At 34.7% G+C, this 72,089-nt stretch overlaps 2 protein-coding genes across 2 annotated transcripts in view; one reads left to right on the forward strand and one right to left on the reverse strand.

Annotated features, from left to right (window-relative positions):
* Positions 1 to 48,315: 48,315 nt before the first annotated feature.
* Positions 48,316 to 49,175, reverse strand: LOC122602062 (protein FANTASTIC FOUR 3-like). Its single transcript, XM_043774793.1, has one exon. The coding sequence runs from the start codon at positions 49,140 to 49,142 to the stop codon at positions 48,399 to 48,401; it is 744 nt and encodes a 247-aa protein (XP_043630728.1). The 5' UTR covers positions 49,143 to 49,175; the 3' UTR covers positions 48,316 to 48,398.
* Positions 49,176 to 61,438: 12,263 nt separating this feature from the next.
* Positions 61,439 to 72,089, forward strand: part of LOC122599860 (probable ATP-dependent DNA helicase CHR12) — a 13,028-nt gene continuing 2,377 nt past the window's right edge. The window contains exons 1-11 of the mRNA XM_043772451.1: positions 61,439 to 61,789; positions 62,383 to 62,542; positions 63,471 to 63,535; positions 63,683 to 63,868; positions 64,731 to 64,880; positions 65,269 to 65,655; positions 66,967 to 67,226; positions 67,727 to 67,942; positions 69,124 to 69,331; positions 69,409 to 69,562; positions 72,046 to 72,089. The exon at positions 72,046 to 72,089 is cut by the window's right edge and continues 559 nt beyond it. Of these exons, the coding sequence (XP_043628386.1) occupies positions 61,580 to 61,789; positions 62,383 to 62,542; positions 63,471 to 63,535; positions 63,683 to 63,868; positions 64,731 to 64,880; positions 65,269 to 65,655; positions 66,967 to 67,226; positions 67,727 to 67,942; positions 69,124 to 69,331; positions 69,409 to 69,562; positions 72,046 to 72,089 (2,040 nt within the window). The 5' untranslated portion in view covers positions 61,439 to 61,579. The remainder of the gene's footprint in view (positions 61,790 to 62,382; positions 62,543 to 63,470; positions 63,536 to 63,682; positions 63,869 to 64,730; positions 64,881 to 65,268; positions 65,656 to 66,966; positions 67,227 to 67,726; positions 67,943 to 69,123; positions 69,332 to 69,408; positions 69,563 to 72,045) is intronic.

Consider the following 72,089-nt stretch of genomic DNA (forward strand, 5'->3'; position numbering starts at 1 on the left):
TTGCATACGCTCCATCTCATTAGGTGTATTAGCACCATGTTTGACAGATAAACTAAGTCCTTCTTGCATAGGTGTAAACCCACGCTTAGAATTCTCCATCTTGAATCGCTTCATGATCTTATCAATATAAACACTTTGCCTTAGTCCAATCAACGCTTTGATCTATCTCGGTAGATCTTGATTCCAAGAATAAATGTCGCTTCTCCTAAGTCGTTCATGGCAAAACACTTTCCAAGATGGGATATAACATCTTGCAACATTGGAATGTGTTTTCCTATGATCAATATGTCATCAACATATAAGACAAGGAAAGTAACATTACTCCCACTAGCTTTGCAATATACACATGGTTCATCGGGATTTTGAACGAAGCCAAAACTTTTGATTTCTTCATCAAACCGCTTGTTCCAACTTCTTCATGCTTGCTTTAGTCCATAAATGGACCTTTGAAGCTTGCATACTTTGTTGGGATGTTTTTGATCAATAAAGCCTACGGGTTGATCCAAATAGACTTCTTCATCCAAGTAACCATTTAAAAAGGCAGTCTTAACATCCATTTGCCATATCTCAAAGTCATAGTACGCAGCTATGGCTAAGAGAATCCTAATAGCTCTAATGTCCGCAACTGGAGAAAAGGTCTCATCATAGTCAAGACCGAAACATTGAGTATAACCTTTTGCCACGATACGAGCTTTATAGGTGTGTACATTTTCATCCATGTCCATCTTCTTCTTGAAGATCCACTTACACCCAATAGTTTGAGCATTTTGTGGAAGATCAACCAAGCTCCAGACTTGATTGTCTTTCATGGATTTCATTTCCACCTTTGTAGCTTCAAGCCATTTGTCAGATTCCGGATCTGATAATTGATGTGTGAAATCTAGTAATAAAATTTATAAACACGAATTACCAAAAGACTGACTACTACACACTCACAGGCAGTGTACCTGATCGCATGCAGTATAGTTAAAAGCTGGTAAGCCGAGATCGTTCACAAGGACTATTATAAGCAATTGTAACAATTAAGTGAATCAAGTAAAAATGGGGGTTTTGTGGCCGAATTGCCACGTTGCAAGTAGTTAGTGAGAAAAGTCAGTAATCCCTCAGGATTAATCGAAAGAAGATTTTGTTGTTTAAAACATTAAATTAAAGGTCACCCACCTTAATTTCGCTCGTCAACATGTTAAGATTGCGCATTTGATGAAGTTCAAATTCCATTTAGTTGATTCAATAACCGAGATTCAAATTGATCGCTAACCCCGTACCCGTCAAGTTTACAACTTCATTTGACTCTCTTTTTTAAACTGGTTCCATTATTAAGACCGGTACCCCAAGACACCTTTTTATAACTTCACGAATTCAACAATGTTTTGGTCATTTCAGATAACAAATGTGTCTATTGATTGTACCCAATCGATCAAAATAACTTCTACCCAACCCGAGTTGCCACTAAGATTGTGCAAAAGTTATCCGCAATCAATAAATAAATGATAAAGAATTAATAAACTAAGATCACGACACAACGTTAAATTGAATCAACTTGAATTATAAAAGTAAGGCAATCTTTACATATTGTCTCGCTCCATCAAGATGGATGAAAAGGCGATTAGCCACTCATATTAAAATACGAATATCCAATCAAATAAAAAAGAATTCATCGTTACCGAATACAAGGAATTGAAAAACGAATAACGGAATTGATCCAATGGTAATGAAGTTCTTTGAAAGAAAATAATCGGATGAAAATCTGCTCCCAAGGCTGCAAAAGTCGACTGGAAAGTGAAGGTAGGGTTTCAAGAATGTTTTAACAAGCTATTTATACTTTCTAAAAATTTTGTTCAGATTCGACATATACTGCGTTGCAGTCTCCTGTTTTGACTTTGACTTCCGTTGACTGGTCTTTGGCTGTATATGGTACGACTGCGTCACAGTCTTAGCACACTGCGAAGCAGTTTGTTCCTCAACATGAATTACTGCGACGCATCACAATACTACGCCACAGTGCCCGTTGACTTGCGTTGACCAGTATTGACTTTCTTTGACCAGCTTCCAATCTTCATTCTCGTGCCTCGTAAAACATCCGTAAGCACTCATATTACTCCAGAAACTTCGTTTTTTTTCAGATTATCGCTTAAGTACATGTTAACTCCTGAAGCACTAACAAATACCATAAACGTACGAAATATACACGAAAACGACTTGTAAAACTTACTTAAACAACTAACTAAACCGTGGGAAATGGGTATAAAATACGACATATCAATTATGCAGCTTTGAAATTCGGAGGCTCATCGAGATCTCCTAAAACGTTTTCTTCTACCATCAGACATTATCTGTTAGTAGGACGTCTTGTCCTTTCGGACCTACGAAGTGGGATCGCTTCATCATCATCGACTTGAGGTTCATCACTTTGAACACCCCCCCCCCCAAGTTGATGATTGCTAGGAGCTTCAAAAGGTGACACATCTTCCTCTAGAGTCTCATCAAGTTCTACAACCCTCCCACTATTCTCTTGAGCTAATTTCTTTTCAAAGAATTCAGCATAACGAGCAACGCGAACAGTGTTTTTGACGGGATTATAGAAGTAGTAACCCATCGTTTCCTTAGGGTATCTAACAAAGATGCACTTAGTAGTTCTGGGTTCTAGTTTGTCAGGTGATGGGGTGAGGTATAAATATTACCCTAAGGAAGAGGTAGTGTGGACGGAAAGAAGAGAAAATGGATGTAAGGTTGGGAAAGACACGAAAGAGACGGTTGGAATTAAAGATCATATGTGCTTGGGAAGTTCTAGCGGATCTAAAGATATTGCCAAGTTGAATGCCAGCCGATACCCCGAGCCCCAAGCTAAATACCAGCCGATACCACGAGCTGAATGCCAGCCGATTGCAAGCCACATTCCAACTATCTCCAAGCCAATCCCACACGAAGGGTATAGTAAACACCCATGTGAATTCCCTGACAATTATTGTCTCTTATCCTTACTAATTCCCTTGCCCTTGGGGATAATCCTCAAGCCTAGGGAGAGCTCCTTGGGGAGGAGAGATAATCCTCAAGCCTAGAGAGAGCTCTTTAAGGAGGAGAGAGAATCCTCAGGGAGAACTCATTGAGGAGGAGAGAAAATCCTCAAGCCTAGCTCAAGCTTAGGGAGAGCTCCTTGGGGAGGAGAGAGAATCCTCAAGCCTAGCTTAAGCTTAGGGAGAGCTCCTTGGGGAGGAGAGAGAATCAGGAGTATACCTCCAGGTGAGGCCAGCCGAGAGTTCCTTGGGAATCTTTCTTACTTCCTTCCTTCCCTTGCCTTATGCTTCATTCCCTTGCCCTTGGGAAGTATTATTTCCCTTGCTAGTTGGGAACTCCCTTGCCCTTGGAACCTTGTTTTAGGAGTAAAGTCTATGGCATAACTTCTTTTCATTCTCTTGGCAAGGGTGCAAGGATTGATCAACAAGGATATGGACCGAGTATAAAAGTATATTATCATTATTCTCGAACGTTTTATTCCTCTTATTGACATTTTGGGATTCAGACGCCAGGGCCCATTTATGATAAGCCCAGAATACGATGGTGACCTAACTGGATGCTTATAAATACCCCAATCATTAGTACTCAGTATTTGATTCAACATTCAATTCAAGAGAATCATTCATTCTTTCAATCAATTAAAAGCACATACATCCTTCTAGAGAGAGAAACCAAGAGCTTTCTCACTCTAGGTTATCCTTCTATCACCTTAGGTTCATGAAGAACTTAGTAGGTTTGCACTCTATAATTGAGGAGATTAAATGGGTAACACGGTAAAATCTCTTTTGTGATTGAGCCTAACATTCAATGCTCAAACATTGGCGCCATCCGCAATTTTGCTGATTACTCGACGGTTTTTTGTTGTTTCAAAGCAAAAATCTTCATATTTTTTCTTGTTTATTCTTTAATTTCATATGGCTGAAGAATTTACTCCAGTTTCCCAGGTGGTTTCTTCTGGGTTGGGGATAAATATTGATGGAGGAGAATCTCCAGTTAGAAATCTGGAAATTTCTGATGATGGCACTCAAAGAAATCCAAGTTAAAAGTTTTCAGAATTTGGTCCTAGATTTAGTGAAATCTTAAAAAGTTCAACAAATGTTGTTTTAGGTGATGGATCTGGATTACCACCCAAAGGGAGCTTTGGATCTAGCCTTGGTTCTGGTAGTGTTGGCTCACTCTTTTCCACACCTTCATCTTCTGCTACACCTCTTAACTCATTGTTCTCAACACCTCCAACCCACTCATCTGCCATTCATACACATTCTCTAAGGGGCATAATGAGTTCCAACATGGCTAGCATGGCTAGTTCTTCCTTGGTGGGAGGTCAAGCAAGTTCATCTCAATCTGTAACCATCTAGGAAAGTCATTTGTTGGAGTTGATAAAACTAGCTGCCAAGGGCACTCAGCAAATACAAACTTCATCGCCTCTTCCAACCGATTAGTTTTCTCAACTTTCTGCTGCTTTAAGCCCAGCTCAATCCCAGCCTATTCCCCAACCTCCCCCACAGCCTACAGGCATGGAGTCTATAATGAAGTTGTTGGTGGAAGAGCTAAAGAGGCAAAGGTCAGTCGAGCCTGCTCCTGAACCGGTCAACCCAGCAAAAGAGTTGTTAAAAATACTAAAGATTGCTGCAGGAGAGGAGGCGGATGAGCAAGCAAGGGTGGACACAGTACCAAAGTCTGCAACAAAGTCAAGGTTTTGTGACTGGGTAGCAAACTATGCCTTCCCAGACGGTCAGAAGGTTCCTACTATCGTTGGCACTTACGATGGCACTAGGGATCCAGAAGATCATCTCGCAATATATGATCAAGCCGTATTAACTGAAAAATGGGTGGACCGAGTGGCATGTCACTTGTTCCCCGGCACTTTGTAAGGTTATGCTTTGGAATGGTTCACTAAACTTCCTGAAAAAAAGCATCCAAGACTATGCAGACTTGAAGAAGAAATTCATAGCTCAGTTTGTCCAACAGAAGAAGCGCCAGGGAAGTCACTTGGAAGCTCACCTAATTAAACAGAGAGAAAGCGAGCCACTAAGGAATTTCATCACAAGATACACCAAGGAATGCCAGTAGATACCAGGTCTCCCTGAAAGCCAACAAGTCTCAGGTTTTACTTTAGCATTACTCCCTAGCAATCTCCAGGATGATTTAAGCAAGAGAATCCCATTGACGTTTCAAGAAGCTATTGATAAGGCGTTCGATTTCATCCGCTCCAAAGAGACTGCCTCACTAGTAAGAGGTATCACAAAGAAAGATAAGTCTGGAGGAGGATTGACTAGTGAAGAGTGGAGCCAACATGACCATAGGCGAGGGGAACGTCTGGATGAGCGTCGTGAGAAAAGGTTTGGACCATACGTCAAAGATGTACCAATTGTTAACTTGATTAAATGCCCTAGAGAAATTTTGAACACTGAGACAGTGTGTGCTACTTTCAAACCTCCCTCACAAATGGCCTTCAAGTCTGGGAAAAAGAACATGAATCAATATTGTGAATTCCATGAGGACCACGGACATGATACTAATGCATGTAGACAGCTAAAGTGGGAGATCAAGAGAGTATTGGAAGAAGGAAAGCTTGAACACTTGGTCCCAGGAGCTAAGCAGGCAAGGAAGACCTTTGCATGGCAAAGGAAGTTGGTAGAGGAGGATGATGATCCAGGAGAGCCTGAGGGCCATGTATTCATGGTCCATGAATAAGACAAAACTCTAAGTTAGTATGGCTCTCAACCCCCTCCTTAAAATACCATCTCTCCTCTTTTCTCAAGCATCTTCATTAAGTTCCTTTGTCAAGAGTTATCACTTTATTTTTAAGTATTTTCATGTCATTTTACTTCAGCTATTATGATTGTTGGTCTGATCATGTATCACAACCTTATCATTAATATTATTTTCTTTTCGAAGATATTGGTTAATAAATTGTAAAGAATATATTGTCTATGAGACAAGCTAAATGGGTAATCCGAAGGAAAATGCCAGAAGTCAAGTGCTAAGATGGAAGAAAGAATTCCTAGCCAACTTCTGACACAGATTATAAAAACCCAAGTACTTGTAAAGGCAAGAAAGACAAACAAAGTGCCTAAAGGCTAAGGCATATCTCATATGTATATGTATGAGTGGAAACTACAAAAAGGGATAAAAGCTACAAAGCAATCCCCAGCCCACACTTAAAATGATTTTCATCTTCCTCGCCCATGAGGATAAACACTTTGTAAGAATAATAATATAAAGTGGAACATCTAAGCTAAGCTTGGCTAGCACTCAGAGAATTTTCATCCTCAAGAAGGAAAGCTTAGTCAACACTTAGAAAGTTTTCATTTTTTCTCATCTACAAGATAGGAATAGAGTGCTTCTCACTGGGAAGCAAGACACAAATAAGACAAAGTCTCGCCAAAGTGTGAGTTCCAAGTGTAGCAAGCCAAAATTGGGCCCGGCTGAACACTAACAAAATTTATTCGTCTTTTTATCCATAGGATAAAAAGGTACGCACTTCTCATCGGGAAGTGATATATCTATTCATCTTTTTGTTCATCGGACAAGAAGGTAAGCACTTCTCATCGGGAAGTGATATTGATGAAGGGATAGCGAAGAAATTACTCCACCCACATCAATTACACGTCTTATTCATTCATTGGATGATAAGATAAGCGTTTCCTATTGGAAAGCGGCGCGCATAAAATTTATTCATCTTTTTATTCATCGGATAGAAAGGTAAATGCTTCCTACCGGGAAGTGAAACCATCCTCGCGAGTAATAAATTTTTAAGACCCACACGTGGGCGAAAATTAAAATAAAATAAAATTCAAAATGCAAGATTTTTTGTCAAGAAAACACTTTGTAATTGAATAGAAAGCAAAGTTCTTTCCTTTCAGACAACGTTTATGGTCCTTCTTTAGAAGACCCTCCAGTCAAGGAAGCCTTCCCAAGAAGCTCTCTAGGAAGTACCTTCTCTCCGCCCTTCTTGATAATATATATATATATATATAAGAGAAAAACTTTTTGTTATATATTATACCCTATGAAAAATGGTCCAAGAAAGAAAAAGAAAACCCTCCTTGATGGGAATGAAGAGAGGGAAAATACCTTTGCCTAAGTAAATATGCTAAAAGAAAGTGTCTCCACCCTTCTATGATTACCATCATAAAGAAAAAACCAAAGAAATAGGTTACGCAGTATAAAAAAGAAAAGGAGACGGCACCTAAGAAGAAAAAAGGGAAGAAACGGATAAAGAAATTGGAAGATCAAAGTTTGAATCTAAATTTTTGAAAAAAAAACTTAAACCCAAACTTGGGGGACTTGAAGAGGTGAGGTATAAATCCTATCTCAGAGAAGTGGTGTAGAGGGAACAGAGAGAAGAAAAACTTCTAGTTCACCTCTCGGCTCACAAGTGACACCCTTAAGAAGAAGCCCTCGGGAAAAAGTCAAAAGCAAAAGAATATTTCTTAAGAATATAAATCCCGGATGCCAAGAAAAAGGAAAAGGAAATAAAGTTCTAATTTAAAATTAAAAAAGAAAACTTTTGATTAGAACTTGGAGACGTGAACGGGTGAGTTCTTAATAACATATATAGATAAGGACAAATACTATAATCTTGGATAAGAAGAAAGAGAGGGAAGTATATCCCCAGCCGAATGGAAGCCTTTCCCTAGCCAAAATGGCCAGCCGGATTGAAGCCATTTCCGAGCTGAAACTGAGCCGGATTGAAGCCATTCCCCGAATTGGAGCCAACTTCCCGCCAATCTTAGCCATTGCCTAGCTACTCTCCCTAGCCCCTTGCTAACTACTCTCCAACCGGTTTCTTTTCTCCTTACTTGTCATATTACTTCCTTATCTTTCAAAACATCTATGAGCATCGAACACTACATGTGGACAAGGAAGGGGAGTACGGAGAGGATAAGAATATAAAGTATGAATATAAAATATTTATACTTATATTCATTTATATATATGTGTATGGCAGAGAAATACATGGTCGAGGCTTCTAAAACCTAAGAAAGAAAATATAGTTATATTTTTTTGATCCCTTTTGACTAACGAAAGAAATAAAAGAAAAAGGAAAAGAAAATTGTGGAATGAATTATCCTTTTTCTATGGCCAAGGAAATTTTAAAGTTCAAACCCAAAATTATTAGAAGTGAAATTTTGCATATGAACTTGAGGGACTTCATGGGGTGAGGTATAAATATTACCCTAAGGAAGAGGTAGTGTGGACGGAAAGAAGAGAAAATGGATGTAAGGTTGGAAAAGACACGAAAGAGACGGTTGGAATTAAAGATGATATGTGCTTGGGATGTTCTAGTGGATCTAAAGATATTGCCAAGCTGAATGCCAACCGATACCCCAAGCCCCAAGCTAAATGCCAGCCGATACCCCGAGCTGAATGCCAGCCGATTGCCAGCCACATTCCAGCTATCTCTAAGCCAATCCCACACGAAGGGTATTGTAAACACCCATGTGAATTCCCTGGCAATTATTGTCTCTTATCCTTATTAATTCCCTTGCCCTTGGGGATAATCCTCAAGCCTAGGGAGAGCTCCTTGGGGGGGAGAGAGAATCCTCAAGCCTAGGGAGAGCTCCTTAGGGGGGAGAGAGAATCCTCAAGGAGAACTCATTGGGGAGGAGAAAAAGTCCTTAAGCCTAGCTCAAGCTTAGGGAGAGCTCCTTAGGGAGGAGAGAGAATCCTCAAGCCTAGCTTAAGCTTAGGGAGAGCTCCTTGAGGAGGAGAGAGAATCCTCAAGCTTAGGGAGAGCTCCTATGGGAGGAGAGAGAATCCTCAAGTAGGGAGAGCTCCTTGGGGAGGAGAGAGAATCGGGAGTATACCTCCAGGTGAGGCCAGCCGAGAGTTCCTTGGGAATCTTCCTTACTTCCTTCCTTCCCTTGCCTTATGCTTCATTCCCTTGCCCTTGGGAAGTATTATATCCCTTGCTAGTTGGGAACTCCCTTGCCTTTGGAACCTTGTGTTAGGAATAAAGTCTATGGCATAACTTCTTTTCATTCTCTTGGCAAGGGTGCAAGGATTGATCAACAAGGATATGGACCGAGTTTAAAAGTATATTATCAGTATTCTCGAATGTTCTATTCCTCGTATTGACATTTTGGGATTCAGACGCCAGGGCCCATTTATGATAAGCCCAGAATACGATGGTGACCTAACTGGATGCTTATAAATACCCCAATCATTAGTACTCAGTATTTGATTCAACATTCAATTCAAGAGAATCATTCATTCTTTCAATCAGTTAAAAGCACATACATCCTTCTAGAGAGAGAAACCAAGAGCTTTCTCACTCTAGGTTATCCTTCTACCACTTTAGGTTCGTGAAGAACTTAGTAGGTTTGCACTCTATAATTGAGGAGATTAAATGGATAACACGGTAAAATCTCTTTTGTAATTTAGCCTAACATTCAGTGCTCGAACATCAGGCGTATCACGCTTCACAAGTGCCTCACATCCACAGACTCTTAAGTAAGACAGATTAGGGACATTTCCATGCCATAATTCATATGGTGTCTTGTCAACCTTCTTGGTTGGGACCATATTGAAAATGCGTACAATAGTGTCTAGAGCATAATCCCAAAACAAAAATGAGAGAGTCGTAAGGCTCTTCATAGATCTCACCATGTCTAGCAAGGTTCGAATTCTCCTTTCAAACACTCCATTATATTGAGGAGTGTATGAAGGAGTAAGCTGTTGGACAATTCCACATGCTTTTAGATAATTCTTAAACTCTTGACTTAAGTATTCACCACCTCGATCCGAACGAAGAATCTTGATGGTTTTGCCAAATTAGGGTTTTAGACTTGGTGACCAAGTAATCTCAAGGCCAAAACCCTTGAGAATTTTTGGCCATCTCTATTAAGGAATTAGAGCCCAACTCTAATTTCCTTATTTCACATTTAACCTCTTTTTAATTAATTAAATACAATTAACCTTTTAACTTATTTAAATTAATTATTTCGTGATCAAACTAATTAATATATTACTTTAATATATTAACTAATAATATAGAGTTACCGTGTCTTTTTGTGTGACCCCGTAGGCTTAAATCATTTTCGGACATACGTTCATTTTACGTGATTATATACTAACAGATTCTAATCATAATATTGGTAAATTTATCAGGTTGATTTTCGATATGAGATGATAAACAATAAGATAATTGTTGTGAAAGGATTTTTATACGAAACAAATTATATAATGATCGAATGAGGTAAACGTGAATATATATTATATATGCTTCATTTATAACTAGCAATGTGCCCGCACGATGCGGCGTTGTTGTAGAGGCATATGCGTTGTTAGCGGCAGCGACTGGTGGTAGCGGCGGTGGCAGTAACAATATGGTTATTAATGTAAAGTAATTTTTTTAAAAGAAGGTAGTGTAGTTATCTTAAGGGGTGAGGGATGTATGTTGGTTTAGATGCGGGAATAAAAGACTATTCAATTTTCAATTAGCCCTTTGATGCGTTTCCAAATACGACTCCTCTCATTTCCAATCGTTTTCATTACTTCGTTTAAATGATTTCTGCGGTAACTAATTTCATTAAGGGTATTATAGTTATATTAGGTGGAGATATTCAAATTAGTGAATAAAGAAGATGGGTAGTTTTGGTGGATCAAAGTTCTTTTTTGAGAAAACTAGAAGAGTCAAATGATTTATAAGGCTATATAAATATATAATTATAAATGTTATCAAATGTTTTTTTCTTTTGAACACGTTTTTGACCGATTAAACGAGAAACCATTGAACTCTTATGAATCTAGCTATACAACCATTCATTTTTTTGGGAAAGTTTGGTGAAAAATGACACACATAAAATTGTACTGTCACTACTAGAATTTTGGGTTGATGATGCATTATTCATGATGGTAAGTTGATGAATAATTTTTTACATCCATAAAAGTTATAGAAAAATTTTTATTATTGGGATGAATGACTTTTTTTTTTAAATATTGATTTATTTCAACCTAAGCAAAAGCTTTTTTTCATACACTTAATATAATCAAGAAAAATGGAGAGAAAGATGTTTTAAAAATTAAAATTTTGTGTATATATAAAGAAAAAAAAAGCTATCAATAATCTTTTACCATTGAAAATGCTGAATTTTTTTTTGTTGAGATGGTCGTTTTTCAAAGATGTTTTGTCAAACAAGTTTTATAAAAAAGATTGTAAAACAAGGTAAACCGGTACTCGGAGTACCGGTTTCAAATTTTTGGCTTAAACCCGGTATTCACAAAACGGGTTTCAGAAAAAGCACTCTGAACCTGGTAGTAGTATTACCGGTTTCAGAGGTACACTGTGGCTTTTCAGAAGTGTTCAGACGATGTGACAAGGCGGGGTACCAACGTTGACTAGCTACAGTTGTCTCACGCAACAAAATCGAAATCGGTATTGCCAAAACCAGTTTCGAATCAGGTATTTATATATAGATCAGTTTTCTTTTAAGCATTTGAAACAAATAACTTATAAAACATTATCAGTTTTGTTTTTAAAACAAAACTTATGGCTTCTTCATCATAATCTGAACCATTATCACCTCTTTCATTAATATTTCATGCGTTGAAATCGCAATGTAAAGAGGATATAGACGACGGGTATGAACTTTACCACAAAATTAATGATTGTAAGCTTCTTATGGTAAAGGAAGCTCGAACATAAGAAGAAAATAAAAGAAACAAGGAAAATTGGCAGTGGAATCATTATAAGTGAAGAAATGCATACCGAATATATTGAGTCTACATTACTAAGCATCGATAAAATAACTTCTGAAGTTCAGAAACTGTTAAAGTTGATTGATAAAAATTGGCAGTGGAATCATTATAAGTGAAGAAACGCATACGCGACATATTATAAATTGTTAGCCAAAGACGGTTTCCGTTAGAAAATTTATGTAGTATTTTGAATATGTATTATTTTTATCTAAGTTTTATATCGTTATTTTGAATATGTATTTATTTTGATGTAAGTTTTATATCGACTATGATGTTTTTTTATAAAATATCAATTAAAAAACATTATAAAAAAACATAATATTTATCTTATTGACAAGCAGATTTTTATTAATAAAAACATTAAAAAAAATACATAATATAATATTTTTAGCAACCCCCCCCCCTCCCCCCCCCCCCTCGTTCCACATCATGGTGGGGCACGACGAACTCTGCGACTTCTTCGTGGACGCACATGTTGTTCTTGTTGTTGTTTTTCTTAATCTCCTTCGTCATTTCCTAAATTTGTAACTGGGTGTTGAGAAGAACTTGAAAAAGAAGATAAGTTTTGTATTGGAAAAGGAGAGAAGTTTCATGTCGGTTGACCACTATATGAGTAATGCTACTACCCGGTTCAAAGTGTTTTTTCTAAAACCGGTTTTGCGAATACCGGGTTCGAGCCAAAAATTCGAAACCGATACTCCCAGTACTGGTTTACCTTGGTTAACAAAAACTTGTTTTCGAAAACTTCTTTGACAAAACACCATTAAAAAACGACCGTTTCAAAAATTTCCAGAAAATGCTTTGAGATGTATTTTTGGGAAGACAAGATGTGCTACAAAAGGCTCGCTAAAAAGACAAAAGCACCACATGTTTTGACTTTAAACTATGACTTTTTTTACTATGAGTTTTTGGGACGTCGCAAAAGCCACCTTATTTCATTAACTTTTTCATTTTTCGTTTTCCCTCCACTTCAGAAATCTCTTGCCTTGCTTTCTAACTAAATTTATTGGATGAGGAATTTCCTGGTAACCGTTATATAAATTATACATATGTATATTTGTATTGTATAATTCATTTATCTTGTAATTAAGAATTGTTACGGGTACTGCACAATTTTCCTAAAATCCTACTAAAATAGGTTTTCTGTTAATTATACTTGAAGCATCACTACTGCCAACTTGAGGCAATAGAGACCGGTCAAATAGATAGAGACCCGATGTTTTATAAAATAATGGTCTCTAAGTCTAAACAACTAGTCTCTATATGTACAAGGTATAGAGACCAGTTAAGTAAAGATTAGAGACCTGGAGGTTACAAAAACACCTGTCTCTAAACTTCAAAAACTTTAGAGACTAGTTACTTTTTAACAATCCGATCTCTATAGTATTTTTATTCTATAACTAAACAATTTAACATTTTCATTCCAATAACTAAACACTTTAACATTATTTCCTTCAACATCCCTCTACAAATCAACTCTCACCTACCACCTCCTTTACCTATGGCTGCCGGATTTTTTCCCAGTAGACCGGAGGGTCTCTCACGTTTTCACCTTTTTTTTTCATTTCTACAAATCGTGGATCTTAGATTCTCAAGCAAGATCTAGGATCTTGTACTAGTTGTTAAAGTTTTTGGCAAGATCTAAGATCTAGAATCTTTGTCTTACTTTTGCTTGTCCATCCAAAGCCTCACCAGCCCATCAGCATATAAGCACAAATTACAGGTATCGATCTTGTTATAATAACTTTTATTATATGTATAGGAAAGATTCGTCCAATACTTTTTGTCAAATGGAAATTTATTTTAAGCTTGATTGCTGCAGGTTGCTTTGCATTTTCAGATCTCCAAACTTTATATTTGAGAATGCATTTTGGCACAAGCAAATTACGGCTTTTTGCAAGCTTTGTTTATGTTGTAATGTTGTATGTGTGTCTTATAAACATTTCAAGCATTTCAGGAGGTAGTATTTGTATATGTACAACAAGAATCAATATATGCAAGCAAATTTTCATATTGTAAATGAAGTTGTAGAGATCTAATATCTAGTAGTTTATTTTTGTTTACATAGTATATTTTGTTGTGTGTTTATAAATTGTATCATTTGGATTTAATAAAGATATAGTAATACTATTCAAGAAAATAACATTTTATTGATAATCAGTTCGAATTACATACAAAGAAAAGAAAAGAATTAAAAATTACAAACAACTAAGATTACACCAAACAAAATATAGAAAGTAAGAACAAAGAAAAGGGCACTGGCTGAAAATTCTATTAAACAGAGGTCCCTTAAAACAGATTTCGGGCTACCCAAGTAAACCCGTCTGTTTTCCAAGGTATAAGAGGCACAACAATTAGTACTGCCGCAGTTAACTTAGCACCTGACATGATACCTTCAATAAGAAAACGAAATGAAGAGAAGGAAGGAAATTTAGTTAGGGGATCTAGAGTGTTTCTGGTGTTGGTGTTGGTGTTATTGTGGTTGTGTTGTATGAGCCACTACTTAATGTAGAAGTAGTTTGCAACAGGTTGTTACACCTATCGCAACAGGTGGCAAGACTTGAGCAAGTCACACCATGTCACGCCAGGTGGATTCCACTGAGCTGTGTAAGTCAAAACCGAGCTAGCCAAAAACGTCACATTACGCCTCATCATCCACGGTCTCGGTCCCGGTTTCGGTCTCTGGTGCGGGCTTATCGGGTGCTTTGCACCCTCCTTGCCCACTTGGGGTATAGCCCTTATAAGGAATTATTATTCCTCCAACATCCTCCTTATAAACACACTTTCAACTTCATTTTAACATATCTATTCACTTGAATATTTAATGTTATATTATTTAAACATGTTAAATAATAATATACATAAAATATCCAACAAAAGATTGGTTCAGATTTGAAATTGTTTGGCTATATTTTAATTGGGTTAACTAAGTAAAAGTAAAGTAAAAGTAACTACTCAGTGCCGCCTTCCGCGGGTTTTGAGCTCTAATACTTCAACGGTGTATGGGGGAGGTTTAGATGTAGGCAGACCTTACCTCTACCAAAGTAGAGAGGTTGCTTCCAGCTTCTACCTAAATGGTAGAAAAGATCCTCCAACCTTTGCATGGGATGAGGATCAAACCCATGACCTCTGTCTCCAGAGGCAAGGGTGTTTACCACTGATCCAACCATGCTGCTTTAAATTGGGTTAACTAAGTATTGGCTGAAATATTAATTATTATTTTTTTAAACCTAAAATAGAATAGAGACTAATTTGTATGTAATTAACAGGTCACTATAAGAAGTATACAGACCGGTTAACAACCAGTCTCTATATAAGAGACCACTATTCATAAAGACCGGTTGTATAACTGGTCTTTATGAACCAAACCACTGGTCTCTATTGTCTTTTTATTTCAGAAATCACTAGTCAATTCATGTCACATTTGATTAATCAAATTCTGCAATTAATAAAAAGTCAACCCTTGAAACACCCAGTAAATTCAATTGTCTTCTATTAATTTAATCATATCTACTACCAATCTACCATAAAGATTCACACAGGATAAAGTTTCTAGTCATTCTGATTTGGAACCTATTCAAGCAAAAAAAAAAAACCACTAGTAGTATACCTTTTTATCCTTCAATAAGTTTCAACCTACCGTATAAACTTGTTATTGGATCATTTTGATTCAAATCTTGTTAACGTTGTAAGAAACGAATGAAATATCAATTTTGTGGTAACAATTATGAAGTTGAATGTAAAACTTATCTAAACAAAAACATGGAGTACTATGAATCCTTATGACTTTTCACTAACAAAGTAACAAGAAATTTAATTTTGAATCCACTGCGCCGCATGCCCGCATATAAATGAAGGCGCATATAAATGAAATTTCGTCTGCACGTTGCACTAGCTTCTATTCTAGTATTGCATATGGAAATAGGGGAGTGATATATTTACAACTGTTTTTTGCCATTCACAACAAATGTATATGTTGTATTGTATAGTGTACAACTGTATAAAGCACGTATTGTTGTGAATGGCTAAAAATTGTTGTATTGTTGTAGATATATCACTTCCCATGGAAATATTCTTGTTACTGAAATTCAATCCGATATTTTCGTGTGATCAGAAACAAATGAAGTTGGGATTGGGTTGTGTAGTGGAACAAAAGAGAAAAGAAAAGGAAAAAGTGTTATTTGGTTCTGACACTTTTATATATTGCTTTAAAACGTGTCTTGACTGAAACATTATATTTAACAACCAACAAATTAATCTTCTAGTGGCAATGATGTTTGTTTTTTTACAAGTTGTTTAATTTCATGTTTGATTTTTACATTAGGCAGATTAGGAGGTGACTACAAGTATTTATTTTCTAACTTATGATAAAGTTTGAGTGAGTTTTCTTTTCATATCTTTTGGTTATAGATATTTTTCATCGAGAGATTTAAACTGGAAAATAACTTATTCTGGATTATTAGGTTGATTTTGTAAAAGTATATATCATTTCCCTAAGAAATACATATAAACATTTTATTTTCTATATTTGACTTTATGTAAACAGGTATAAAAGTAGCTTGATGAGTTGATGTAATAGCACATACATGAACTTATAATTAACAAATATTATTTGAAAATTTTAACTATAATTTTTGTCTATTAAATTTCGGATAAGATCATAATATATGATGATGGACGTAACAACGTCATTTAAATAAAAGGAAGTAACAATGACGGGCTCAAACTTTTTTGATGACGAAATAAAAAGTTATAAGAACACATTAGTACATGTTGATGCACTATGAAATATTCACAAATGAGTAGCCAAACAAATGAATGCCTTAACAATGATGATCATTAATGGGCAGTTTGTGTCACTTCTTCTTTTTGTAAAGAAAGTATATTACATAATTCTTCAATAGAAAACTTAACTTTAAAATTGGTCACATAACTCCCATGTCACTTGTCAATTATCTCAAACTACAAATTAATGTTATTATAAATATTTATAAGCAAAACCAGTAGTCTTTAATCTATACTAAAAGTATAATCGTGCAATACGACGTTGGTGGTCAACGGTGAAAAAGGATGGTTGATCACCATAAAGTTGAATGATAACCCATTAGTGTAGTAAATGTGAAATTGAGGGATATTATTAGTGCGGTAACTATGAATAAGTTACTACTATTTAGTTTATAATTAGTTATAGATATAGATGTTTTAGTGACCTTTTTTAAGATGAGTTTCATTAAGTCAATTGAATAGTATCAAATCTAACAAAACCAATTCAATAATAGTAAACTATCACTCTAATAGCATTCACAATGCACTCATCCTTCTTCACTCATCCTTCTGCCATGTTAGAATATGAACATATAAACATATAACAATTTATGAGTACGTAGCGGAAAGAAGCGTATATGTAATCAAATTAATTAACAAAGATAGAATTGAAACGTGTATATTTGCGCAAAGCTTTCAATAAAATTATTAATAAATAGATTATTATTATTGTATGGTTTAAAATAAAACCCCTCTATGATCACACAGTAGACACCCTTATACCGTATGTTAGTACCCGAATCACGATGAAAGAAACTCCTTTGTTTATTCTCTTAGTTCAAAACCCATCAACCGCTATGTGCAGCTATAATATCACGATGAAAGAAACTCCTTTGTTTATTCTCTTAGTTCAAAACCCATCAACCGCCATGTGCAGCTATAATTAATGCTTTCATTAATTAGATATGTAAGTCCTACATATATATTTGAATGGCACAAATCGAAAACCCCTTCAATGTAAGTTTCGGCCGAACCAAAATAAGAGAAAGAGAGAGGAGAGAATTGCTTATATAATTGTATGAAAAACTCTTAGAATTAGTCTCTATTTTTAGGTTAATTAGTTAGGGTTTTAAATTTGATGGGCAAGAAATTTTAAAGGGTTTCCAAGCCTTATAATTTTCGGCCCTATCACTTTAGAATTAGGAAACTTCCACTAATTTTTAATTACACTTAAACACCTCCTCTTTAACTAATTAAATCCATAATTAATTAATTCGTGATTATATTTTTAATTAATATATTACATAATACATTAATTAATAATATAGAGTTACCGTGTCATTTCGTGTGACCCCGTAGGCTTAAACTATTTCCGGACATACGTTTATATTTAACATGATTACACTCCAACAGCTCCCACTTGAGCATGCTATTTATAAAAGCAATAACATTGGTTAGCGTCTAGCAACACGCCAATGTTGCCGGAAATATTTAAGAATAGTTTCTTAAATTGCCAATTTGAAATGATTTAGTCTTTAACATCTCTTTGTTCAAATACCCTTGTTATATATGTTTATGGATCAATGTCATTTCATAAATTAACGAATATGTTTCTCATTTCTACCATTAATCAAGATTACCAAATTAGTCAAGACCTCCTCTTGAGTTCATTTGGGTATGGCCGTACAAACATCTTAATTAATTAATGAGGGCGCTAAATGGTATCATACTTGAGTTGCAAATTGAAGGATTAAATCATGTATTGACTACAAGTGTCTGGCCATGTCATTTCTTAACACTTCTGAAAATAGCCCTTTATTACTACCTTGTTCAGGACAGTTAGAACTATATCTAAAAATGCAATCCACACATGCATAACTCACTTGTATCTCAAGTCTAAGGATAAATAAAGTAACCATTTCACGAATTTCACTTAATAACACCGATCCATAAAATGAAAATTCGTTAGTGGGGTATGTCCAATATTCCCATTTGAATATTATGTGAGTTTGGTACGATATCCACCATCTCAAAATATTCCCTTAAATATTTTTACCAATCTCTCACAATTGTCTTATTTTTAATCATATTCTCATATAATTAATCGACAATGTATGTTTAGAATAGGGATAATGGCATATGAATGTAACCACCTATGACAAAATGGTTATGTAATGTAGTAACCTACTCAGGTGGCTATGTAATGTATGCACCTATGTTTTTTTTGGCTTTACTATATAAAATATGTACGGACCTTACATAGTATAGCCAAAAAAATTATATAGATCCTTACATTGATTGACCCAAATAAAAAGTCCTTACATAGTATAGCCAAAAAAATATAGGTGCATACATTACATAGCCATCTGAGTAGGTTACTACATTACATAACAATTTTGTCATAGGTGGTTACATTCGTATGCCATTATCCCTTTAGAATATTCGACTAATATTCATGGATCTAAATATGCAAATATAGGACACAATTATTATAAAAATGAAACTACTTATACCGTGTATAAAAATTCATTTATTGAAAATAACAATTGTTTAACATCTCACTATTCAAATACCAACAACAGATTTACATGATATAACCAACAATATCAAAGACCAATGCCCTCGGCATGCTTATTGAGCTTTCCCTTCGACAATGCCTTTGCAAAAGGATCCGGTAAGTTATAATCTGTGTGAACTTTGAGTAATTTGATTTCACGAGATTCGATTTGCTCACAAACGTAGTGATATCTTCTTTGGTAATGTCTAGCACCTTTTTGAACCCCAGGTTCATTGGCAATGATAATTACTCCTGAATTATCACAGTACATATCCATAGGTGTGTTATTTGAGGATTATCATGTTAAAATCCGAAAATAAACTTTCTAATCCAGACAACCTTCATGTCATCTTCTCTGACACGACAATATACTCATATTCTATCACATAAATAGCAACAGTGGTTTGCTTTTAGCTCATAACATTCCACCGTGTCTTCATTTAAAATGAATACGTATCCTGTTAAGTCCAGATTTACTGGACTCGCTCCAGAAGTAACTACTAGAGCCCTCTGAAGATTTGTCCAAAAATTATGTGAAAACCAGTGAACAACTTACTTGTATAGAAATCTGGATTCCACCAGATTTGTTCATTGGACTTCACTCCAGTCAAGATCTTTCCGCTGAAAAACATTCTCACTGAAGTCTGAAGAAAGAAGTCTGTCAAATAGCGGAGCTCACTGGAAGACTTACCAGATCTCCTGACTGGAGTCCTTGTCAGTGTTCTAGACCTTACAAGTCTGAACACTGATTACGAGGAATTGACTTTATGCCTTTACATGCCTTTAACCGGACAATCCATTTGTCTTTTGTTAAAAATCTTACACGCATGTAAAGGTGGTTGGTTAATTAGAAGACAAGTCACTATCATGTGACTTTATTCTTGTACTTTAATCAATGCTTTTAAGGAATTAATGTAATTTCCTTAAATGCATGTAACCATATTTGTACGGCAAAATAATATTATATTTATTCTTTTTGCCTATAAATACCAAGTCACTTCCTCGTCCAAATCACATACTTTTGCAATTTGGTGCCTTTGCTCAAATACTCTCGATCTAAACAGTCATACTTCACAACTTTAAGTATTTCGATCAAAGAGTTTATTTAGCAAAGATTAGATTACTTGTAATTCATAGGTTGTTTAGATACTTACTTTGTAATATCTTGTTCCGCAACAACCTTGTATTTTATTTAACATCAATAAATAAAATACACTTGAAAATTACATTGTGTCTCACCATTTACTTATTTGCTTATCTTTATATTGCCCAAAGAAGAGAAGAACTGAAAAATCTCCAACAACAAGTAAGGAGTAATGCAACTGCTCTGGAGCATGAATATAGGAAGAAAGTCAAGGGTTTGCCCAAGGCACCAGTCAGAAAAACCAAAGCTGCCAGAGATGCAGATCTCAGTACCTTCATTCCCTTGAACACAGCTAAAAGGATTAATAAAGAAAAATTTCAACAAGTTGCTGAACAGAGAAAGGTGTCCAGGGAAGTGGATGAAATGGTGAAAATGGCTCAGACAAAGGAAAAGTATGAACATTTGTTACAATTTAGAGTTGATGTCCGACCAATAATGGGTGCTGAGATCCATCTGGCAGAAAATCATGATAACTTCTCTAAGTTCCATGTCAAACTCTTCAGATAAGGGAACTTTACTGATGAAAGAAAAGACACCTCAATCAGAGCAGTGTTTCTAGAAGTGCCTCTAGTGAACAATGTTTATATGTCAGCTTCTTATCACTGATGGAACCGAAGAAGATTGACGAGGCAATGAATGACCCAAGCTGGGTGATAGCTATGCAAGAAGAGCTTCACCAGTTTGAACGAAATAAAGTTTGGAATCTGGTTCCTCCTCCAGTTGGCAAGAAAGAACTAATTGGAACCAGATGGGTCTTCAGGAATAAAGTTGACGAAAATGGTCATGTGGTCAGAAATAAGGCTAGATTGGTGGCACAATGGTACGTCTAGATAGACCTTGACTTTGAAGAATCATTTGCACCAGTAGCAAGGTTAGAAGCCATCAGAATGTTTTTAACCTTTGCTGCTCATCATAAATTCAAGGTCTACCAGATGGACGTAAAAAGTGCATTTTTGAATGGAGAATTAGAAGAAGAAGTTTTTGTCAAGCAACCACCAGGCTTCATTGATGAAAAGCATCCACATTGGGTATATCGTCTGGACAAGGCACTGTATGGCCTCAGACAAGCCCCTTGAGCCTGGTATGATACTCTGACCAAACACTTATCAGAAAATGGTTTTAAAAGAGGTGCAATTGACAATACCTTATTTATTCTTCGTGAAAGAGGTAATCTTCTGTTGGTACAAGTTTATGTTGATGTATTATTTTTGGTTCTACTAATGAATCTTTGTGCAAGAAATTTTCAAAAATCATGTCTTCAAAATTTGAAATGAGTTTAATGGGTGAATTAACATTTTTTCTTGAACTCCAGATTAAACAAACCAGTGATGGTATTTTTATTAATCAAGAAAAATATGTTAGAGATATTTTAAGAAAAATCGATATGAATTCTTCACCCTCAAAATCAACTCCTATTTCTGCACCTTTAATAATAGATTCAGACCCTGATAGGAAGCCAGTGAACACCACTGTCTATAGAGGCATGATTGGTTCACTAGTGTATTTAACTGCCAGTAGACCAGATATAATGTTTGCAACATGTCTTTGTGCCAGATATCAGTCTAACCCAAAAGAATCTCATCTGGCGGCTGTAAAGCACATTTTGAAGTACCTTAAGGGTACTCCCAGTTTGGGTCTTTGGTATCCCAAAGGCTCAGGCTTAGATCTAATGGGTTATTCAGATTCAGATCATGCAGGTTGTAAGATAGACAGGAAATCCACTACTGGTGGATGTCATTTCCTTGGTGGCAAACTAGTGAGTCGGACCAGTAAGAAGCAAACTTCAGTTTCTTTATCCACTACTGAAGCAGAATATGTGTCTGCAGCCAGTTGTTGTGCTCAGAGACTTTGGATGAAGCACCAGTTGCTTGATTATGGTATTAAGTACTCAAAGACTCCTATCTTTTGTGACAATACCAGTGCCATTGCTATCTCAAACAATCCAGTCATGCATACCAAGACGAAACACATTGATGTCAGGTATCATTTTATTCGCGATCATGTAATTAAGAATGATGTTGAAATCCACTTTATTCCCACTGATAAACAACTTGCTAACATTTTTACAAAACCTTTGGATGAGAAAACGTTTCAAAATTTTGTCAGTGAGTTGGGAATGTTGAACCCTTAATCTGGAACCTTGTTATGAACGCCTTTGTGACACTGGCAGGGTTCTTTGATTTCAGATTTATAATCTATACCAGTAAAGCTATCGAACGCCTTTGTGATACTATCTTTGCACTGATAGATTTATGGATCACCATTCCAGGGGGAAAGACTCAGACCACATTTTGTTTATATATATCTAAGTTTCAGGGGGAATTTATTAATTTATTTTTCTCACTGGACAAATTTTTCTGAAAAATATTTCTAGTACCTTGTAAATGTGTCCCTCTCATTAATACTGGATAAGTTGATGTGCATGTTTGAAGTAACTTCTGTTGCTTTGTAAATGTGTACCTCTCATTTGTTTATATTAGTTGATGTGTATGTTTGAGGATTACCAGAATGGTCAATCCGGGTACTTACTGGAGTGTCCCTCCAGTGTACCATTAATGCATGTTCTACTGGCCTAATCCACCAGTGAAACTAGAGTGTCCAGTCAACCTCCAGATGCATTAAAATGAGTCTGTGTGTGTCAAATCATTTCTTTTTTAATATTTAAGGATAGTGCATGCCAACCTTACAAATTTTTCATCTGGACAGTTACTGTTCAGCTTACGTAGCATGACACTTTAAATTTAAATGATGGTTTTTGTTACTTTGGGAAGACAAAAAGTGTTAGTGGGTATTTTTTTGTGGGCTGTCAACCGTCATACATTTATGTGTGATGGGAAACATTAAATGCGGATGTCAAAACCGATCAAAACTGTTTTGAACTTTTTCAAACTTACCGTTTTGAATTCCATTTTCTCTTTCCTCTATAAATACTCGCATTTACCTTCACTTTCAGATTTATCTCGAAAAATCATTTACTCCCAAATCTTCAAATTCTTTCATTTATTTCCTTCTTCATTTACTCTCCAATCATCATCATCTCTCTTATTAAATTTCTGCTTTCACTTTCATTTTCATAATATCTAAAATGGCTACTAAACCATCTCCTAAAAATCCTCTTGCTGCAAACTATAATTATGCCGATAATGTCAAGAAGGCATCTCATATATCTCTTTCTGCTGATGCCATCCGCATAAATATGAATAACTGGATGGCAAAACTCTCAACAAATCACACTGCCACTTCTATCATTGGAAGGTTGAACACCTTCTTCTTGAGTAGTCCACTCTATGGTGCCCTAACTCTAAATCCGGGCAAAATGTATCATGAATATCTCTGTGAATTCTGGTATACTGTTGTGTACGTGGAAAGTGATGAATCCATCCACTACACCCTAAAGCAAGGCACCAAACACTTCACCGTTACTGTTGATTCCCTCAGAGATGCCCTGAGGATGAATTATTTTGATGAAAATGAAATGCCCATTGAGATTCCATCTGGAATACCAGGGAGGTATGCAGGTTGATGGGGCACACAGAAATAGTGGACGAGAATGGTCAGCTGCTTAGGAAGGGCACTATATATATATGAGCAGGCTGACAGACTCATGGAGGTATTTCTTCACTCATCTTGTTAAGTGTTTGGGTGGCAGTTCTGGAGGTCTGGATCAGATTAACCAGACACAGCTCCAGATTGCTTACTGCCTATGGAATGGATACAGGGTGGACTTTGCCCAGATCTTCTTTAATGATCTGGTGGACAGACTGAGGGTCAAGAGCAGGAAGGCCTTCATTCCTTACATTCGATTTTTGTCCATCATATTCAGGAGGGCCATGAAGAATGAGTACAATGTAAATACAACTCATTTTTCAATGTGTGAATATCTGAGGGACCTCAACCAGTTGACCTCATCTCCTACTGAGGTCGACATCCCATCGGTGATGCTCTATCAGTTCAAAATTCAAGAAGATGCAATTGCATCATCACCTGATGAGGTGGTTGCTGGTGAGCCTCATAATGATGAGGAAATTGTTGATGATGGTACTGCTGAAAGGGTGCAACCTATTTCCCAGATCGCCCCAGATCTTCAGCAGCCTGGTGTGAATGTTGTTGAAATATCACCTAACCCCACCAGGCCAAGGAATAGAACTCGTCGTCTGAGGAGAGACGGAGTTCTGGTATCAACCCTTCCAGAATCTACTCATCAAGATTCTGGAGAAATGGGTCAGGAGACTGCCCCAGTAACCACTTTCCCAGTACAAGTAGAAGGAAGTGGTGAAGAAGAAAGAGGATCTGGATCACCTCTTGTTATTCCAGTGGCAATTGCTGAAAGTGGGGACATCATGGCTGCTGATGGGTCTCTGATTGTTGAAGAAGTTGAAGGGGAACAAGTTAGGCAGGTTGAAGGAGAGAATCTGGAGCAGGTGGCTCAGATTGATTTGAATGTTGGGGTGGAGAATGTACAAGTAGAGGACCAGGCAGGTGGAACCGGCCCAGATTGGGATATGGTTGACTCTCCACTGTCTGAGGATAATGATTTTGATGTGAATATGACTTTTCTGGGAGAAGAAGAAATTGATCGCACCATCCACTCTGTCTCCCAGTCAATTCTTTCTGATATGCCTCCTCCACCCCCAGTAAATACACCAACACCCCTTCCAGAACATACAACAACAATTCTTGAATCACCCTCTGCACCAGAAAATCAACATTCTGAACCACTGGCAGTCACCCAACCAACTGAAAATATCACAAGGGTGTTGCCAGTATCATCAATCACCAGAATCACCAAGCCTTCCAGTGGTCTTTCCTCTTCTTCTTCAACCGAGGTCCAAGGCCTTTTTGATAAGGTGGCGGACCTGGAGAGATCACTTCACGCTTTTTCTCAAGTTATTTCTGACTTCAAATATATAATTTCCAATAATCTTAAGTCAGAAATGAACATTTTTGCTGGTAACGAGAAAATAGTCTTTGAGAAGCTGGATGAACTTGTCTTGGCAACAAATAGAAATTCTGAATCAGTACAAGTTGCAGTCCAGGGAATCAAGGAGGATGTGGTAAGAAGTGTTCAGACTGCCATTCAAACTGAAGTTGCTCAACCTCTGGCAAGTCTGACTGGTGATGTTCAGAATTTGACCACCAGACTAAGCTCTCTGGGGAGCAGGCCAACCCTGGAGAACAACTCAGTGGTCAGCACCCTCAGTGATGAAGTTGTTAGGAAGTTCAGAGGAAATATGTTGAAAGAAATCATTGAGGAGGTGTCTGAAACTCTCCTTAGAAATCTCCGAGATGGGTTGTTGCCTGAAGTGTCTAGATGCCTTGGATGACGTCTATATTCGATCCATGTATGCTCAGGATGAACAAGTATATGATTCTGAAATTTATGGGGTGAGCATACTGGATCTTATTGCCCAGAGAAGAGAAGAACTGAAAAATCTCCAACAACAAGTAAGGAGTAATGCAACTGCTCTGGAGCATGAATATAGGAAGAAAGTTAAGGGTTTGCCCAAGGCACCAGTCAGAAAAACCAAAGCTGCCAGAGATGCAGATCTCAGTACCTTCATTCCCTTGAACACAACTGAAAGGATTAATAAAGAAAAATTTTAACAAGTTGCTGAACAGAGAAAGGTGTCCAGGGAAGTGGATGAAATGGTGAAAATGGCTCAGACAAAGGAAAAGTATGAACATTTGTCACAATTTAGAGTTGATGTCCGACCAATAATGGGTGCTGAGATCCATCTGGCAGAAAATCATGATAAATTCTCTAAGTTCCATGTCAAACTCTTCAGAGAAGGGAACTTTACTGATGAAAGAAAAGACACCTCAATCAGGGCTTTTGGGTGGTCAGAGTTAAGAGAGATTAGGCTTTCATTCAGGGGTAAAGATGTCTCCCAGGATGTGAAATACTTTATGAAGAGGATTGGCAAGGAATAGATGAGGAAGGAGTTGATGGAGATGGAGCTGGGCTTAAGGACTTCTCTTACTTCGTCTTCATCTCCAGGTGTAAAGAGTAAGGCCATTGAAGAGCCAGCTGGGCATGTTGAAAAGAAATAGGCCTGACTCTGATATTGTACTTGTATTTATTTTAATGTTGATAAAATTGTAACTTTCCTCCAGTTGATGTCTGTAAATATAAGTTGCAATTCCTATTTTTTTCAAAAGTACTTATCCAGATTAAGTCTAGAAATTAAAATGTACAAACTGGGAACACTGATGATCTATAAAGTGGCTCTCCAGAAATTTAAATTAGACTTAGTCAAATTTTTCAACGATTCTTCAAGCACAAACTTGTATAGATAAAAGCTTGAAAATCTTTGCATAATTTCTAAACAAATAGGGGGAATTTGTTAGGTCCAGATTTACTGAAGATTTGTCCAGAAATTATGTAAAGACCAGTGAACAACTTACTTGTATAGAAATCTGGATTCCACCAGATATGTTCACTGGACTTCGCTCCAGTCAAGATCTTTCCACTGAAGAACATTCTCACTGAAGTTGAAGACTGAAGTCTAAAGAAAGAAGTCTGACAAATAGCGAAGCTCACTGGAAGACTTACCAGATCTCCTGACTGTAGTCCTTGTTAGTGTTCTATACCTTACAAGTCTAAACACTGATTACGAGGAATTGACTTTATGCCTTTACATGCCTTTAACCGAACAATCCATTTGTCTTTTGTTAAAAGCCTTACACGCATGTAAAGGTGGTTGGTTAATTAGAAGACAAGTCACTATCATGTGACTTTATTTCTTGTACTTTAATCAATGCTTTTAAGGAATTAATGTAATTTCCTTAAATTGCATGTAACCATATTTGTACGAAAAAAAGAAATATTATATTTATTCTTTTTGCCTATAAATACCAAGTCACTTCCTCGTCCAAATCACATACTTTTGCCTATAAATACTCTCGATCTAAACAGTCGTACTTCACAACTTTAAGTATTTCGATCAAAGAGTTTATTTAGCAAAGATTAGATTACTTGTAATTCATAGGTTGTTTAGATACTTACTTTTAATATCTTGTTCCGCAACAACCTTGTATTTTATTTAACATCAATAAATAAAATACACTTGAAAATTACATTGTGTCTCACCATTTACTTATTTGCTTATCTTTATATTGCTTAAGTACGTATTACGTTATATATTCTTGCATTTATATTAATCGTAATACTAGTCCAATCTAGTGCTTACTTGACGTTTAATACTAGTCATCTCTAGTGATTACTTGACTTGTTATTCTACACTTGTGGGTTAAACCATCGAGTGAGGGACTTCACATATCCTGACTGATATTTTGAATCATCTTTATCAGTCTGAAATCCAGCATCACAATATCTATTACCACTGTATTTATGATCAGGATTTCAACCGTACACCAAGAATAATTCTTTAGAAGCCCGCATGTATTTAAAAATATTTTTCACAGCAGTTCACTGATCCACTCCGGGATTCTACTGATATTGGCTAACAAATTTTTGAGCGATCACAACTTCAGGTCTAGTGCATCTTACTGAATACATGATAGATCCCACAGCCGAAGCATAAGTAATTCTTTTCATACGCTTCACCTCTTTAGGTGTAGAAGCACTGTTCTTTGCAAGATAAATTAAGTCCTTTTTGCATCGGCAAATTCCCGCGCTTAGAATTTTCCATCTTGAATCTCTTCAAGATCTTATCTATATAAGCACTTTCACTTAATTCAATCAACCATTTACTTCTATCTTTATAGATCTTGATTCCAAGTATAAATGCCGCTTCACCCAAGTCTTTCATGGCGAAACACTTTCCAAGATAAGATTTAACGTGTTTCAACGTTGGAATGTGATTTCCTATTATCAATATGTCATGGACATACAAGACAAGGAAAGTAACATTACTCCCACTAGCTTTGCGATATACACATGGCTCATCAGGATTTTGAGCAAAACCAAACTTCTTGATTTCCTCATCAAACCTTTTATTTCAACTTCTTTAATGCTTACTTCAATTCATAAATGGACCTTTGAAGTTTTCATACTTTGTTGGGATGTTTTGGATCGGCAAACCTTCTGGTTGTACCATATAGACTTCCTCGTCTAGAAAACCATTCAAGAAAACGGTTTTGACATCCATTTTCCATATCTCAAAGTCATAGTACACTGCTATGGCTAAGATAATCCTAATAGCTCTAATGTCCGCAACTGGAGAAAATGTTTCCTCATAATAACTCCATAATGTTGAGTATGACCTTTCGCTACAAGACGAGCTTTATAGGTGTGTACATTTCAATCCATGTCGTTTTTCTTCTTGAAGATCCATTACACCCAATGGTTCTACCATTTGGTGGAAGATCAACCAAGCTCAACACTTGATTATCTTTCATGGATTTCATTTCCACATTCGCAGCTTCAAGCCATTTGTCAGACTTCGGATCCGATAATACAACTTTGAAATTAGGAAGTTCATTCAAATCTCCCATTACGTGTTCTCCAGATTCAATCATAAGATTTAATCTTTCACGAGCATGTATTGTCCTTGAGGACATACAAAGTGGAATCGCTTCATCTTCAACTTGTATTTCACCTAGAGATTCATCTCTTTGAACGTTCCCCCCCCCCCCAAGTTGAAGATTTCTAGTGTTTTCAGAAGTTGACACATCTTTTTGAGTTTCATCAAGTTCAACAATCCCCCCACTTTCCTCTTCAGATATGAGTTTCCTTTCAAGGAACTTAGCAAATCAAAAATACTTTGACAGTATTTTCGGTAGGAAAGTAGAAGTAGTAACCCATTGTTTCCTTTGGGTGTCCTACTAAGATGCACTTGACACCACATTCATGCAATGTCTTGTCAACCTTCTTGGTTGGAACCATATTGAGAATGCATGTAGCAATCTCTAGAGCATAATCCCAAAATGAAATGGGAAAGTCTTAAGGTTCATCGATTATCTCACCATGTTCAACAAGGTTCGGTTTCTCCTTTTACATATACCCTTATATAGGAGTAAGCTCTTGGATAAATCCACAAGCTTTTAGATGATCCTTAAACTTTTGGCTTAAGTATTTCCCACCTTGATCCGAACAAAGAAACTTGATGGTTTTACCGAGTTGATTCTCTACTTCACTTTTAAATTCCTTGAACGTTTCGAAGACTTCATGTTGATGTTTCAGCAAGTAAACATAACCATAATGACTGAAATCATCCATAAAAGTTTAGAAGTAGCTAGCACCTTTCCTTGACATATGTCTAAATAGGCTACATACACCAGAATGTATTAGTCCAAGTAGTTCCTTAGCCCTCTCTGGTTTTACGCAGAAAAGGTATTCCTGTCATCTTGTCATCTTGCCAAAGACACAAGACATGCATTTGACAAATGATTCATCATTTGTTAGATCCCTTTATTTTGAAGTATTTAAATGCTTTTCTTGTTAATAGACATGCATTTATTAAATGATTCATCATTTGATTGTGAAACATCGTCCCTTTGAAGTCTTTAAATGTCTTTCTAGACAAAATTAAACAAAATGACAATGTCAAAGATAATTAGAGTCCAAGTTAAACGTGACTCTTTTGCTATTGAATTATTATTTGTATAACAACACATATAATTCAATTGTGAAGATACTTGAAGCACTGGCCGAAACAACTTGCTTCTTCTTCGCATTCAACTCAGCTAGATACTTTAATCGTATGCTCGTTTTGCTAAAAGGGTCTTTTAAGGTTTTGAGACTAACACAACTTGTTTTCTCTTACCAAAAATCTAGCCCTTAGCTTACAGTTGTTTTCCTTTCTGAACCTTTCCCCCCTTGATCATTAGAACTTGGGATGTAGCAGATTTCTTTGAAAGCTCTTTTTCATACTTAATTAATATGACATGAATTTCAGCTATGGTTTTATGCATGTTGTGCTTATTATAATCGTGCACAAACTCCTCAAAATCCTTTGAAAAGATTTTAGATTTTGCAATTTGTAATAGCCGGATAAACATAGTACAACCTTTCCAATTTCTCATGAGTACCTCTTCAACTAGAGTACATGAGGACTAACCGATGTTCTTAGCTTGTGTCGCAAGTCATGAAGTTGATCAACTAGGTCGAACAACTCCACTCCGGCTTGCATTTCGTACAAAGACTTGAGTTCGTTGAGCATGTCACATGGAAATGAATGCTCAAATTGCTTTTGAAGGTCAGAATTCATGCTTCCCAACATCAAACAAGCAACCTCATTATGTCTATCGTACCGAGCATTGTGTGCACCCAGCTCTTCAGTTGAAGCATTCGCTCCCAGAACAACGATGTCTGCTCATCAATGACTTGAAATCAGTCATTGAAGTTTGGCTCCATAAAGTCTTTCCTTTTCTAGCATCAACCTGAAATCAGATTGGTGTATGTTTTGTGAAGGATTTGTTGTTGCCATCTTCAAAATAGACAAAAGTTCAATTATTGGTATTTTCGATAGTTAATCCTTAAGAAATGTAATTTACCCTTGTTAAATTCATCTAATAAATTACTTTCACTAAGGCTAAGATCCAACTTGACATACAATCATTTCATCAGTTGATCTGCTAGAAATGACGGTATTCAAAAGGTAATCGAGAATCGATAATTGCATTCATGCAATTCCTAGAAATATGGGACTTACAACAACACTTTTAAGGGGTATTAAGTGTTTTGTAAACATGTTTTGTCCCATCTTATGCCACGGGTCAAGGATCTCACCTCTTAACTCATTTTAAGTCGCCCAATTAAGAACATATAGATAGTCCACCGCTGGTCTCACAACGGAGTGGTAATCTACCTTGAAGAGATACAATTCGCCTATGGTGTCACGTAGGAGCGAAAAGCACTGGCAAGTGTTCTAAGCAAAGTGGGTGGCATTGACTTAACTTTAATCGGGTAATGCATTTGATGTGAATCAAAAGTTTATGTTTGAAGACTCATGCATAATCTTCATAACATAATCTGTGAGTCCACCTATACAAGATGTTAATCAAGTATAAGATATAATACGAATATGACAATAATGATAGTTATATCAAGTAACCCGACTGACAAGTGATTCTAATCTAGATGAAGACTAGTTAAGAATCACGATCCAGATGATGGATATGAACAAGTAAGATAGTAAAGAACAAATGCTAGAAACTATATAAATACTAAATATAATCAAGTATTATGGCAATGAGTCAAGATGTATTTTTCCAAGTATTTTATTTATTGCTATAAACAAAATACAAAGGTTGTTGCGGAACAAAGATAATCACACTTGTGAAGTTATCTAAACAAACTAGAAATACAAATGATCTAATCAACGAGGAGTTACTCGTAAGAATACTTAGAGTAAGTATCACACGTTGCAATTGCCAAAGTTACAAGCATTTTTGCAAGTTTGAGAAGTCTTATATTTATAGGCAAACATGTCTTGATGACATGGCAAATGCCGTACAAATATGGTTGGGTGCATTTATGGATTTGTTGGACAAATCCATAACATGTTTGTTTAAGGTAAAGTTTGTAAGTTTCTTTGATGTGACTTGACATACTTTATTCCCAACCTTTTGCCAAAACTATCCCAATCCCAGGTATAAAGTTATTAACCGGGTAAAGGTAGTTTAAAGCCTACAAAGAGACTTCCTCGTAATTAGTATAAAAGTGTTGTAAATACTTTTACACTGAGCCTCTTCAGTTTCGTCTTCAGATAAGATCTTTTCTGAGCTCTACTTCTGAAATGATCTTCTTCTTCAGTCTTCATTCTTTGACTTCAGTCTGAACGTCTTCATTGTTGGTTGATTCTGAAACTGAAGTGAAGCTTCAGTGAGCTTTATTCTGAATGACTTCAGAATCCTGAGCAAGCTTCATTCACTAAACTTCAACTATTTTGAACAAATCATACTTAGTCGATTTTCGACCTAACATAATCTTTAATAAAATCATTTGTATAGTCTTACCAACACAAGAGAGCTCGGTAGCTCCATTTGAACGCACAAAAAAGCACAAGGGCAAAGGTTTGTGATGGACGTAATTAAAAACCCGCCCTTTTAGAAGGCTAACGCACTCCGACTTATACTTCCCATAGAGTTTGTTCAAATGGGTGAGCCGGTGTATCTCAAGGTTGTAAGACTCCAATTTTATTAATGAAATCTCTATTTCGATAGTTCTTAGTCAAGTTTATATTTTTCCAAGAAAACAATTTTTGCATCATCTTTATTCAACTTATAAACAAGCAAAAAATAATAAACTTACTAATTACCGAACTACTTAATCATGTAACAAGTTAAGGTGGACCACCTAAACTTGGTCACTATGGTTCATACATATGTTTAAACCCGGACCCCCCTTCTGAATAAGGGGACTACATACATCAAGTTACCTTGATTGCATAAGCCTTTAAACAACTTAATTACCAAGTAAAACACGTAACCTAAAACTCACTAGAAATTTCCAGTAGCTTGTCGACCAGTTTCGACCTGATTCTGGTCCGATTCAGCTTTCATCCAGAACTACAAAGTTGTAGCCTATCTACAGTCAGAAAATTAATCTCTAACTCATTACAGATTAAAAGATATGAATTTTTTAGTGAACTATTGCAAACTAGAAAAATCACACGAAAAATTCACAAGTCACACAATAAACCCTAATTATTGGGCTATCATGCTTTGCAAGTTATATCTCTATATAATGGTAATAATCACAAGTAATCTTGCATGAATTCTTTGTGATTTTACCTTTTATTTAACAACTTTATAAATAAATAAGATACACAACATGCAATTTATATCACATAAATCATGTCAATTCACATAATTCAAAACTTGCTCGAGGGTTTCAATCCACCATTGAATTAGGTCAAATTAATTAAACAAAACCCTAATTTTATTTAATAAAAATTGTTTGTAATTAATTTAAAAAAATAAGAAAAACCTCCTTTAATTATTTAATAACTAATTAAAACAAACCAACCCTTAATCCCCCCTTCAAGTTTTGATCTTTGTAACTATTAGATCACATATGTGGCTCGTGATACCACTGTTAGAATATGAGCATATAAACATATAACAATTCACGAGTATGCAACGGAAAGAAACGTATATGTAATCAAATTAATTAACAAAGAGAGAATTGAAACGTGTACCTTTACGTAAAGCTTCTAATAAAATTATTAATAAATAGATTATTATTATTGTAGGGTTTAAATTAAAACCCTCTAAGATTACACACTAAACACTCCTATACCATATGCTAGTACCCGAATCACGATCCAACAAATTCCTTTGTTTATTCTCTTAGTTCGAAACCCATCAACCGCTATGCGCAGCCGACTATCAAATAAAGATATAATTAATGCTTTCATTAATTAAATATGTAAGTCCTACGTATATATTTGAATGGCACAAATCGAAAACCCCTTCAATGTAAGTTTCAGCCGAACCAAAAAAAGAAGAGAGAAGAGAGAATTGTTTGTGTAATTGTATGAAAAACCTTTAGAATTAGCCCTTTATTTATAGGCTCATTAGTTAGGGTAACTTGATGAGCAAACAACTTCAAAGGCTTTCCAAGCCTTATATATTTCGGCCCTATCTCTTTAGAATTAGGAAACTTCCACTAATTCGTAATTACACTTAAACACCTCCTCTTTAGTTAATTAAATCCATAATTAATTAATTCGTGATTATATTTTAATTAATATTATATAATGCATTAATTAATAATAGAGTTACCGTGTCATTTCGTGTGACCCCGTAGGCTTAAATTATTTCCGGACATACGTTTGTATTTAATATGATCACACTCTATATGCCATGGACGAGTGCACACTAGGTGTGATGTCCTTTACTAGTCCTTGGGTCATCCGTCCCCCCAGGGACAGACGAGTCCTTGATTTTTTTTTTCTTTTGGTTAGAAATGTAAAGTTAAATAATTGGTGTGTCGTAGAGTAGTCCTGACATTGTGGGTGTTTTGAGGGTTGAGTCATTGGTTAGTATTTGAGTTGATGTAGTGCTGACAGATACTAGTATACTAGTACTTGAAGAATGAGTCATAAACAATGTGAATACTCTAAGTTAATACTACTTCAACACTTATATAAAGGTTTAAATTCCTTTTACTTCTCCATTGCACTAGATTTATAGCTCATTAACTATAGACGTAATTCAATTGTGGTATTGCCATTATTTTATGTTTGTGATATCATATGTGGAGACAAGAGGAATTGATTTGGATTCTTTGTCATATTTTGCACCCATATTTCTAACACGGGTGGGTGACACATACACATCCATGATGCATATTCAAAATTAGACATAATAAAGATGACTGGCAATCCACATGTGTGTACAATGTGCTTCCTCCAGGCCTCCACCAATCCATTTGCGTTGACTGGTTCTCTTTGACTTCTTAAAAAGTTATATTAACCGACACCATACGACATACACCTTGTTGCTTCCTTTGCCGTCCTATTTTACTTTTCAAATAAACCTACACCCCGATCCGATGTGAGTTGTGACTTGTGACTTGTGAGTTACACTTCTTTAATTACAGGTAATCATGAATTGAACATTAGAACTACACTCTTTCCGAAATATTAATTACGACGACTACAACATTAATTATTTATTTTTTACTTTTTTTTTTTTTTTGGTTTGGAAAAGACAACTATAAAAATCATGTAATTTCCACACAAAAACTACACATCACGAGCTTTTTGATCAAGGAACCATGATTCAAAGTGACCTGTTGCATAATTATTTTTTTTATCACTAGTCTTGCATCGGTGGAAAGTACAATAACACTTAGATTGTTATGATTTTTAGCATTTTAAAAAACAATTTGGGCTATTCTAGCGGTTTTTAAGAGGTTTCTAACATTTTGATAGTTTTCATTGGTCATTTAGTTGCACATATATGTATTTATAAGTTTATTTTTAGTAAAATCTTTGAAGAGTTTAGAATTAGTTACATTGACCGTTATTCCAAATTATTTTAACCCGTAACACCCATAAACAATATGTCATTTTAAAAAAAAAATGCATTGTAAGATCTAACGGATACAAAGACCAGACTACCCTTAGTAATATGTCATAATCTATTAGAGAAATCGACATACCCCTTCTCTCTTGGAATCTTGAACATGGCAGTAATTGGCCATCATATATATCAAAATTGAAGTACGGATGTGTGATTAATTATGATATGTAAATAAGTAATCTATAATATTATTAAAAAAGGGATCGGGTACACTTGACACCTCTAATCCATTCATTTATCCTAATTCTCCATCCTTATTATTTATCTAATTTTTTAATATTAATCTAAATTAATTTACACTTTTTTATTTTTCCATCATTAATTTACACTTTAACCCCAATCCAAAACAATTAATTTACACTTTTTGGTTTCATATCACCAATTTACATTTTAACCCAATTTAAAAATAATTAACTTACACTTTGTGATTTTTCATCAACATTTTACACTTTAACCCAATTTAAAAATAATTAATTATACTTTTTGGTTTCCATCACCAATTTACACTTAAAAAATAATTAATTTACACTTTTTGGTTTTCCATCACTAATTTACAATTTCACCCAATTTAAAAATAACTAATTTAAACTTTTCGGTTTTATCGGTAATATATAATATAACTCACGTACGACAAAAAAAAACAAAAAAACTACGATCAACTACAAAATGATTTTTCTTTTTATATACTTTGCACATAATTAATCATTATTATTATTTTTTAACATTGAGTTCTTATATTATTGTTATTGTTATTTCTTTTATTTTAGTTTGAGATTCGTTATGGCTTTTGTTAGGTCCAGATTTACTGGACTCGCTCCAGACGTGACTACTGGAGCCCTCTGAAGATTTGTCTAGAAATTATGTGAAGACCAGTGAACAACTTACTTGTATAGAAATCTGGATTCCACCAGATTTGTTCACTGGACTTCACTCCAGTCAAGATCTTTCCACTGAAGAACATTCTCACTGAAGTCGAAGACTGAAGTCTGAAGAAAGAAGTCTAACAAATAGCGGAGCTCACTGGAAGACTTACCAGATCTCCTGACTGGAGTCCTTGTCAGTGTTCTAGACCTTACAAGTCTGAACACTGATTTCGAGGAATTGACTTTATGCCTTTACATGCCTTTAACCGGACAATCCATTTGTCTTTTGTTAAAAGCCTTACACGCATGTAAATATGGTTGGTTAATTAGAAGACAAGTCACTATCATGTGACTTTATTCTTGTACTTTAATCAATGTTTTAAAGGAATTAAAGTAATTTCCTTAAATGCATGTAACCACATAATATTCTTTTTGCCTATAAATACCAAGTCACTTCCTCATCCAAATTACATACTTTTGCAATTTGGTGTCTTTGCTCAAATACTCTCGATCTAAACAGTCATACTTCACAACTTTAAGTATTTCGATCAAAGAGTTTAGATAGCAAAGATTAGATCACTTGTAATTCATAGGTTGTTTAGATACTTACTTTGTAATATCTTGGTCCGCAACAACCTTGTATTTTATTTAACATCAATAAATAAAATACACTTGAAAATTACATTGTGTCTCACCATTGACTTACTTGCTTATCTTTATATTGCTTAAGTACGTATTACGCTATATATATATATATATTCTTGCATTTATATTTATCATAATACTAGTCCATTCTAGTGTTTACTTGAAGTTTCATACTAGTCCTATCTAGTGATTACTTGACTTGTTATTCTACACTTGTGGGTTAAACCATCGAGTGAGGGACTTCACAGCTTTTTCTTGAACAACAAAAAATATGATGACATTAGTTCATCTTGAAGATCTTAAGCCAACACATGTTAACCATCATTTATGACTCCGTGTTGTGCATGTATGGATTGTTTCGGAGTGGAATAACATGAAAAAAATCAAAAGGTTCGAGATGGTCTTTGTCGAGGAATTGATATGTATTTTTCAAATTATATAGTTTACATTTTAAAATATAAGAAACTATAAATTTTTTATATAACCAAAGTTGAAAAAAAAAGTAAACTGGAATCAGTATTTATATGGAGTTAACTTTCGAATGTTTCTTCTTTAGTTTTCGTATTGATTAAGTTGTGATATATGACTTAACTAATCTAAATATTATATATTAAATTTTATATTTGTAACCTATATTAACTCTTAGGATTTACGGTTATATTTTTCTATAACCTTTTAGATATAAATTTTAAATTTGCTATGAGTAGGTTTCTGATTACTTTAATACATTGACTTTGATTATTTTGATATCGTTTTGAAAGTAGCTCATTAATGGTGTATACTTAAGATTTACGATTATATCTTTCTATAAGCTTTTAGATAAAAAGTCGAATTTTGCTATGAGTAAGGTTATAATTATTTTAATATATCGACTATGATTATTTTGAATCCGTTTTGAAACTAGCTCATTAATGGTGTAATGTTTTAGTCGCGGTTATTCTATCAGGGAAAATGCTATGTATTGAAAATACCTTTAGATAAAACCCTTTGATCCACGTTATGTTTAGGATTTAACACAATAGGAAATGGCTTTGCAAGGTTTTTGACTCGACTCTTTTTTTTTATCAACAATTTGTTTCCCTATCTTTCTTGCATTAGCCGATAAAATCATTTGATCGACGTTTGGAATGTCCTTGGTTGGGTTGTTTTTATCCCGGATAATTTTCATAGATCTGTATGCAAAGATGTTTATTCGATTCTTATGGTTAACTTGTTTAGGATTTATTTTTTAAAATTGGATTAAATACATAGAAATACACTAACAGAACTTACCAGTTTTTTCCATCTTTTTTTGCTATTTGCAAGGCACTATCATACATGGCTCGGTCAATGGTGAATGGATGAAAAATTTTAGGAGTATTTTAACCGATGGAGTGGCTATTCAGCTAGCAAATTTCCAAGTTGATTTCGGTATATCTATTTAATATATTTGAATTCAAATTTTTTAGCTTTGATTAATATATTTTGAGACTACCCATCCATTAGACGGGCCTGAACACTAGTTGCTAAATATATAGCATGACAAAAGTTTTCTATTATGAGATCACAGAGTATATATAGGATTTTTTTTACCGACAACTTTGTCATTAACCTATATTAAAAATTATTGGTATGTTTTACATCAAATACTTAGGGGTGCCTGGTAAGAGGTATTGGGGGGTAAGGAATGGGAAAGAGAATGATTATATGTCACACCCTGACTAAAGCGGAAAACTCGGGATGCGACGCATAGTACATGCGTCATGGATACTACATAGGAAGACTAAATGAATCCACAAGTATTGATAGTCTTATCATAGATTATCACAAACATTTAACATAAATCCAAACACAAATAAAACATAATCCAACTCCCACGCAGAGGATCAAAGGTTAGGCATAATGCCATACTAATACAAAGAGAACATAAGATGACATAGCAGCAACAAGGAATCCTATAGTCCAAAGTCTGCTATAAACGTTCCATGCTACTCTCCTCAACCACCTCTAAACTGTGCACCTGAAAGGATACTTAAAAGCGTCAACACAATGGTTGGTGAGTTCGTAGTATTGTAGTCTAGGTTGTCAGGTTAACGTGATGCATTTAATGTATACTCAATGTTGCCATAATCACGAGGTTGCCATAATCACAATGTTGTCATGGACTTATCGCGGTTGACATAATCATAAGGTTGCCATGGACTTATCAAGGTTGACAACACTTACGGTTGCCATAATCACAAGGTTGTCCATGAAGGGACTTACGGTTCAACAACCAATCGTGCTAACAAAGGAAGGGACTTACGGTTCAACAACTAGCCGTGCTCAATAACATGTATCCAATGCATCCAAATGTATCCATAATGTAAATCAATAGGTATCCAAGTCATGAAATCATATATGTATCCAAATCACGTTATCAAAATGTATCCACAATATGTTATCAAAATGTATCCACAATAGGTTATCAATCGTGTAGTCAAAATACGTTGTCACAATATCATATCAAATTATTACAGTTTTACAAGAAAACATTTTGTATCCTTTCAGCCACGAGAAAACATGAAAAAAGGGGACTACGAAGCTCACCTAAATGCTAGCAACAAGATTATGCTACGCAAGATATTAGTAAGCAAGTAACCGGCACGCAACAATCTGTTTCAAGTTATCATAATTAAGTATGTGTTCATTATAGGTAAACGTGCTCTTAACGTGCCGCCAAGTGTTGACTATCTTGTCCAAACGCGTACTAGCTTGATTTAAACCAATTTTTATAAGTTTGACCAAGGTTGACCAAATTACAAGTTTGACTAAGTTGACCATATCGACTAAAGTTGACCAAATCGACTAAAATTGACCAAACCGACCAAAGTTGACCAAGGTTGACCAAATCGGGATAGTAATCGAAGTCTGAGGTCTCAATTGAAATTCGAGGTCTTAAATTGATCTTGAGGTCTTAAATTGAATTTGGAGTCTTATTTTCACTAAAGGACAAAATTGCAATTGAGAGGCTAAAATTAAGAGGCTAGTAAATCTGGGGTAGTATTTCCAAATACGAGTTCACATTTGAAATACGAGGTCACAAACTAAAATACGAGGTCACATTTGAAATACGAGGTCGCAAACTGAAATACGAGGTCACATTTGAAATACGAGGTCGCAAACTGGAATACGAGGTCACATTTGAAATACGAGGTCACATATGAAATACGAGGTCACATTTGAAATACGAGGTCGCAAACTGAAATACGAGGTCACATTTGAAATACGATGTCACATTTGAAATACGAGGTCGCAAACTGAAATACGAAGTCACATTTGAAATACGAGGTCACAAATCAAATACGAGGTCGCATTTCGACGGGGTCGCAAACTGGGTTGTTCTTCCCCAAAATTCATTCTAGTAAATCCTAATCGTTTCTTTCGATTTGGAAGGTGTTTTTATCATCAGATTGTACTTTTAGACTCCCTAATATGATGGGAACACAATCCTAAAGTTGGAAACTCGAAAAACGGACATAAACCCGAAGACCCATTTGAACAAAGTTTATAAAAAGTGTACAAAAATTCTTATATCTCAAGATTTTGTTGACGAAATCACACGAAACTTTGACAAAAGATGTAGTATATGATTCTAAACGTTTTGGACGTAAAAAGTTTGATACTTGGCGGGTGTAGTGTGTGTATTAAAAGAAAAACCGAAAAATACAAAAAGAAGAGCATAAAAAGGGTTTTGATTCTTACATTAAATCCGCTAAAAATAGATGTTTGTGATGATGCTTAGAAGGTATAAAAACAGTTTTTGACACTAAATCTAAACAAAAGTAAGGTTGGATTTCATTAAAGCTTGGTTTATGGGGTAGCAAAGGTGAGGTAGTAAGGATGGAGTAGTAAGGGAATATGGGGTAGCTATAGTGTGTGTGTGTTTTTGTTAGGAGGCTAAGGTGGCGGAAAATGAGAATGTATGGAGAATGAGAGTATTTATAGGTAGGGTTTATTTAGAAGATTCAATACAAGGCCATATTACTAGGCGTCCAAATATGAGGTAGACACGGGAATACGAGGCTAACACCAAAAATACGAGGCTGACACAATTACGAGGCTAAATTCCAAATACGATGCTACACTTAATTTACGATGTTGACTTAAAATACGAGGTTGAGTCCAAAATTACGAGGTCGTATTTACTGAAAGATTTATTTTGACTCGAAATCTTTAATGGTCAACTCACGGGTGTTACATTATAGATGCTTGGTAGTACTAAGGAAAGATAATCAATACCTAGAAGTGGGTAATGGAGCATTACCCAATTAATTGGGGACTAAGGTAATCATTCCTCAAAATCTTCTTCTTTCCTTCTCCATTCTCTTGCTAGGACTATTTTGTTCCAAAACTACCACCCGACATCACCATCGGACATCACCTCCAAAGACCGCTATCCGACAGTCGCCACCACCAAAAACCACCATCCGACATCCTTCAGCAATATCTACCACCGGGCGTGATTTATATATCTATAAATGTTTCTATCATGCCGTGTATATATATATACCGAGGGTAACACTCCAGTCAGAACACTCTTAAAAGAAGAACGGTGAGAACACTTAAAAACATCATTTTGATGCATTAAAAGTCCATAAAACTAACATAGAGCATAACTAATTATTATTATTTAAGTGTTTAACAACACATTGATCCGTCAAAATAAAAAAAAAATACGTTTTTTGTTGGGTGCATAATTTTGATGGATATGCATCCAAAATGGATGCACAAAACAAAAAAGATGATTTCCTCAATTTTGACAGACCAATGTGTTGTTAAACACTTAAATAATGATAATTAGTTATACACTATGTTAGTTTTATGGACTTTTAATGCATCAAAATGTAGTTTTTAAGTGTTCTCACCGTGTTCTTATTTTAAGACTGTTCTTATTTGATTGTCCCCCTATATGCCGATATGCGTGTATGTTTTTGCCGACCGGAGGGGATATGTTGATGGTGGCCGGAGACGACTTCCGGTGGGTGGTGGTGGTTGTTGAAGATATGTATTATAAGAGAAAGAGTAGGGTGATGGGATATCGTGATGGTGGCCGGATTTTACTTCCGATAGGTGGAGGTGGTGGTGGTGGTTAGATATGTATTATTAAAGAGAGAGAGGAAGGAGATGGAATATGACAGAGGTGATAACTTTTGAAGGCTTATAGATGTAATATTAAAAATCAATGACGGTTTGTTTTGCTTTATTATTATTATTATTATTATTATTATTATTATTATTATTATTATTATTATTATTATTATTATTATTATACTCTATAATGATACCCTTTCCCTTACCCTTTCTCTTTTGTGAAACAAGTACCCCCTTAACTTTTTAATTTTATAAACAAAGCAAAATTAATTTATGTCTGTCGCATCAATAACAACCCCCCCTAACACACACACACACACACACACACACACACATATATATATGTGTATGGGGAATGGGAATATAAGGCTATCGGGTATCTAAGTTTAGTGTGGAACACTCACATACTGTTTTTTTAATCCATAAAAATTATGGGGGTCCATGCATTTATTCATTAAACAATAAATAATAAAATATTTGTATGTGAGGGGTTTCACACCTAATATTATGTGTCGGACAACCTTATATTCTCTTGTATATATATATATAGTTTCCTTATTCTGAGAACCATTTTTTTAAAAAACCATGAGAACTCTTAAATTATATATTTGTTCACATGTTTTTTTTGTTCATTCACATGTGAAATGATATAAAAATGTATGTTGTAGAAGAAACTTTTTTAAGAAACCTTCAAAGTAGCATTTTATAAACTTGTGAATGAATTTCATGTGACAAACGACTATACATAAGGTTTTGAAAAAAAATTTCTTCTGCAACATATATTTTTATAACGTTTCACATATGAATGAAAAAAAAAACATGTGATCCAATATAAAATTTAGGAGTTGTCACTATTCTTACAAAAAAAAATGGGTTTTCAAAATAAAGGTCATATATATATATATATACTAGCACGATAACCGCATAATGTGGCAGTAGAGGTTGCGACGACTGCTCGAGGTGTCGGCGACGGGTGTGATGGTGACGACTCGGTGGCGGTGGCGGTGTTTATTGGTGGTGGTGGTGGCAGTGGCGGTCTGTAAATGTAATTCATGTAAATGTGCGGGTGGAAATATTTTAAAATATATAAGAATACTCATACAATGTGACGATGATGTGGTGGTGGCGGCAACCCATGGTTATGGCGGCAAGTGGTGATGGTTGTGGCGGCGAGTGGTGATGGTACTTGATGTAAAGGTAATTGTATTATAGGGTTAGTTGAGATATTTTAGGAGATAAATGACCCATTGCATATATTAATTCATTAAATGTAGTATGATCATTTCTTATTTTTTTTCCCTAATATTTCAACAAAAATGTATAATCATTATATTAAGGCTAAGCAATAGAAGGAAAGAGGTTTCACACATGGCTACGTGTATATTTGATATGTTTGACAAAAATTTCTATTCTTTTGTGAATGGAACGAGAATTTCTAACTAAAGTGCTAGTGCACTAAAATGTAAGAAATCATTGTGTGTAAAAAGGGTAATTGGATGGGAACCTCTTGATGTCATGTACCATTTGATACCCACTAATCTCTCAGTTACACTACTGTCCAGGTGAATCTCAATCACTTAACAATCCTCTGATTATCTTAAGTTTGTCTTTGGTACCTATGTATCCTTGATTCCTATCAAGACAGAAATCATTTTGTGCACAAGTGAAGCCGGAGCATCAAAAGCCTTATGGTATGATGCAACCATTGGAAATTCCCAAATGGAAGTGGGAAGATATTACCATGGATTTTGTCACCAAGTTACCCAAAACGCCTAGAAATCAATTTGATATGATTTGGGTAATAGTGGATAGATTGACTAAGGGTGTCTTATTTCTTCCTATTCGTGAGGCATCATCATCCGAAGTATTGGCGAAGATCTATGTAAAAGAAGTAGTGGCAAGACATGGAGTTCCCATCTCCATTGTTTCGGATAGAGACACTCGTTTCACTTCTCACTTTTGGCAAAAATTTAATGATGATATGGGTACCAAGCTTAAGTTTAGCACCACTTATCACCCTCAAACGGATGGTCAAAGTGAGAGAACCATTCAGATGCGTGAAGACATGCTACGGGCATGTATTATCGATTTTGGAGGTACTTGGGATCTTTACTTGCCTTTGGTAGAATTCTCATACAACAATAGCTACCATTCTAGCATTCAAATGCCACCATATGAAATGTTGTATGGGAGGAAGTGTCGATCTCCCATTTGTTGGGGAGAAGTAGGCCAAAGAGAAATAGGCGGCACGGAAATGGTGTTAAAAACCATTGAGAAGATAGATGTGATCAAGGAAAGGCTTAAAGCGGCTCAAGATCGACAAAAGTCTTATGCGGATAAACGAAGAAGGCCAATTGAATTCAATGTTGGAGATCGTGTTTTGTTGAAAATCTCACCATGGAAAGGTGTTTTACGATTTCGAAAGCGTGGGAAGCTAAGTCCTCGTTTTATTGAACCTTTTAAAATCTTGGCTAAGGTTGGCAAGGTTGCTTACCGTTTGGAGTTACCGGATGAACTTTCGGGAATTCACCCAACTTTCCATGTATCTCATCTTAGAAAATTCCTTGCCGATGAATCTACTTATGTGTCTTTGAATGAAATTGAGGTTGATAATAACTTGAACTATATTGAAGAGCCCATTGCAATAGTAGAAGAAGAGCTTAGAAGAGTGCAAAATAAGATGGTGAGGACTTATAAGATCTTATGGAAGATTATCCGAATGCACATGGGAGTCCGAGCATAACGTTCTAGTTTACTATCCGTCTTTGCATATGGCTTGGATCACGAGGCCGTGATCCGTTCTAAGTGGGGGAGAGTTGTAACACCCCAAAGATTTTAAGGTAAAAGAAATTAACCCCTTTCTATAGTTTTGACATTAAATTAATTTCGTAGTATTTTATTTTTGGAAATCGGGTTAATTTAGTTGGAACTTTAGCGGATAGCGGGTAAAAATACCCACAAAAATGGTATGAGACGTGACATCTCCAAAGAGTGCCAGCCACTTCTTTCTTTTGAGTCATTTTCCCACTCACTCTTATTTTCTCCTCCTTCACCATTTCCATGCATTCCATCTTAATCCGTTCAAAATCAAAGATCAATTCTTTCAAATAAAGGATAGAAATTATAATAATAATCCTCACCAATAATCTTCTTTAAGAGATTAAAAGTTAGGGTTTGTGTAGAAGTGGTGGTAGTGGCCAAAAATTGTAAGGAAAAAGGGGGAAAAAAAAAGTGTAACCTAAAGTCTTGAATTAGCTCTTTGAATCTTGAGGTAATGATTCCCTAACCTAGTTCTTATCTTTTATCTTCAAAATTAGGGTTCATGGAGTAACCCAAATTGGGGGTTTTGATAGAAATTGATTTATGAATGATTTTTCCCCAAATTTCTTAGATAATCTAGTTTGTCATGGATTTAAATGTTGAGTTTGGCTAAGAAAGTGGTATGTTCATGTGATAATTTTGGTTTATGAGAAAATATGAGTTTTTACTAGTTATTGAAATGTTGATGAAAATGGTAGGTTGAACTACCTAGTGTTATTGTTGAAAATGAAAGTAACTCAATGACAAATGGGTTGGGTTTGGGTTTAGAAAGGCTAGTGATTGAGTATGACTAGGTTGAGCTAGTCAAGTTGTGAATGTAAGCTTATGCACTTTTATGTTATGATCATGGGTTGAAGCTTGTTTGTGCATTATCGTTTTAGCGTTATTGTTCAAGTTGCGGAGGAGGTGAGTATATTTGCATACCTTCATGTATACGTTGGGTCAATTGACCACATTATGTTGAAGCTTGTTTATCCATGTGTGGTAATTGATTTGGCGCAGGCCCATTTTGGGGCATAGTGTTTATGAGGCCTAAGAACCTCCAGGGCCTAAGAATCCCGATAGTTGATTTGTTATGAAGCCTAAGAACCTCCGGGGCCTAAGAATCCCGATAGTAGTTATTGCTATGATTGTTTAGCTTATATGGATCCATGTATAGCGTTTAGTGTGTAAGGTGAGCATGTAAATGTGGCATGACGGTGTCATAGGTTACATGTAATAGTCCTTGCAGTTTGCCCTCCTTCGTGTTAATAAATGTATGCAAGTATATTCACTAAGCCTTTGCTTATATTTTAGTTGTTTACCATTTTATAGGTAGTTCCGGAAAAAGGAACTAGGTTCAATTCATTTGAAGCGTTGGTTTGGAAGTTGCTAGTTGAATTTTGAAGGTAATTGGCCATTCACGGAAGAGTGGTATACTTTTGGTTAGAGACTTAGATGTCCCTCTTCATCTTGGCTCCTTGATACATTTGTATATTTGGTTCACGTCAGCAAAGTTTTGATCAAGTGTGGTTCCATGATTTTGAAAAACTTGTATTTTGACTTAAAAAGCGTCAATTTCGGTAAATGACCCATTTGATGGTGTATATGAATGATGAATCAAATGATTGTTATAACTATGTTTAAAAATGTGTCCATTACTTTTTTGAATCTCAGGAAGATTGAGTATGAAGTTCGTTTTGAAATTTGAAGGTTGTAAGTTTGATCAAGTGCTAAATGAAATTGTGGTTTGCTGAACTGGTGTCCACTGCGGCGCAGTGGGGGTGATTTTGCCCACTGCGGCGCAGTGGAAACCCGCGGATCCGAAATGATTTTCTCCCACTGTGGCGCAGTGGGAGTGTGTCCAACCCACTGCAGCGCAGTGGGGTTTTTCTCGCGCAGGTCTGAGACTTTCCACTGCGGCGCAGTGGGGTATATAAAAAAAAAATTTCCTCGTGTTTTCAGTTATCGAGTCTAGTCCTTTCAATTACCTGTTGATTTTTATCACATTAAACCTTTGGGATTAGTGTCTGTGTCTGGTCATTATGTAATAAACACGAGAAAGAAGAAAGTGGAAAATGAGACATTCAATCATGATTTAGCGGTGATGGTTTTTAGATTCGACAAACATGAGCAACCCCGCTTAGGTCAAAAGCTATCCCAGCCTGGGCGAATTGGACCTTCGACCAGGCATTCTAACTTTGTCGAAACGGAACCAATACTACTCTCCACAAATATACATTGTGTGTAACAAATGATGCACAGATGTTCATTGTATATGATAGCAACCGAATTCAGCCGATTTATTACACGAGCAACCGTAAATATTGAACATTTAATCTACACTCAATGATTTCCATGGCAAACAAGCTTTGACTGAGTTTATAACAACCAAGGTTTAAATGAAAAATTGCAGCTTCGACTGTAATTTTTTTCACTTAATTTAAGTAACAAAGAAAAAAAAACTAAAAATGACAATGAATCAGTTATAAACTAAAGACACGAGTCAATGATCACCGAAAACGAAAGATATAACCAAAACACGCTAAAACGTTTATCGAAGAAAACTAACTCAAAACTCGAATATCCGGTGTACATAATCCCTACCCATCTAAACACGGTATATATAGACTAACCAAAACATGTTAAACTATAAATAAGATTCCACAACTATCTAAACACATAATTAGATAAACAAAACTAAGGAAACTGTCAACTAATCATATTTGAGTTAAACTTGGACTACACTCCAATACTTATTGTTTTAGAACTCGATCCACGCTTCAAACTATAACCGAGCTCAGTAAATTTGCCAACATAAACATGACTGTCTTAAATTAAGATCCAACAGCTCCTCGTTTACTTATAACTGTCGAGTACCAGGTTTCCTATGGATAACTAAGATATGTAACAATTTTATTATCAAAATCCATTTACCGACTATATTTAATTATGTTATTTCTCTTAAACTAGCACGTTGAACCCAATTAGCTTTCCAAATTTTTAAATGCAATAATCATATAAGACTTTTAAAAACCAGTTGGAAATATACCTATTATTATTATGTAATGTGATATATACACATCGGGTATATAGAATTTAAGATGCGTGGATTTAATCTAAAACTATCTTCGGATCCGAACTTGCAAAATAGATGAAACCATCCCGAACTGGGTCTTAAATGCGCATACCCGGACCCATTCGAGGAATATTAGGTTGTGGATTTTCATACCAAATACGAGTTCATATGTCATCTATATATGAAAGTTGTCTCTTGACGTGGTAAGACTCTAAATCTTAACTTCCCTTATACACCTACACCTATAGACAATATTGAGATCTATAACTCGTGGAAAAATGTATTGGGTATTAATTAAAAATATGATTAATTTAGAGACTATAAATATAAGGGAAAAATGAATATGGTGCTATCACATACTTAAGTTGGATGAAAGATCTCTCACATTATAATTTATGAAAGATCTCTCGCATTGTAATTTATTAATGTTAATGTATAGTGAATACATAATTGACTCCATGTTTTTTATGGGTTTAAAATATAGCATGTGACAAAAATTTTACTCAAGCTTAATGTATAAAAAGACTATTTTCACTTCTCCAGAATGTAATATAAGCTTATAATCTTTTGGCTAATTCTATATACCGATCCGAATCACATGGATTCATAATTTAGAAAAAAGGGAAAAAAAAAAAAAAAACTTGATATGTTAAATATAAGGACAAAAATGATTAGTTTGATAATAAGTTTGTTGATGTATAGTAAACAATTAATCTAAGAAGTAGCCACCCAACAACATGGCTCCCATCTAGAACACAATCCTTTATCCCCATGCTCATCTTCATTGCACCTTCGTACCCTTTGAATGTTCTCAATCAACACATTTCGTTCCATTTCCTCCTCATTATTCTCTAATTCCTTCTTGTCATTTTCATTGTTTTCGGTATCAACTTCGCCTTCTTCTTCGGTCTTCCAACACGTCAACCTAAGTCGACCATGACTCCTTTCGGCTATTAAAGAATTAGTCCCTAAGTTTGTCTCCATAGCTTCAATAATCAATCTCCCTCCTTCACGATGTGGCCTAACTTGAAATGGTTTAGACCCACTTATAGTAGTCAATGGAGGTGGAAAGCTACGTGATGACATTTTTTTTGACGACACATGTTCTTTTCTAGTCCTTTTAGTTAAACTTGATGCTTTGCACGCGAAAAAGGTGTCGTCCTCACTCGTGTCACTTCCCGTTTCGCTACCTAAGCTTTCCGTGCATATTTCAAGGCTCTTTTGGCTTAGTATGAAAGATTTATGGTTATGAACATAAGAGTTTGTTTCTTGGTTATTAAAACAATCATCAATGGGTTTGTGGGATGATGGAGATTGGACCAAATTCCAACTTGAAAAAAGTGTTTTTTGATTGTAAGGTTTTGGTGAAACTAGTTTGAGTATCATGGTTGTTGCTTCTACAACATGAGGAGAATCCATGGAAGGTTGTGAAGATTGTTGAAAGAGAATTGTAGACATGTTTATGAGTGTGAGGGATAAGAGAAATAATGAGAGTAGGGTTGAATATATAGGGAGGAAAAGTGATGACAAAAGATGATGTTAGTGAGACTGGTTGGCAATGGGAAACCTTTTTATACCACTTGATACTATTCAATATATATAGTCAATAATTCTATGATGATTAGAATATATATTACCAAATTCCAATGGATCATAATTCGATATTTCAATACTTATATCCACAAGATACAAGAGTCTTGAGGGTGTGACTTTGTTAATAATACAAGTGTCAGGTTCGAAACTAGCCTCTTATGATATTTTGCTCTACTAGGAAAATTGAACATTGATTAGCGACAAAATGCATTCGAGGTCATGGATCTCTTCGCTATACATCTTTTTCTTTCCAAGAGTTATAAAAAATACTATTTTGTAACAATTGTAACCATAATCATGTGTATAGATGATCACCAAACACATATTTTTGAGTTACTATTTACTATTATTAAAGACGATTACATAAGATCAAGTTGGATTGATTCTTTAACTTAATTTGTATATCTATATTTCTATAGTAATTAAATACTCCCATACTGAAAGTTACATAAAAGGAAATGTTTAAAATGTTCTTCCACGTAATATTTTTCTGACTTACCATTCTTTAAAATATTTTTATATACACTAATCCTTTAACTTTAATACGAGTAATTAAATTACACCATTAATTCTTTATTTTTTAAAATATCTCCATTAACTCTTTAAATCAATTATTTTTATATGAATTATTTATACTACTCGATGTCACCTCCAACACCAACACTCGCCCCCACCACCACAGCGTCGACGCCACGACCACCGCCACATTGTGCGTGTACAATGCTAGTATTCAGTCTATGAATTTTAATTATTGAAAACATAAAAATTAAATCAATTAAATTCAAAATAAAGTACTAAGTGATAACAGTTACTTAACTTTAATTTTATTAATAAGTAAACAAACATAATCAAACTTTGAAAGACTATGTTATAAAGCCAGGGGGCGGATATCATGTAAAAGCATCAGCGGCAACAGTTGTCAAATTTGGAAGACTGTTCTAAAAAAACTAGATAGGGTTATTAATGTACTTCCCATCATTAAGTGATTGAACACTAGCTTTATATGTTCGAGGTTTCAAGTTCGAGACATGAGACAAAAAATATAAAGATATTAATTTCACAAATAAAAATCCTGCAGTGAAACAGGTTTGAGTCCTGCAGAGGGGGCAGAGTTTTACCCAAATTAAAAAAAAGAAAAGATAAAAGATAAAGTTATTAATGTAAAGTAATAGATGTTATATGAGATAGTGTAGTTATTTTTTTAGGGTTGAGTCATGTTGTACATGATTACATTAAAGATAATAAAGTAATATAAGTATACTAATTAAGTTAATATATTTAAATTAGTATATAAAAAAGATGGTAATTTGGGTAGATAGCGGTTGAAAAATATTTTGAGGTTTTTGTGGGAAAATATAGTATGGTTGAAAACGTGTTAAAAGTTAAGGATATTTTGGGTTTTTAAAAGATAGAAACTTTAAAAGGGGGAAATGTAGTTTATTTTATTAAGAAGTAAAAAAGCATAAATCAAACTTGGAAGCATAGTTGTTAGACTCGTGACTCGTACGAGTCGAGTCATAATGGAGAGAAAAAGAGACGACTCGGACATAGACTCGCACAGGCTTTTGACTTGTGATGTCTCGTACGATTCATCATCTGACTCGGACCGAATCGACCCGTATCGTGAATCGGCCGAGTCACAAATAACCCTTTTTTTGTTTAGATTCAGGTGTGGATCGAATGTTATCAGCGGCGTTTCTTTAATCTTTGATGGGAATTATTTTCTTTGATGGGATCTGTTTGTGATTATTACACAAATACTTCAATAAGTTGTATGATAAACAGGATCTGGGATTTGGTATAATAATACATGCTTCTAAGGATAAAGAAAAGAAGGAGTGGATCAAAACAAGATAGGTAGTGATTGATGAGAGAGATGAAGAGAGTATTCTTTTTGGAAAGAGGAGTCGGCTTGAGAAAATGGTGCATTATTTTCTCAATTTTTCAAATGATAATATTAATAGGATAATTTATTTATATAATTTTGTTGTATATTTTTTTTTTACTTTTATGACTCTTACGATACGAGTCACGACTCAAAAATCGGGAAAACGAGTCGTATCATGAGTCACGAGTTGACAACTATGCTTGGAACACTTCTCTAGAAAACTAGAGGGATTCCCGTGCAATGCGATGACAGTGACGTGCGGCAGCGGTGGCGTCATGACGGGTGGCGTTGGTGGCGCTAGCGGTGTAGTTATCTATCTACCAATATATATATATAACAAGGTGCTAAATTCATTCATAAACAAACAAGAACCCTTGGATGGATTCCATCTTTGATTTAGAACCATTAGATCAAATTTAATTATTTCATCTTTATTAAATAACAACATTAATAATTATACTTTTTATAACTATACAAAAAAATCCCTCTTTATATTTAATTTACACTTTTTGATTTTCCATCACAAATTTACACATTTTACCCAATAATTTTAAAATAAAATATTCAATAGATTAATACCTAATATATATCCTAATAATAGAATAATACTATCTATCTTAGATCTTATCCAATAGAATAATAGTTAATATCATATGAAAAAAATAAAACATATTTTAATTTGAAATATTTAATATATGTTTCATATAAAATTTATAGATCAAACTTTATTAATAAAAATAATAAGCTATATTTTAAACAATAATAAAATAAAACTGAATACTAATAATGTCATAACAATCTATATCTACAATATATATATATATATAATGTCGGGTTTATAAATTATCAACGACAGTGTTGAGAAGGCCGAGTTTAGCTTAGGTGAGTGACAACTTTGGGAACGTCAACCTTTAACATTGATCTGCAATTTTTGGAGCATGTGGTGACGGAAAAGTTGCGCTCTATTAAAAAACATAAAATAAATTATCGAAATTAATGTTATATAATTTAGCTTCTAAATATGCATGACTATTGTGATTACTATTATAAAAGAATTTGAAAAAAATATAACGTTTTTACATACAATTATATTATCAATGTAGTGTACATTTACCCAAAAAAAAAAAACCCTTTTTCCATCCTTTTTTTTTTCTATTCTATTAAAAATAAAAACAACTTAAAATTTTTACTCTACCAATATAGGGGTTTATCTCAAAAATAATGTTTCCAACCAAGTGATGTACTTTCAAATAAGAGGCCTATGACAACAAAGTCAATGATTGTATGTATTCTTTATTTATTAATACTTTGTAGGAACAAATTACAAAAATACCCATAAAAAAGTTTACATTGTACCAAAATTGGAGTGGGGACTCCATCCATGGTTATACTTCATAAATTTTGCAAAGTTATTATAGAATAAAATCTAAACTCAATATTAATGCGTTGTTTATGATGAATTCTAACTCGACAATTCAAAGTATTTAGGATATACTATTTTTCTCTATTTCGATTGATAAAGATCACAACTTCAATTTTTTTTTTTGTAGAAGGGGTAAGGGAGGAGGGCGGTCGAACTCGGAAAATGAAATGTAATAGATCTATTGGAAGGCGATTGCCAGGTAAAAAAGTGGGTGGTTTAGGTTTTGGTGGTTTAGATACTCTTAATTTAGCATTAATATGTACAAATGGATATGACATGTGGTTCAAAATTTGAATTACGTTAAGTTTAAAATCATCCATGTGATTCATGGTTCTGAGTTTGCGTTCTCGTGTAAAACAAATAGTAATAATATGTTGGCAGATATATGTTTCTCATTCTCGGAGGCACACTCGATTGCAAGCCCCCTTAAGATATTATTAAAGAACAATTGGGAGTGAAAATAAGACAATATTCACCAAATTGGAGTGGGGACTCCATCCATGGTTATATTTCATAAATTTTGTAAAGTTATTACAGAATAAAATCTAAACTCAATACTAATGCGTTGTTTATGATAGATTCTAACTTGGTAATTCAAAGTATTTAGGATATATTACTTTTCCTCTATTTCGAATGATAAAGATCACGACTTCATTTTTTTGGTGGAAGGGGTAAGGGAGGAGGAGGGGGGTTGAACTCGGAAAATGAAATGTAATGGATCTACTAGAAGGCAATTGTCAAGTAAAAAAGTGGGTGATTTAGGTTTTCGTGGTCTGGATTCTCTTAATTTAGCATTGATATTGTACAAATGGATATGACATGTGGTTCAAAATCTGAATTATGTTAGGTTTAAAATCATCGATGTGATTCATGGTTCTGAGTCTGTGTTCCTGTGTAAACAAATGTTAATAATATATGGAACCTCATTCTCTGAGGCACATTCGATTGCTAGCCCCCTTAAGATATTATTAAAGAACAGTTGGGAGTGAAAATAAGACAAGATTCACCAAATTGGAGTGGGGACTTCATCCATGGTTATATTTCATAAATTTTGTAAAGTTATTGTAGAATAAAATCTAATCTCAATACTAATGCGTTGTTTATGATGGTAACTAACTCGACAATTCAAAGTATTTAGGATATATTATTTTTCTCTATTTCGATCAATTAATAAAGATCACAACTTCATTTTTTGGTGGAAGGGGTAAGGGGGGGGGGTCAAAGTCGGAAAATGAAATGTAATGGATCTACTAGAAGACAATTGTCAAGTAAAAAAGTGGGTGGTTTAGGTTTTGGTGGTTTGGATACTCTTAATTTAGCATTGATATGTCAAATGAATATGACATGTGGTTCAAAATCTGAATTACATTAGGTTTAAAATCATCAATGTGATTCGTGGTTCTGAATCTGTGTTCCTGTGTAAAACAAATGGTAATAATATATAGGCAAATATATGTTTCTCATTCTTTGAGACACACTCAATTGCTAGCCTCCTTAAGATATTATTAAAGAACAGTTGGGAGTGAAAATAAGACAAGATTTTGGAATAATCATTGGCTTGATGGTGGTAAGCTCGCAACTCGGTTTAGAAGGTTGTATGCCTAGGCACCATCTAAAGAATGTGTCATGATTGATATTTTTTTATGATATGACATGAAAATCTGAATGACATCGAGATATTTGTGATGAGATGGATAAATAATAACTTTTAGCATTGAAAAATTTATTTAATCAGTAAGACTTAATGAACAACACAACAAGTGTTGTAAAATTATCAAGGTCAAAAAAATAAATGTTAATAAAGTGAAATTGAATATTTTAATTTCTTAACTATTAATTAAGAAAATAGTATTTTAGATATATATAAGTATAAAAATATATTTACCCGCATATTACGCAGGACAATAATCTAGTTAATATAAAAGTAATAGATGTAAAATGGGTGTAGTTATTTTTTAAGGGTTAGAGACATTTATATTGTACTCAGAGCGCATACCAGCATAAAACTCATGCCCAGTAAGTCACTATCCTCACACATTGGATCACAAGATAGTTTTTCCACGTTTTTTTGACAAGTTTTGAACTCGTAACCTCTAGACTTTATCAATGGACCCATGTGGTCACAAAATGGCGATACATAACTTAATTAAAGTTTTTTCATGACTATTTTTCTAACTCTTTTTCTTTGTATTTTTAAAAGAATTGCATTAAGAAATTAAAGCTTAGATTTCATGTACAGGAATCATAAACACTTTAAAAATTTATAGAATAAACTAACATCAAAATCATATGTTGTGCACATAATGTTCAAATTAAGGATTAAAAAAAATAGATAAAAAGGGATTTTGTTATGGATTTTAATTAATATATAGTAACACATATAAGCAAAATTTCTTAGGTCACTCCTTATAGGAGTCACTTTTTTCCTACTTTTACTCATTTCTTCCACTATTTATCAGTTTTTTCTCTCCAAAAACACCCCCTCCTTATAATACCCACTTCTTCCAAACTTTTTCACTATTCATTCACTATTTTATTATTTCATTTTCTTTACACAAAATTAAAAAAAAACACATTTTGTTATAATTAAACACACACTACATTATTAAAAAAAAACACAAAACAATAAATGGAAATTAAACATTACATCCTAAAAACACATATTAAACCCAATAACTAAAACACATTTAATCGGAAAACACAAACTACATTTACATATCCTTAAAATATGGTCCGTACTTATCCATGAGGTTTTTGCGCGTACTCCTGATCTGCTCCAACTCATCTCCGTCTATGCCGGTCGGAATTGGTTATTGCAGAAGCTTAAACACCGCCCTGACCTGCTTTCGGAAGCGATCATCCTGTCTCATTTTACGCTCCTCCTCTATTCTCCTCCTATCCTCCTCAATTTTTAACATCTGCTCTTGTTGCATCAAGAGCATTTGATCAAGCTTGCCCAACACCTGTTTTGACCCACTCGAACCACCACGACTAGAAGTCGCATCTGAGCCACTAAACATTTTCCAGCTAACATTACGACCCGGTGGTTTCCTAATTGGGTCGTCTCCAAACAACTGGTTCAAAGCCACATCTGGTTCCATACTCGGACCAGCCCGAATGTGTCCCTCATCCTCACCCAAATCAACAAATTCAGCTGCATTTCTTTTGGCAATACTATGGTCTTGCCAAAATGTGGGACAATCTTTCAGCACATCGTAACACTCCTCATATGGAAATCGGGCTAGTCCATGATTCTCTACATAGATTTCATGAGCAGTCTTATAAACTTTTCTGTCATCTGTACCGCTCTAGCGGCCTTGATCTTGCAATCTCTTCAAGATTGCTCCAAACAGCTTGGTGGTTCTCTTGATCTTGTTCCATTTGCCTTGTAGTTAGCTTTTGTTGCGCTCCCCCGCTGGCCGGTTATTGTTGAACCCCTCTATCACTTTGGCCCAAAACATAGTCTCGTCTTGGCTTATCCCCACAACCGAGTCTTGTGAAGCATTTGTCTACGCCTGAGCCAACAAAACCGCCCCCTAAGTTAACCACTTCGCCTTTTCCGCTACAGCAACCCCTTTTTTCATCAACCGTTTGGGCGGGGCAGGAACTTCTTCCACTTCTTCCTCGATAGAGGCGACACTAGTTCGTGCCGGTTGAGGAAATTGTGGATTCTGGAATTGAGGAAATTGTGAGTTCGTAGCTTCAAATTGATTAAATTGTTACAATAACATGAACTGCTGAAACTGTTCGTTCAATAGTGGTGATTGCAACAACTGCATATATGATTGGTTCATAGCACTCAAGCTACTAGATGCCCCCATCATATTAGACGACGACATGGACGGGAGAGATCCCACCAGCAATGCGTCAAATTCATCGATAGTGTTTTGGTATTGGTATTGGTTTGGGTTTTCATTGAGGTTTTGGTTTGTGTTTTGGTTTTGGATTTGGTTTTTGTTACTTCTTTTAGGCATGGTAGATGAATTGGTTTTGGGTTTTGCTAATATGAATTGTAGAGAGAAATATGTGAGTATGTGAAATGGTGAAGAAGTATGGGGATGATGGTGGTTTAAATAGAAAAAGTGGGGGGGGGGGGGAGCGGGCCATTAAGCTCAAAAACCAACAGCTATGAAATTTAATTTTTTTTCGTTAGCCAACAAAACGCGGACCCCACTTGTACCCAAAAACGCACGTCCGAGTGTGGAATAAACCACCGAAACGCAGCCCAAGACGCCTCCGTGCTACTTGCGTCCTCCCTTGGCTTCGCGTCGGACGCCGGCTGACGTCCTTATAAGGACCGACCTTATTCTTCATGCGTCTTAATTTTATTCCAATTATGATATTGAAAATGATACCTAACTTCTAGTGGGACTCGAATAGCATAGTGATTTTCGGGATTTGGAAAAAATCTCGAGATATAAAAAACAAAAACGAAAAATTACAAATTTCATCCCTAGATTTTATACATCAAGCTTTTGGTCATAATAGTTTGTAATGTCAACTTTTTTATTTTAGAAAAATTATACAAGTTTAAAAAAAAAATACAATTTTGATTTTTCTCTTGGTAAAAAGTTATCGATTTCATCCGCAAGTTTTATATGTTATTTTGGACCCATAAAAGTTTGTCCATCAACACTTTTAGTCTAGATCACTAACGACCATTTATTTTAAGGTTGCATAACTTGCACATGATAGCTTATATGTCTTTTCATTAACAAAAGAAAAATGTATTGATATCAGATCCCTTCTTGACAATGAGCTTCAAGTGTGTTCTATAAGGCGTAAAATCGAGGAGATTGAAGGACAACCCTTTGACTTTAATTTCATTTGGAACAATTGGGTTCCTAAAAAAGTGAACATCGTAGTTTGGCAATCTGTTTTGGATAGAATTGCAACGAGAGTGAGGCTGCTAAAAAGAAATATAAACATTGAAATGATTTGTGTTTAAGCTGTAATTCTGGTTCTGAAACTACCGAGCATGTGTTTCTTACATGTCCCTTGGCAAATGAGGTATTGTAACATCCCAAATATTTTTCTAATATTATTAACTTAGTCGTAAGTCAAATGACGCTTTCCGGTAAGATCGTTGCGTGTCTCAACTATAGTCGTTTAGTTGTCGTCTAATTGACATATTTTGATAAATGGATTTTTCATGTAGATGCTACTATGTCGTAGATGTGATGCGTAATGTATCATATATATGCGGCTTAAAAAAATGTGTTTGTTTTAGTAACTGTATATTTTAGTTGACAACTTGTTAAATACCCGTATGTGATATATTATGTATGTGTTAAGATGGAAAATCAATTATTTTGCTAAGCTGGGTGTATATGTGATTAGATGAAACTAAGAGGGACTTAACATAAAATTAGAAAAGCCACCAATAAGGATCAAGGTTTAGTAAAACACATGGGTTTTCCTATATATTTTGTTAATACGTATTTGCTATATATAAAAAAGGGAGAAACCCAAAACTAGAGGCGGCACAAACAACACCGAAATTCGTCGGACTCTTTTTGGGGTGTTCAGCTTAGTTCATCATCGGAGTCATTAGATCAACGATTTGCCGCGATTCAGGTAATGATTCTTGTTTTAAATAGTGATGTTTCAGTTCATCAGAATAAATATTGTCTTTTTATGTCAGGTTTTGTCGATCACGATAGGACACAAAAACAAGTAGCTAGTTTAGTTATGATCTAACTCCTCACAAGACATGGCCATATATACTTTATGTATGAGTACCTCTAAGTGTTTTCATTAAGCATGCGAAGTAGAATTAGGTTCTAGTTGAATTTAACGCTCTTAAAATAGAAGGATCTAATGTCGACGTTTAAAGGGATTTAATCCCGCAAAACTTATGCGTAATCAAATGTAGTTTTTGAGTGAATTCTATGTTCAATTCAAATATCAACTTTAAACGTTTGTTTTAATGGTGTCGTAGTGCTAAAACGTGTTTCGTCTATTCGGGGATGTCATCCACTGTTATATATCGAGTTTGAACTTCTATGGAGAAGCTATATTCTGTTTGTAATTCATAAATAAAGGGAAGCTCAAAATATTTGTTAATGGATTTTTGTAAGCTAATGCATGGTAAAGACGATGGAACAAGGGTGATTTCGATTATATATATTCTGGTAAAATCCATAATTGACAAAAGTGGTTTTGAAGGAAAATCAGTCAGAGGGTGAGCTGTAAAGTACAAGATTATTATGTTAAAACTTGTAGTAATTTATTTAATCTATGATTTTATACTCATGTGTCTTGTTAATTAAGTTAAAGATTAGAACTAGGCCACGATATTTGTATTAGTCAAATCATAGTCTTTTCTGTTGTCACAATCTTAAGGTCACTCCAAGTTTTATAATGAAGTCGGTTCCATTGCTAAATAAAGAATTTTGTAATTGAAGTGTAGTTATATATCTCCGTTTACTTAAAACACCAATTGGAAATTATTCTGCAACTAATGGGACATGTGTGATACTTGATGAGCTCCACCCATAATTCTAAATGCAAGTAATTGTAAAATACTTAAACTAAATTATATTATTTAGAAGCTTTAATTATAATTATGATATATATTATAGGATGTTTTTGGCTTTATAATATAAATGACATAGTATATATGAATTTCTATGATATAATTAGTCATAGATTTAAGTGAAGAATGCATCAGGTGCAATGATCGATGGATCACTTATATATTTTTAGTTGGTCAGATTGATCGCAGTACTTTATTCTTTAGGTGATCACGAGTTGGAGAAGTAAGAGTTACCTTGAGTTTTTATCCAATTTGAGGTAAGATAACTTACTTTTGTCACCTAGGGACACAACAAAATTTAATTTTAATAATTACTCCTTTTTTTATGAAGTTAACTATCTCATGCTTATATTGGGTATGGGATGTATGTGGGAGGTTTATTGGGCATTGTTTATGCATGCGTTAGTAGATACGAGATTATTGTTGTATTGTTCTTTAATGGAGTTTGTTCTTTAATGGAGTTTGTTGTTGAGTTGTGTTACTTGTTGATGATTATTTGTGACTTGTACACATAATACACTAGACTTGATTAAGTTTTTATGTCACGTGCACGTTAAGGGCCCTAATGTTGATATATGTGGAAATAAGTAGCAACCTTAATGGAGAATATTTTAAAGTAGCTAATGTGATTAGTAGAATTGAGTAGAAATATAATGTTGCAAAGTATCGAGCATTAAGGAGATATTAAGGAGAAAGTGTTAAGCTTAACCCACATTTTGGTCTATTTAGATCAAGTGTGTTTAAGGAGCTCATTCGGGGGCAATGTATACCGTTCCTGGTGAGGTGCAATTTAAGGAGCAGAGTAGCACCGTTGGGAGTGATTGACCCTAAGGAGAATGTGGACTACTCATGGATTGGTTATGCCTTTCCATAACGACGCCGATGGACCCCCAAAAGGTTACCCATCATGTCGGGTGTGAGGTTCCCTGTGAGGTCTTATGACTGCCTACACACAAAACCTTTATTGTTGATTTTAAATGGCATAACCTAAGTAGTTAAGGAGCTAAATAAATAAGTAGCCAAGTAGTTAAGGAGCTAACGAGTTAAGTAGTTATGTTGTTAAGGAGGCACATTGTAGGAGTTTATTATCCTATTTGATTAGTACTTGTTGATATCTATGATTATGCCTATATATGTGCATGAGATGATTTTGTTGAAATGATTTTAATTGGCAATCTTTTTGTTATACTAACATGTTATCTTACTCGGCTTTAAAAGCTGACACTTGTTTTGTGGAAAATGTGTTGTGCCCTCAGGTTAGGCACTAATGGAGCTAGTTGATTTGCGAGAGATGGGGTAGCTATTGACGTTAAATAAAGATGGCTTTTAGTACTCATTTGCTATAGAATTAAGTAGACTTATTTATTATGACTTGTTGACATTTCATATTATTGATTGTGGATTTCCTTTTATTATTGTGATGATACGATGCTAGTAACACCATTTAAAGTTGTTTAATGACTCTATTATGGTTCATATCTGTTTTGAAAAGTCGCTTCCGCATTTTATTAACGGAGTTATATTTAAAGTTGAAATTTTTTGGAAATTCACAATTTTATAAAATAAGGTGTTACAGGTATGGAGTAAACTGAGTGATTGGTGTAATATCTCTCCTATATATGCGTTCTCTTTACAAGACTTAATGGATATTCATAAAGGATGTGTTGGGGACGATAAGAAAAAGAAAGCAGTTCATGCTATTATCATGATTGCCATCTGGTGCATATGGTCAGCTAGGATTAGGCTCATTTTCAACCACATTAAATCGTCTCCAGATTATGTTATGGCTAAGATCAAGGTGTACTCCCAATTGTAGTTATCCACGAGATCTAAAGGGGCTGCTACTAATTATATCTCATGTTTAGCTTAGGCGATTTTATTTTTATTCTATGTTCTATGATGTATTTGATATATTGAGGAGTTGTCTAGATATTGGTGTTTGTATTTTGAAACTTCTAGCACCTTGCTAGTTGGTCGTTCTTATATAATATTTCATTTTTGCCGTTAAAAAAAAAACAAAAGAACCAAAAGTGTACTTGAATCTACATTGTTTATTCCGTCATATAATCATCATCATCTCATCATCGATATATCCATCTTGTGCATATCACGTGACATCAAAACAAATGATTGTTAGCGATTTGGACCAAAATCGTTGACGAGCAAATGTTTTGGACCAAAGATGTAGTTTATGAAACTCCTAGGGAGAAAAATTATAATTTCATAACCGTAGCAGGGACCAAAATTGTAATTGTAATATACTTTATTATTTAAGGATAAAGATAAAACAAACATTCGGCCCAAAGAGAAACCAGGGTTTTTTATGCCCCCTTTTCAACACCCTTCAAAAACTAAAACAAAAAATAAACAAAACAAATAAAAAATAATCAAAATTCAAAAAATTAAACAGAAGCAAACGGGGCGTGTGTGTGTTATTAAGTGTGTCTCCCGCCATGACTGAACAAGAAGTGTTGTTGGAGATTCCATACCACCAGAAGAATGAGCAAAAAGAAGAAGAAGAAGAATATGATATCGATGACACAAAAACTCTGATTTCCGCTCTTAGTTTTCTCTCTCGCAATCTCCCTCTTCCTTCTCATGTTTTCGATGCGGTTTCTTCTATATATGATACCCGATCTGACGATGATTTCGATTCCCCCAATGTTAGTTCCTTTTTTTTTTCTAGGGTTTCCAATTATTTATTTTATTTTAATTTTTTAGTTCTTTTAAATCTTATATATGATACTCGATTGTATGTATACAACTCTGAATGCGTTTATTGTGTCTATTCAATTCTCAAATATTGATGTCGTATGGCTTTTGCTGATGCCACGTCAGCAAATGCTATGCTTGATACATACATATGGTTGCTGTATTTGAAAATAGAATACAAGTCAGAATGTTTTTATTGTATTTTGTGTATCCAATCTTCAAATATTGTAATCGTATATGTATCTAATGGTTTTTGCTTAGGCGACGTCAGCGAATGTTGTAGTCGATGCGCATATAGTAGATATATCTGAAAGATGAATACACAATAGAAGCGTTTTAAGTTGGATTCATGCATACACTTAGGACAAAAGTCGAATACATTTTTTATACACTTAAATCTAAATAAAAGTGCTACTTTAGTTGTATCATAGATTTTTTCGTTGTGTAGAGGAAATGGTTTGGAATCTTGAGTTAAGATATTAGTTTAAAGCGTATCGCTAAGTATGAATGTTTGATTTTTTTTTGTTTGTTATGATGATTACAGAATAACGACATACCATCTTCGAATGGGGGAGATTTAATTGCAGACCTTGAAGATGCTTTGGTTAAGCATCGATCTAATCACATTACGGGTTCTGAGATGGCACAAGTACAGAATAATCGGTTCCAGACCCATATCCAGAGTCGCTTGACTCAACTTGAAGGTTACCCATTCCTCAGTATTAGTACCTTTTAACTATCTTTATCCATCTATGTATAACAATAACTAGTCTCAATATCCGTACGATGTACGGATTGACTATAAATTATTATACATCTATACGATTATATTTTAATTATATTAAAAATTATAATTTGGATGTGGTAAAAAAATAACTACCAAGTATCAAGTATATTCTTCATATAGTGAAATAACCATACAAACCTTATGGTGAAATAACTATATTTTCTTTAAGTTTTAAGTTCTTACTATATATAAATAAACATAAAGAATTGAATCTGGAAAATAAAAAGTAAGGGAAAAAGAATAAGGGAATTCTGAGACAATTTATCATAAAAACCGTTCTTGTCGTTAATTGAACAACTATATGAGATTATTGAATTAAAATAGTTAGGATAATAATGTATTAGCAGTTCATAAGTAATTAAAAATTTTTGGCATAATATATCATAACCGAATAGACGTCTATATAATTACTAAGAACTAAATAAATTGGTGTTTAGCTATATTAAATTGGTTGGATAAAATCGATTACAAAATTTGATGAATAAAATAATTATGATAACATTTGTAATTTTTAATATAATTGTTCAATCATATTAAGTAACTATATATATATATATATATGTTAATTAAATAGAAGTTTAATTTTTGAATATATTTGTAGAGGACACGTGTTGCTCAATTAAAGTGCCACATGTTGTTCATGTAATATATCAATCCTGTTTTAGTTTATTGGTAGATTAGTGTATAGGTGTATTAATCTAAAAAAAGTTAGTAATGTCTATGCGTCTGTAGGATAAAGATGGTTTTTTTTTTCCAGTACCAAATAGAGGGTGAAAACTTGATTGTGTTTTTTTCCTAATAATCTGCTTACTGATTTTTTTTTATCATTATCATTTTGAATTCAGAGCTGCCTACAAACAGAGGTGAGGACCTGCAGTCAAAGTGCTTGCTTGAACTCTATGGGCTTAAGGTATCTCCAGCATAGTTCTTGATATAATTAGCATGCGGCTATATTCTTGTTTTGATACTAGCTTTCAATCATGCATTAGTAGTATTGTTTAGTCAACTTTTTTCTTTTAACTCTTATGAGTTCTGACATGTGTGTTACACGTTACAGCTAGCTGAGTTGCAACGAAAAGTGAGATCAAGTGTTAGCTCAGAATACACGTTGTGCTTAAACTGTGTCTATCCAGAGAAGCAACTCTTTGATTGGGATATGATGCGCCTGCCTCGCCCTTCTTATGGCGTGGGAGATGCTTTTGCTTTTGACGATAATCATCTGAAGAAGAAACGAGATGCTGAGGTAGTTCTCTACCTTTTACCGTATCTTTTTTCTTTCATCTGTAGAAATCTTGATAGCACATCTTTGTTTTCTTTCTAGTATTTCATTAAACTAGATGTGGTGATTTTAATCCATAAATAGGTTGATTTTGGGTTATGGTTTATCTTTAACGGTTAAAATGGATAGAATAGAAAAAAAATTAGCTAAAAAGGAAATGGTTCAAAGGGTGAAAATCGTCTAAAGTGTAAGCTTAAAGAGTTAAAACCTTTTAAATCGTTTCATTTAAATTATTAGGTAAGCATAAAATCTTAGTAATTGTTCCGACACTCTAAATATGTGCAATAACTTCACTTTTTTGCACAGTATGTGTTTGGGACCTCGGGTTCATTCTAAATATACATCTTCTACTTAACCTGAAGTCCGAACCTGTTTTGGTTCTGCGATAAACATCTGTTAAACCATATCAGTGGAAATGTATGTTATGGGCTTAGGTCAAATTATCATGCCATGTTCACTAATTTACACCCGTTAGAAGAAACACTCAATTTTACAAAATCTTTTATGGTCGCTTGTTGTCTCATCTGTTTCATAAGAAACATTGTGAGTCATTTTTTCCTTTTTATCTAAATGTTTAACTTTTTGTATTTGACTTTTTTTGAAGTTTAGTGTGTGTACCTTGTGCCATACTCCTTTAGCTTTTAGTTTTTAGTCATACAGGAAGATAAATTGTAGGAAAAAAATATCAGCTTAGCTACAAGTAGCAGGTACACCAGTGTACATTGTGGTTAACCATACAATGATCATTTGTTCTGCTATAAAAAAGATTTTTTGTTTATTCATGTCATAAATATCAATGCTTATCGCACACCATGACTTGTTACAGAGACTTTCAAAGTTAGAGGAAGATGAAAAGAACAGAGTAGAAACCAGGAAGAGGAAATTTTTTGCAGAAATACTTAATGGATCTCGTGAATTGCCGTTGCAAGTAGCGGCCTCTCAGAAACGTCGAAGGCAACGCAATGATGGTGTTCATGTATGCAAACTATTCTCCTATATACATATGTTTGTGAACGTGTCGTTTATAAATGAGACTATTCGGGTTACATCTTATCTAGAAGGTGTAATGGGTAAATATAAAAAGTTAGCTTAAAAGATGACATGTCAAACAGGTTGAATGGGTCAGACCGAAATTGTATGTTTAGTTCATAAAACCTTCTATATCATTTTTTAAACTAATAAAATTATTACTGAATGATAAATTTGTTGTAATTATTTTTTGAATCACTAGCTACTTATACACTTGCTGAAAGGCACTTTTATCTGTTTTCCAGAGGGCCAACTTTTCACCTCAAGTTTCTCTTTGCTGAATGTGATTTTATTTTGCATCTTATGGTTTTTTAATATATATCTGTACCCTTTAGGCATGGCATGCAAGGCAAAGGCAACGTGCTAGTCGACAAGAAAAATTGAGGTTTCAAGCTTTGAAGTCAGATGACCAAGAAGCCTATATGAAAATGGTTGAGGAAAGTAAGAATGAACGGCTAACATTGCTTTTAGGGAAAACAAATGATCTGCTTGTCAGATTAGGAGCTGCTGTTCGACGTCAAAAAGATGCCGAGCATGATGGTATTGAACCTTTGAAGGGTCCATTAGCAAACTTACGTGATACATCTGCTACAGAGAATGTGGAATCAGTTCCTGACGAGGATGATGATTTAGTCGTGGTCGATGACAACGGAGTAAAGACATCTGATTTACTTGAAGGTCAGCGGCAATATAATTCAGCCATCCATTCGATTCAGGAAAAGGTATTATACTAAAAGATGACTGCCCAACAGTATATATATATATATATATATATTGAATTGCAAAGTATGTTGTATTAATGAAACCAAGGGCTGCCAAGGCTACCAGGTTAAGTCATGAACTCATGATTGAAAGGGGGTACAATGTTTGAAAAAGTTAAATCCAAAAAAGTTTCTAACAAGATACAAACATCATAAGTTATAATTACCCAATTTTTTCCAAGAATGAACTAAGATTCCGAGGGTTTGTTATCCTGGTAGACTAATTTTTTAACTGGTTACGACTCCTTCCTACATATACAGATATATATCGTACATACACATCTGCTTTATTCTATTACCAGAGTAGCCATAAAATAGAAAGGGTATCTTTGTAATGCTTTAACTTATGTGTTACATTTACAAATTTACTGTTACATGTATTTATTTATGTCCATTGTTGTCATTTTACACATTTTATCAAAACTTCAGCTAATCTCCTAAACACCTAAATATATCTAAAAAGCTTCAGCTACCAGCACCAGCTAGTTTTACCAAACATACCCTAAGAGTTTAGATAGATAGATTGATTCTTACTCTGGTCGTGTGATTCTATAAGGTTCAATAATCAGTTTAAGAACAGCTGCAGCAGGACCTAGTATTTTCAAATACGGATCATCACCCAATAACAACACCTTAAAGCATGTTTGGTTGTGTATGGCTTAAAAATAGTGATCTACGGATCATCACCCATTTAGAAAAGCTCAAGTTATATAATAACTGTTATATTCTATCCTCATTTTAAAGAGTTTTCACCTATGCTTTCATTGTTTATAGTGCTTCCAAGAAAGTTTTTGTTGGAAGTATGCATTATAAAAATGAAGGAAAGGAATACGTTGATAGGGAATTTTTAATACTTGTTTTAAGTTATTAAGCTACATCGATATATAAAAATGTGTTTTTGTGGATGTTTATTGATTAGCTTCTTTAGAGGGCGTTTAGGATTGCATTTTAAAGTGATTATCTGATTATTGCTTTTGTAAAACGCAAATAATCTAAAAGAGTGTTTGTGTGAAAAAGTAATTATTTACTATGAAAAAGCAGTTTTGGAGAAGCATGTACATGCATGCTTTTTCAAAACGCAGAATTAATTTTGAAAACGCAAAATATGTTTTGTGATCGCAATAACAAACACCCCCTTAATAATTAGAATTCGGAAACACCATCTTCTGCAATGTGTTATAGCTGATTATTATTTCACATAACCGGTGAACGCTCTATAATTGGCTTCACCATAATTACTACAGAATACTCACTATAATTTAAATCCTACAGGTAACTGAGCAGCCTTCACTTCTTCAAGGCGGCGAACTAAGAAACTATCAGATAGAAGGGCTCCAGTGGATGGTGTCTTTATCCAATAACAATCTCAATGGAATATTGGCCGATGAAATGGGATTGGGGAAGACAATTCAAACTATCTCTTTGATAGCATATCTTATGGAAAACAAGGGGGTGACTGGACCCCATTTAATTGTGGCCCCAAAAGCTGTGCTACCAAATTGGATTAATGAATTTTCAACATGGGTTCCTAGGTATGATGGGTGACTTTGACCCATTATTTTTTGAAAGGGTCAATTTGTTTCATGTTTTTTCCCCCTTAAATAGGGCAGAATGGGCGATAAAAAAGAAGTTTACTTAAATGGGAGGCATGCCAAATAGGTTGAAATGTCCCAAAGTCTATCTGAAGCTAAAACCTCTTATCAAAATCATTTATCCAAAGATTGAGAGTATTACTATAACACTACTATAATATGCCTTTGTAGTCATAGTTACCACATTAAGTGTTCATAGAAAGTTTTTAATTTAAAAGGGCAAAATTTTTTTGGGTCTACCAACCTGACGAGGTCCTTTTAAACTCATGCTAAGAATGACCTAATTTTAACACAAGCCTGTTTTGACTTGCTACTCAATGGCCCTACATGGCTACATGTCCATATTGCCACTTCTAATAGGAAGTGTTTGTGTACGTACATTTTAATTCAATTGGGTTTTCAATATGATAATTCCATACTGATTTCATTGCTTTTATCAGTATTTCTGCTTATCTGTATGATGGGCGTCAAGATGAGAGAAAAGCAATGAGAGAAGAGTTATTAGAAGGAAAATTTAATGTGCTCATCACTCATTATGATCTTATAATGAGAGACAAATCATTCCTGAAGAAAATTCCTTGGTACTACATGGTTGTGGATGAAGGACATCGGTTGAAGAACTCAGAATCTGTGCTTGCAAAGACTCTTGTTTCCGGGTATGTTGCGTTAATATACTCCCATGGCTGTTACCCACTAGGGCTGGCAATTTTGACTTAATTCCTTGTGAATGGGTCAGATTGGGTTGTTTTTTGTTTATAATTTGTCAAACATAGTTTAAAACAGTTAAATTTTGGTCAAAAGTTGCTCAACATGTTAGCTTAAAACAGGTAAATTTGATCAAAAGTCACTCGACGTGTGTTTTTATTGTGTAAAACTAGTAAAACCTCCGACGTCTTTTTTATATTAAACAAGTTGGTTTACTATTGAGCATCTTCATTATGACTAAACGTCTATTATAATGAATGGTACCCTACCAAAGTTGTTAAAAGCTCAAGCGCATCATATCGAATAATGTGAGAACAAATATATACAAATCAAAAAACATTATAGCACCCAGAATCAGTTAGGTTTAAGTTAAGTTTTATTTTATAAATATCGCATAGTTCAATTCCGCCTTATGGCCTCATACATAAGCTAAAGAAAGTGAAAAGCAAGTCGAGAAACCTTGGTTGGGGAACAAAGATTCGAACCCCCGCCTATTTCATTTAAGGTAGCACTGTGCCGGGACCCACCAAATCATTTTTTTATTATTATTAATTGATTTTGGCTATAAAATTGTCTATTTAACATCTTTGAAAGTTTACAGATAGTATGTAAATAAATAAAAAGTAATATTTATAAATGGTTTACTGTTCACTTGACATTGAACCAGGTAGCTTGGCTAGCTTTTAAATAGCGTCTACGTTCTCATAATTTTTTTGTTTCCATAAATAAAATGGGTTATACATATAGATAAAGTAGCTATACTTGTTATGATTTTTTTCTATTATATTTGGATGTTTTTTATATTTTGGGTACATATTATGTCTGTATACGACTCATAGTTAGCTGTAACATCATTTGTAATGAAGTGTTGTTATTTGCACCAATGTAGTTATTGTTATATGCTATGTTGGTATATGGCATATGGTAAGACATCATATCAATGTTATTAAAGTGTCTTTGTTAGTTTGTTTGTGTTAATGTAAATATCAATTTTACGATCAGTTCTTGTGGTAGCGTGCGGGTAGATATTCTTCATTGAATACATATGTTTCTGATTCCTAATAAAAAAAAATTTGTTTAGTATATGAGCAAATAACAACAAAACTCTAACTAATCAAGCAATCTATTGCAGCTACCAAATTCGGAGGAGACTTCTGTTAACTGGCACTCCAATACAGAATACTTTACAAGAACTGTGGTCCCTGCTTAATTTTCTTCTTCCAACCATTTTTAATTCAGTTGAGAATTTTGAGGAGTGGTTTAATGCACCATTTGCGGATAAATGCGATGTTACTATAACAGATGAAGAAGAGCTGTTGATCATTCGTCGCCTACACCAGGTAGGGCTTTTTTGGGTCATGTATACTCTTTTTTGCCATGATCTGTTTTAACTGAATTTTTATGCTAAAATATTTAGGTTATACGGCCATTTATATTGAGAAGAAAGAAAGATGAGGTGGAAAAGGACCTTCCAGTGAAAACACAGACCATACTAAAATGTGACATGTCAGCATGGCAGAAAGTATACTACCAGCAAGTTACTGATGTTGGAAGGGTCGGATTGGATACTGGTTAGTCACTTTTACCCCTTAAATGTGTAATATATTGTCAGTAAACGTAGTTTATGAACATGACAAGCTCTTTGGGTGAAGGACAAAATCTGATTCTTCTTTCGGAAGCGTTTTAATCTTGCATTTCAGTTTTGGGTATAAATGATGTGCATAATCCAAAAGCTATATGCTTTGGTATGATAATGCGACAACTTTTGAAGTTGTAATGGCAAGTGTTCGATGTATCTATGTATGCATACATTTTGTGTGTGTGTGTGCAAAATTAATCAAGCTTGATCTTTTGTAGGAAAAGCAATATTAAGAAATTGACATCTGGGTCATGATTAAATAATGCATTCTCAGATATTATTTGTAGCGCCCTAAGTTCAATGTAAAAAAGCAAGTAACGGGCCTAATCTTTTGTTTTTTAAAGGGAACTGTACACACACATCACCAGATACACTAGAACCCATAGCCTTTTGGTCAAGGATCACCTTGAATATTGCAACTTGTAACCAGTAATTTAATTAAAAACAAATCTACTAATTTCTTTAAATTTGATTTCATTGTTAGGTGATTGCATTTCTACTAATTTCTTAATTATGATGACAATTCGAGATGCAATAGTACAAATAACTTTTCTATAGCCGTGTAACCAGTCTGCCAAAAGTTGTATACAAAACCTTAAATTTGTCCCTGTATGTGCAATAGCTTAGAATGTTCTTGGAGTTAGTTGTATGCAGAATTTGGCTTAAATTGAGTAATCTGATCAAACCTAGGCTCCAGTTTGATATGTTTGAAACTTATTCATTCAGTTTGATTAGTGTTTTTTACGAGTTATCCAGCAATTTTGGCGAAATTAAGGCCTGTAGGTTAATAGTATTTTGGGATTAGTGGGTTCCTAAATCTAATTTTTAAGGACTTGAATTTGAAACGTTTGTCCTATTTTATTTTGTTTACTTAAATCTGAACATTAGGTTTTTTCCTGGCCTCCATTTCCAGTTCCTTTCCAGCCTTTCAATCCAACGAATAGTGTAGGTCGATTTTGCTCATTTGGCCATGGCAAGTAATTAGGCCTGTTCGGATTAAAAAAAGCTACCTGAGTGTACTGGTTTGATAAGCATATTAAGGTTTTAATAGATAGAAACGAACTGCACTTGCCTGCCTGAGTATGGTTGAGTGTAGCGACAGAGAGGTGCAAATCAGAAAATGTGAGGGCGCGTTTGGTTGCAGAAAATACCCCTCTATTTTTCATTTTTGTTTTCCAAGAAAACATGAAAACCAGAAAACGCGTTCTAATCATTGTTTTCTAAGAATGTTTTCCTAGAAAACAAAAATCAATGTTTTCCACTTTTTAATAGAAAACTTGAAAACATCTTTTTCTTGTTTTCCATTTTCATTTTCCATTTCACCCCTCCCCCTCCCCCCCACATCTGTAACATGTTTTTTAGTTTTCTAATTAGAACGCGTTTTCAAAATTTTAATTTGTTTTTTAGAAAATAAAAAACCCCTTTCATTTTCTAAAAAATTAGAAAATGAAAAACTTGAAATATTTTATACTCGCAAAAGGGCCCTGAGTGTGCTTGAAATATTTTGCACTGTCAGAATGTTTAACACAGTTTATTGCATAGATAGGCTGTTTCCATATGGCTTGTTAGACTGCTTCTTTGTATATGCTAGGATCTTTATCATGTACCTTTATACTTGTTGTCCATTGACATTTGACAACCTTCAACCTCTTTTGATATGGCTTCTATGGCTATACAAAAGAGGTTGTGTATCCGCTAAGTATCGTCAGAAATGGGCCGAGTCCCCTTTTCCTTTTTCGATTGGCATTCTATTCGTTTAATCAGCTTCTCTAGTTGCTTGGCTTATCAAGGAATGTGGTGGTTGTTATAAGGGGTAAAGATGCTATACAGCTTGAAGAAAAGTAATCATTCTGGCCGTCAGAATAGACTAAACTGAACCACCACCAAATGTCTAGTGGCAACTAGACTTGTTTCCTCATAAAGGGTCTCAGGTTCGAGTTCTACCCTGAGCATATTTGAGGGTGGCCACTGGTATTTAATTTCCATCTATGGTGGGACAGGGTGAGATTTACCTTCAAGATCTCTGGGTGATGGAGGTTTCGATTCGAGGATTTAAATATGGGATCTATTTTATGACGAGGCTCTCTAGGGTAGACCCGCTTAAGACAACGTATATAGTATGCTAGAGCTCCCAATATTCGTGAATAATTCACACTTAAAAAAAAAGGTATAAACTGGGCCTTGGTCACTCTTTTTGAAACTTGTCCTAATAGCGCTGTTTGGTGTGGTAGTGTTGTTAACTCATAACTCAGCCTAGGCAGCGGGGTATTGTCTTAACTGGGATAATTGATATATACCGGACTTAACATTAAGAAAAAATTGTGTTATGTTTCTTGGCTGTTCATTCTATTTCTAAATTACATGATTACTAAAATGATTAAATTTTGTTAAAACTAACAGCAATTCTATTTGCAGGAACGGGTAAATCCAAAAGTTTACAGAACCTGACAATGCAGCTC

Source organism: Erigeron canadensis, chromosome 5 (assembly GCF_010389155.1).
Source record: "Erigeron canadensis isolate Cc75 chromosome 5, C_canadensis_v1, whole genome shotgun sequence".
Lineage (NCBI taxonomy): Eukaryota > Viridiplantae > Streptophyta > Magnoliopsida > Asterales > Asteraceae > Erigeron > Erigeron canadensis.

Coding starts and splice junctions, on each gene's coding strand:
- LOC122602062 (XM_043774793.1), bottom strand. CDS start 49,142: ATGTCTACAATTCTCTTTCAACAATCTTCACAACCTTCCATGGATTCT.